Raw genomic sequence first — 72,089 nt, forward strand, 5'->3', positions numbered from 1 at the left:
TATATAAACAAAAATATTTATAGCACCTCTTTTTGTGGTGGCAAAGAACTGGTAATCAAGCCCGTTGAGTAAAGAGTAGGTAAAACAATTAAGGTACATGCAAATAATGGAATACTGTTGTTCTGTAAGAAATAGTGAAAGGAATGGTTTTAGAGAAATTTACCTAGGAAAACTTGTATGAACTAATGTAAAGAAGGCAGACCAGAAGAAAACGTTATACAATTACAACAATATTGTAAAGACAAACAGCTTTTAAAGACTTAGGAAATTTTAACAATGAAATGACCAATCACAGTTCCAGAGGGCTCATGATGAAACATTTTCCCACCAACAGAGAGAGAGGGGTGATGGATTCAGGGTGCAGATTGAGATAGGTATTGATAGCTTTCGGACATGCCCAATGTGGGAATTAGTTTTGCTTGACTATGCGTATTTATTAAATGAAATAATATTTGTAAAGTGCTCAGTTCAATGCCTGCAAGTAATAGGTATATACAAATGCTCTTTCCCTCATGACTATGGCATTCCCTTGATATACCAGTCTGGTAAATGATAATGAAACACAATAGATAAGGATTAACTCAGTGTCCTAAATCTCACTTATTACTTCAAGATGTTTTGAACTAACTAACGCTTGGGCAAAGGGCCTGGCAATTCTTCCCTCCCTTCTTTGCAAAAAGCACTTGTAGATAAGAGGGAAGTAAGCCAAGCAACTGAAAAGAAAGCAGGAAAGAAGAAGGAGTGGACACCACAGTGAATTATGGGAGCATAGGCCCCTGGAAAGCAGGATGGAGGAGATTTTAGGAAACCATAAGGGGTCCTGAGCCCAGGCAGTGAGGATGTTTCAAGCATGAACTAAGTCCTGGATGAATCCTGTGTTACAGATCCAGCTTGGTCTGGGGATAAAGACCCTTCTTTTTCTCCCCTTTTCTCCTCTCTTTAGAGAGTTAATGTATTGTGAATAATTAATATGTATTCAGGATAAACTCTCTCTGCTTCCTTCTGGGTTTGGGAGGTGTTAACCTTTTGTTTTTAAAAGTTTACTTGAGATAGTAAATGTGATAAACTGTCCTTCAATAGAAATGAAGAACAGGTGTGCTACATCCTGGTTAATGCTTAGAAAGCTGGAGGAAGAGAGGAATCATTCCTTACTAACCTCTATTTGCCTCAGTTTTTTAAACTGTAAAATAGGGATAATAATAGTACCTACTTCTCAGGGTTGTTGTGAGAATTAAATGAGATAATTTGTAAAGTGCTTAGCACAGTTCCTGGCACATCATGGACACTTAAAAAATGCTTATTTCCTTCTTTCCTACTTACTATTCAATAAATATTTGATGATTTACTGTTGCATATAATAAGTACAAAAATGACTGGGGAGATTTTTTTTTTTTTAGTCTTAGAGCCCAGACATTGCCTTTTCTTTATGTACTTTGAGAATGCGGGGCCTTTGGAGAAAGATGTATTTGAATGTTAAGTCATACCTGGCCTATAAATCCTACAAGAAAGGGTCATTATGTACATATTGGGTATATTTTATTTATGACTGTATACATAAGAATGACTTGTGTGTTTCATGTAAAGATTAATATACTTCTCTCATCATTGTCAAAAGATGAGTTATTTTCAACAAATAGTTCAAGTTTCTCCTTTTGACAGCTTATCTTAACACTTTATAATACTGATTATTAAAAAAAGAAAAACCTAGGTGCCATTTTTTTTAGTTTATAAGAAACTTTGATATAATTATTTATCTGGTTGATATTGAATTACAGTGAAAAGGCTTTCTTTTCATGATTACCTGTTAATTTTGGCAACTTCCTATTACTATCTAACTAAATTAGACCCTTCTAGTTCTAAATCTATAATTTAATTACAATTAGTCCAACTCTCTCATTTTATAGATGAAGATAGTGAGGCCCAGAAAATGGAAGTGACCTGTCCAAAGTCACATAGATAGTAACTGGCAGAGCTGGGATTGAACCCAGATTTGCTGATTCCAAACACAGAAATCTTTCCATTGTGCTAATATCTATAGCTATATTTAGATCTATTTCCATACCCACATTTCTCTCTCTTTCTCTTTCTGTCTCTCTCTCTCTCCCCTTTCATCTTCATCCATCTCCATATCTATCTACCTATCCATCCATCCATCCATCCATCCATCCATCCATCCATCCATCTATCTATCTATCTATCTATCTATCTATCTATCTATCTATCTATCTATCTATCTATCTATCTATCTATCTATCCATCCATTTATCTATCTTGTCTTTCTATCTGTCTATAGAAAATTTCCACATATGAGTATTCATTTCATTTTTATTCTGAAACAGAAGGTTCTGAATACATTTATCTTAAATCTCCTGAGTGATTGATTAATCACATACAAAAGGAGACAGAATTTCCCCAGTGCCTAAAGCACTCCCTGGTAGTTAGTGAGATACTTACGGAAGAGAATTCATTTTTTCAGTCTATGCATGGACCCAATGTGTTAGGACCCAATATTTCTTTTGTTCCTTAAAAGAAATAAATTTCTTTGTGTGCAATACATTTGCATTTTCTTCCTGAATATGAATAATGAAAGAGTTTGCTTTCAGAAGCCTGCTGCCATCAAGACACAATTCTTTGCTTTCCAATGAAAAACATCTTAAGCAAATCCAATTCCAATATCAGAATTTTGCAAGTCCCATCATGCTACATACAGCAATTTCACAGTAATTTCATAGTTTCTGCACAAATTCTCATAAGATCCAATATAAAAACGTTCCCATCTCTCAAGACTTTCCTAGCTTTTTGAAATTTGTCTCAAAACTGTATTTTGGGACATTATATACAGTATCAACTGTAAGATTTCACATGTCTATTTAGTACTTGGGCTTCACTTAAGCCATAATGTCATTCTAGTTTCTCTCTGAAGGCTCATGTTCCTTTTTCTCTATATCAATTGCTACATCAGACTTTGAAAAGATAAGAAAGAAAAGATTTAACATTCTTTCTCTTATAGAAAAATATTAGTGGAAAACACAGACTCAATAAAGTTCTGCCAACTGTAAAGTATACTCCTTCTACCCAGTTACCAATCTTCCTTGAAATTCAGAAACTGGAATGGGCATTTCAGAATAGAAGTTGCATTTCATAATGTATTAGCCACCATTTTGTTTCAAGATGATGGATTGAACTATAGCTTGCATTTAAGATACATATTGATAGTATTTCATGCTAAATTTCAAGAAAATCAATCAACACTTTTTAAAGATATCCAAAGACAAAGAGGTAAACATAAAACATTAAAGTCACATTGAAGTACTACAGAAATCTCATTTATTATGGTACAAAGGAATCAACATATAAACCAATATATGGTTTTCATATTATATATATATATATATGTATAATTATCTATGTTTATATATAATATGTATATATGCACATAATTTTATTAGTATAATATAAACCAATATATGACATAGTCAAAGGCTTGTTGCAGATATACTAGTATACTTTGGGATAATATGGAAATGGCTGTGATGAATAATCTGATTTGCAGACAGAACTACTTTGTACTATGTCTTGCTAACTCCAATGAGATATATATCAATAGGAATAGAGACAATGTCTAGAACTAAGAAAGGTATGATAACCTACATATGTGGAGTTTATATCTTGGAAGAAAACAACCGGCTTGGTATAGAGGATGGGACAAAAACCCTGTCCATCTGTGCTTAAAGTCCAACCAGTTATAGAGGTCTTTTAAGAAACTCTATATTTAATATCTTTTTTATTTATTTTTATTTATTTTGCTTTTTGGTAAGGCTATTGGGGTTAAGTGACTTGCCTAGGGTCACACAGCTAGTAAGTGTTAAGTGTCTGAGGCTGGGTTAGAACTCAGGTCCTCCTTACTCCAAGGCCAGAGCTCTATTCACTGTGCCACCTAGCTGCCCCTAATGTCTACATCCTGTTGACTATCACATAAAGAAACTGTCATATAAAATGGTGGTGTCCATATGTATCAGCCATGGTGAAGAACAGCATATATTTTTTATATCTGTATGAATAACAAAGTATTAGATGCTTCAAAATGTATTTTAATAATTTACCAAGTAATCTCTTAGCCATATTTTAAATGATTAAAATATTCTTGATTCTTTAAGGAAAAGGGTAAAACACCAGGCTTGACAATTTGGCTTGTAAATTACTATTGTCACCAGAAGTGGCTTCTGTTTTCCTGTCTTGACAGCTTATGCTTGTGATTCTGTTAGCATCGCCATGACCAAATTGAATTTATAGATAACATTTACATAGATGACAGATTTTATTATGAGAGGCGGCTGGCCTTAGAGCCTGGGAGAAATGGATTTAAGGCCAGACTCTGACACATACTAGTAGTATGACCTTGGGCAAGTCATTCAATCTCTAAATGCCTTAGGTGACTATGACTATAGATTATGGAACAATTGTTCCTTTACATTGGTAGATGGCATTTCCTAATTGAGAGTCACTTACACAAATGAAACATAGGTTAAACCAAAAAACCAAAGCAAAACTAAGAAATCCCAAAACAAAAGAAACAAACAAACAAAAAGTCCCCAAAGCCAAACAAACCATATAATACTTTAAAGTTCGTTGTTCAGCCGTATCTGATTCTCCATGACTCCATTTGGGATTTTCTTGGCAAAGATACTGGAGTGCTTTGCCATTTCCTTCTCCAGCTTTAAGATTTACAGAACACTTTATATATACCACCTTATCTGATTCTCACAATGGTTCTTTAAAGCACACATTATTATTTATTATTTCTATTCCATAGATGAAGTTATTATTATTTCTATTCCATAGATGAAGAAATCTAGGCTCAGAGAGAATGTGTGACTTGCCCTTGGTCACCCAGTTAGTAAGGATCCAGGGCAGAGTTTGGGCTCAATCTCTCCTGCCTCCAAATTGGGCATTCTTTCCCATACTCCATTCCCATACTCCATATTTTACTGTCACCTTGGTTTCTATGTATATCCTCAGACCTCATTGCTTCTTTTTCCACCCCTAAGTCCTTTTAAAAATTAAATCTTGATTCCTAAGCTATAGATATTTAACAAAAATATGTATTAATAAGAACTTCAGCTTTGTTTAGTCAAATTGAGAGACAAATTTTACATGTTTAGGCCTGTCAAGGGAAAAGAAAAAGCCAATTCTGTAATATTTTGGACATTCCAAAGTGGCAGAATTGAAAATGTTCGGCTACTAATCTGTCAGAACATACTAAAATAACCACAGTGCATCTAAAAGCCTCTAAAATTTGTAAAATCATAATTTTAATTGTTTAAAAAAATTAAAGTGATCTGTGAAAATGGTTAATAGTACTAAGGAACTTTCCATTGTTCATAGGGAACATGTTTAACTAAGAAGAGGTTATACTGCTAGGGATAACTAACACATATGTCGGAGTCTCTTGCTACCCAGTATCCCAAAAGTCTTAGGGCAATTTTAATTCAAATTTGTCCTGAATTCAAATTTTTCTTCAGACACTTACTAGCTATGTGACCCTGGACAAGTCACTTAACTCTGTTTACCTCAGTTTCCTCATATGTAAAATGAGCTGGAGAAGGAAATGGCAAATCATTCCATTATCTTTACCAAGAAAATCCCAGATGTGGTCACAAAGAGTTGAACATGACTGAGAACAACTCAACAACAAAGAGGCACTAGCAGATATGGAGCAGTGATCAGGAAAGGCCTCATGAAAAAAGGTGATAGTTAAACAGCACTCTGAAGATAGTTGGGGATTTTAAGAGATGCAAAAGAGGATTGAGCACATTTTAGGGACAGGGGAACAGCCTGTGTAGGGAGGTTGAGGCAGGAGATGAAATGGTACATATGATGGACAACAAGTCAGTTAATTTGGCTGCACCAAGAGTGAAAGAAGGGGAATAATGTATAATGAATTGAGAAGAGGTAGCTAGGAGCGCCATTTTTGACAGGCTCTAAATGCCAAAGAGGGAAATTTATATTTTATCCTAGAGGCAATGGGGAGTCATTGGAGCTTTTGAGCAGGAGTGTGACATGGTCAGACCTGCATTTTAGTAGTATCATTTTGGTAGCTGTGTAGAGTATGAGAGAGAATAGGGACATGGAAGCCATTCAGGACACTATTGCAAAATTCCAGAGAAGAGCTTAAACTTGGGTGTTCATTCTAAGAGTAGACAGAGGGGAAATGGATGTAGAATACACAAATGGTAGAATGGAAACAGAGATGCCCTTTAGGAGGTCATTGCAATATTCCAAACAAGAGGTGATGAAGCCTGATAAAGGTGATGAAGGTCATGGCCCTGTGACTAGAGAGAAGGGGATAGATGTGAGTGGTAGAATTGACTAATGGATGGCAGTGAAGAGTTGAGGCTTGAGAACTTGAATGACCAGAAGGCAGGCAGTGATCTGTATATGAGATAGGAATTTCAGAAAAGAGGGGGATTTTGGAGAAAAGATAAATTGTATTTTAGACATGTGAGTTTGAGATGCTTATGGAACATCCAATTAGAAATATGCAATAGGGAGTCCAGAAAGCAGAAGAGAGTAGGGTTGAACATAATCTGAGTAGAGTTACTAATTGACCCCATGGACCATGATGAGACAAGAGGACCCAAAACTTATATCCACAGAGAGAGGCTACGTAGTTTACTGGTGTACCTGTTGTTGGCACAATATTTTTCATATACTATTTTTCACACAATAGTTGCTTACTACATACTTTTTGAATTGTAAAATTGAATTGAATTAATAAACTCAACCATGAGAGAGGAGAATATGAGATATTGTTTGTTATTTCAGATAGTTGGGATAGTTATTAAGTGTGACTACTTGGTCTTTCAAACCTCTCACAATATCATTTCATAACATCCTAAGGCTGCTTCTAAGTACTCTGTTGCAATGACACAATGAACTTCTATTTTAAGTTTTGAAAATGCAGTTGGCCCTGAGACTAAACCTTATTCCCCAAAACATTCATTGCTGATGTGGCCCAGTCCATCAGACTCATTGAATCAGACTCACCTGCTCTTTAAGTCACAAGGGATAAATTGGTCTCAGTCTGTAGGAGTAGAAGGTTCTGGATGAATGCATTCCATGTACTGGCCCATTTTCTACCATTCAATTCCTTTATTGTTTATTACTTACTGTTTTGGTGTAGAAAAAATAACAATTACTAAGATTGCTTTTGGATGGAGATATGAAACACAGGCCAAATCTCTTTTTTGCTAAAAATTGTTGTGTTTTTGAAAAGCCATATTCCAGAGAATTGGCACCTCGTCATCCTACATGCCACATATTTGCTAAAAGACACGGTAGTAACTTCAAATTATTCTCAACTTCTAACCCTCTATCATCAAAGTATTGTGATTTCATGTACTAATGCTGTAGCTAAGCAATCTGTACACTTTTCTATCTTATAATTAAATTTAAACACTCAACTAACTGAGCAATGGTATGGTATAGTGGCAGAGTGATAGTCTTGGAGTTAGGAAGACTTGGGTTCAGTTCTTCTGCTGCTGAGTAAACCTAGGTAAATGATTCCTCAGAGCCTCATTTCCCTTATCTGTAAATATTTGTTTGTATTATATTATACAATTTTAAAATAATGTTATATTAAAATATATTATAAATTCATATTATAAAAATATTTATAATTATCTCGGTAGTTTCTTCCACACCGAGTTGTTGTGAGGCTCAAATGAAATATTTGTGAAGTAACTTGAAGGCTTTAGTTTTATTGAAATGTCAATTATATGGACAAATGCAAGGAAGCAACAGCTTTTTTAACAGTTAACTGTTCTGCCTCCCCCTGTCTGAAGGCCAGGTGTGTTACATTTCACTCTTCCCTCAGGGTTCTCCAGCACCTTAATGAGTTGGGGAGGGAGGTGCTGTCAATACTATGCCATTGGCTCAAGGTCCTACCATTTGTATTCCTCCAGTTTTTAGAAGTCCTAGCAGTCCAGTTCCATTTAATTACTTAACGGTCAGATTAGCTTTTACAAAGTCATAATCACCTCAAAGGCATAGCCAAAGAAACGTGCAAACATTCTGTCCTACTCCCGCCCCCAGCTTCTCGTTTGTATGAGGGAATAATCCTCCCCTCCCCCCCATTCCAACTCAGTCTGTGGAAGGGAAAGTTTAATTTCCCAGTTTAGTTCGCTTTCTATATAGCATAGTCACACCTGGCTTCTCAGGACTTAGCTGACTGGCTGGCAGCAACCAATTCAGTCTTGAATCCTCACTCCAAGGTAATCATGGTTCTAGCTCCTAGGTCAGGGACTCCACTGTCCTGTGCCTAAGCCTGAAAAAGGACAACAGAAACATATCCAAACCCCAAGTTTGTTTCTTGGAACCACAGGACCTAAAGAGAAAGGGAAGACTTCCCTACCACCCTCCACCCGCCCCCCTCTTAGTACATGCTGTGAGTGCCACCTGAAAGAGAGTTGTTCAGTCATTTTTAGTCGTGTCTGATTCTTCACGGCCCCATGTGGGGTTTTCTTGGCAAAGATACTTGAGTGGTTTGCCATTTCCTTTTCCAGCTCATTTTACTGATGAGGAAACTGAAGCAAACAGGGCTAAGTGGCTTGCTCAGTGTCTTAACTACAAGCCTGGCACTCCACTGCACCACCTACCTGCCCTTAAAATGAACGAGAGCCTGGCTAAAACCAAGACTTTAATAGATCTTATCACATGCCCCCCAGAAGTGTGTATCCATGTGGGAAGCTTGAGCAGCAGTTTCAGGGTCTGCCTGCTCTCAGCCATGGCAACATGAAAACTGAGCAGATCTGGATGACAAATGTGAAAAACGAAGCAGAAAATTCTGTCCCTGATGCAGCTGTATTGGAGGAAGTGAACAACTGCATCTCCAGTCTTCTCATTTAGCAGCTGTCCTCTCTGATATTCCCAATGAAGAGATATTTAAAAAGCAGGTTGGAAGTAAGGTTTTCCCTTAATTCAACTCCCTTAATCTACCCCACCCCCTTCCACCTTAATTACTTCCTTATTTCCCCTCACATCAAGTGATTCTTGGAACAGCCCTCTACAAAAGCTTTTAGCCTGTGCCCTGCTCCCTTCCTTCCTCACCAGAGTGCAGGCAATTGCGCCACTGTTGTTATCTGTCTGTATCCATAGAGACAAAATCTAGCTCCAATAAGGAAGAAGCCTGCATGTTCGAGCAGTCATGGGTGGTAGAGAGAAAGAGACCTCACTAGACCCTCAAGGGGATTTTCCTCCTTGTATCTTGAGTGGGGAAATGAGGATATATTAATCCTCTTTGGAGGAGCAGAAATGTGTTCATTTCTGATACTCGATCAGGACCTCCCTCTATATGACTCAGCAGCCACAGCTTTATAAAACCCAGAGAGCAGAGATAGAGCACCATCTGTTTTCTCTCCCTTCAGCCTCCAGAGAGCTAAGAAAATTGCCAGAAGATCCCAAAGGGACAATGGATTGAGGGATAGAAAATAAAAATGAGAATGAGTTTAAAGGGATTCTCTCAAACATTTACCTCAGCAAAATCTGTTGCCTAGCATCCTCCCAGTTGTGTGTGGAAAAAGGCTGGAAACTCTGGGTGTATTTGGGATCTGAAAAATACATAATAGCATGGGTAGCACTCCATCAGCATCTCAAGCATTCTGTGTATCAGAGGCACTTAAACCCATAAAAGAGGCCTGGGGGTGGCAACCTTAAAACAACTATTACCACCACCACCACCACCACCAATAATCAACAAGGGACAACATTCACAGAACACAAAAGGCATACAAACTTTGTGGAGACCAGGAGTTTCCCTAGCCAGTCTAGTGTCGTAGAGCTCCAGACTTTTAATCGGGGACTTTTAATCTGCATAAATGATCATATCTTCACAGTGGCATTTTTGACACCTCAGATTTTTAGATCATTATCTTGCATTAGCTGTCTAAGGTATAAGGGATAAAAATGACATTTAAAAATACTTAAAGAAATATTCCAGAGCTAATCCAAAGTCATTCTCCTAATCCCCTGGGTGTTGAGATCTCCTTGTTATTGGAGGTGGCAGAACCGAGAGTTAGATTCTGGTTAGAATCTAACACAGCTGTGCAGAATGGAGTGTGCTATTACCTTCCTGGTGTGACAGTGATGTCTCTCTGCACAGGGAAGATCAAGATTCGATTTGTAGCCACTATATAACATCATAGTTCACATCCAATTTACAACACTGATAGAAACTCTCTCAGAATTACTGATTTGAAGTCCTGCCTTTCTCCCCAGTTTGAAGATCTCTAGCTTCCAATTCTGCAAGAAAACAGAATGACTAGAACATAGGCATCTGTGCTCATTAACAGATTAATAATATTATTTAGCATTATAAAGTGCTTGACAGTTTACAAAGTCCTTTACAAACATCTCCTCATCTTATCACAATAACCGTGAGAGGTAGATACCATTTTCATGCCTACATTACCAATGAAGAAAATGAGGCAGATGGAGATTAAGTGACTTACTTCGGGTCACACAGCTAATAAGTGTATGAGGTCACATTTGCACTCTAGGTCCAGTGCTACTGTGCTACCTAACTTTCTCCTTATGCAGATTTGTAATGCTTTTTTAAAATAAGGCACCTTTTCTCCATAAGATATAGTGGGGTTTTACATGGAAAACTTCTAGAGAACAGTGACCAGGTTTCTGGACTTTTCTTTGTATGGGACCCAATTATTTCATGAAATTAAATACATAACCAATAATTATTTACATGTGCATTATCACCTCTACTAACCTTTAAGCTCCTTGAAGGCAAGAACTGAACTTTATTGATGTAATCTCTTCTGGTGTCTAGGACTATGCATTTCATACATTGGGCCCTTAAGAAACCTTTGCTGATGTTAAATGATGGAACTTTTTCAGAGGGTGATACTTTTATTCTTGCTGTTTGCATATCCCCTATGTGCTAATGGTGTCCTGGGGTACTCCAGGGATGCTTGCTGCTTGGTAACTGACTCATAATTCAATTTAATTCAGCAAATGTTTGTTAAGTATAGTGTCTACTAGGCATCAGTAGCATGGCTCTTCTTTTAAGTTCCTCCCTTCCTTTCTCAAAACTAATCCTTATTACTCTCAAAGGGAAGTAAGTAAGGACAGCTAGGTGGTGAAGTGAATCAAGTACCAGCTCTGAAGTTAGTAGGACCTGAGTTCAAATAAGACTTCACTCACTTGTTTTAGCTGTGTGACCCTGGGCAAGTCATTTAACCCTGATTGCCTCCAAAACAAGAACAACAACAACAAAACCCTAAAAGATTAAGTAACCTAAAATAAGCTAATGAATGAATTGAAAAATATTTACTACGTGCAAGACACTGTATTAAATTCTGGGGATACAAAACAAGCAAACTAGGTAGTCTCTACCTTAACCTATAAAAAGGAAGCTGGAGGGAAAAAGTGTGGTAAGAAGGTGGAGCACATAACTTCTAGCAGTGTGACTTTGAGCAAACCAGGCAAATTTCTAAGTTACTAATCTGGCAACTAGCAGGTGCTGGCTACCACAAAGACCATATGCTGGCTTAGATACTTATTAGCTGTGTGACTCTGGGCAAATCTTTGAACTTCTCTAGATCTATTTCCTTATTTGTAAAAATGAGGGAATTGGACTGGATCTCTAGAGCCCTTTCAGCTCTAAACCTCTATCAAGATATATAACAATACTTTTCTTTTTGCTTGCCTGTTGTGTTCCTGAAGTATGTAAGAGTATTGTTTTGTGTCAAGCCTCCTTCTCCAAAGGATTTGGTAAGAGCAGATAAGTGACCAATAGCAAGGCTGTCCACAAGCTACGAATGACAAGTATATAATAGGCTTTGAGTTGGTGAGGTAGGTCTTCCCTCCTCAGCTCAGTGAGCCAATTGTATTGCTCAGAGCCTCCAATGCACAGATCTGGAGGTGAAATAAGAAGATAATGCTTTGACTTCTCCTCCATCCAACCATGGATTGGTAAGATGCCACGTGGAGATAGGGAAGCCAGGTTGAGAGAAAGTGCTCCAGAAGGGATTATCAAACAATAGGAACGAACAACCAAACTTGTATTGTTGCTGCCCTGTATACGTCTATGTGCCCTCGTGCCTGGTGTTGATATAGTCTGTTGGTGTAGGCCATTTCAAGTACCTGCACGGAACACCAGCCTTATGGCAGATGATAACAGTGACCTTCTGAGGGCTTCCAACTACCTGTATTCTGGTACCATGAATTCACTTAGGACACAGTTGACTGTATTCTACCTTTAAATAAAGCTTAAGATGACATAGGAGTTGTAGGTAGGGTCATTCTTTTACTTCCGTGGGGTGGCATTAGTATATGACTTAAGTATATGAGACTTTAGTATATAAGACTAAGTGCCTTGCATACAGTAGGTGCCTAACAAATACTATTAACTTGACTCCCAGATAGCAGCAGCCATAATAGGGAATGAATATGAGAAACAGCACTTTTTGGCTCCCAGGTTACTAGCCCCTGACACACTACAAACAGCTGGCTGGAAAAGGGGCTAATTGCCAGCATTTCTGCTGGGGATGTTTTGAGGGAGCTAGATCATGGGAAGGTTGGTAGCATATCTCTTCTACTGACTGGGCACTTGGGGCTAGGGCACTTTAAATATTCTCCACTAAGGTGGTAGAAGAATGTGAGCAAAAGACTGCTTGAGGGTTTGTGGGTGTGGGTGTAATAACACATTACTGTGCCACTTGCAGTGTTCAGTCCTAGCTAGATTCAAGTATCACCTCTGACGTGAACTGGTTGTTGCGACCCAGGGTAAGACACTTAACCTCTCAGCATGCTGGTCAACTCTCTGAGGCTCTAAGATGTAGAGAAGTTGCCAGCCTGCCTTGGTAGAGGGAATTTCCTCATCCACCAGTTTCCTAGACCAATCCTATCCCTCTTCCATTTGTCATGTGTGAAGATGTTATTAGTTGGTAGGGAGTCGTGGCCTGGGCTATGCATGACTCCACATAAAACATGACAGACTTGAAGAAGTAAGTGATCATGGCTATAATCTTTGTACAGTGCAAAGAGTATTGGCTCTGGAACAAAGAGCTTGGGTTCAAATTCTATTTCTGAGGCTTACTACCTATGTGTCCCTTAAGCAAGTCCTTCAATCTCCCTCGGTCTCAGTTTCCTTATCTGTAAAATGAGGGGGTTGGATGAGATGGTCTCTGGGGCCCTTTCCAGCTCTAGGCCTATGACTCATTCCAGCTGAGCTTGCTCCTAATTTCCCGTCCCTAGAGAAGAAGCCTTTTACCATGGGCACTGGGTACATATAACACACATAGGACTGTGCTTTGGGTGTGGGGGGGTGTTGGACTGGATAACTTCAAGGTCTCTTCTGGTCTACAGCTTTTGAGAGTATTGAACAAAGAAAAGTCACTAACCCCCATACACACTCACATACACACATATGTATGTATATATACACATATACACATATATACATACATATATATACACATATCTATCAATCTATCAGTCTATCAATCAATCAATCTATCTATCTATCTGTCTCTCTGTCTGTCTGTCTGTCTATCTATCTATCTATCTATCTATCTATCTATCTATCTATCTATCTATCTATCTATCTATCTATGATGAGCAGATGGGCATGGTAAAGCTTCTTAGTTCCCCAAAGTCACCTGAGTGGCTACCAAAGCCAGGAACAGGGATTCAAGATGTCTACTGATTAATTGATCTGTCACCTAGGTAGATTTCTTGTGAAATATGATCATAATTTTAGGACATAGAGTAATACAAATTATTGGCTAATTTGTGATTCCAGTGGCTTCATTATCAAACACATTTCCTGATAGTCTCATATTTCCTGGCTTTAGTGTGTGACTCATGATGCCCTGGGTAGTCACTGAGTCTGGTTCAGCTTGAGCTTCTTCCTCTGACTTACATAGTGCATGCCAAAGAAAACAACACCATGCCATATTACTCCTAAGAGAAGGTAATGCAATAATAATGACTAGCTGGCCATAGCATTTTTAACCCAGTCATTAGAAAGCAACCTAATGTTTGGATTTTTGGCAGCTGATACCTATTGACCCTACTGTAATTGTTCTCATTAATGTATCCTTAATCCCTCTGAGATCACTAGGATGAAAACTGTAGATCTAGCTCTAGCCATTCATGTTGTTCCAACCAATGTTGTATGGCTACTGTAAACTGGGATATGTCATGTGTATAGCATTTTAAATATTAGCACAAAATAATACTAGCAATTTGATACAATGGAGCTGCATCTAGCCAAGGTGGTGCTAAAAGATCAGCCTGTGATGTATGAGTCCACTAGTGGGGGATGGTAAGAACACTAGGGACTGGGGAAGTCAGCTTCAGTGACTCTGAATGACAGTCAAGCTCTTCTTGTGGATTGTTCCTGCTGTAGTATGCCTGGGTGCAGGATGTGTGATAACGGACTCAATTTATAGATCCACTTAACTTACAAATTCAAACATACAAGTCTGGCAAAAAAAAAAGAGAGAAATATGTGCTTATTGTCACGTAAGTTTGCATATGCAAAACCATTCAGCAGCACCAGTAAGTAAGTCTGTGTCACACTTCCTACATGGTACCATGGGTGTGGCTCTAATGCCAGGGCCCCATGGGATAATATGCTGAAAGATCCTGACTTGTGTACAGAGTTGATACTACCTCTAGTCCATCAGATCCCCCAGTATGCAATCTTTCAGTGAACCTTGGGGCCCCCATCACCCTTCCCCTCTGGGGGATGGGAAAGGGGATCCAGGAAAGACAGGCAGTGTAGGAGGGCTGGTTTGAGTAAAGCAGTGTCTCACTAGCTCAAAGAAGGAAATCTATTCCAGGAAGAAATATCCACTAGAAACCTGTAGATAAATTTCAGGTATTATGCACCTGTTCTTCATAAAGTAATTTTGTCCATACTTAATCTTTGTCTTAGATGATGACTTTGGAACCTATCATTCATATAAAATGTGAGCTCATTGACTGGAATGGTGGGATAGAATCATTCATACTCTTTACATTGATATTTTTCTATCCTTATTGTTGTTATTTTTACAATTATTATGATTTATTTTTTGCTGAGCACCAATAGCTGAATTTAAGTTCAATGTGCATATGTGACTCCATAGTATTTATATCAAAGCCTATATTAGCTAAAGTTTGTATAGCAATTTACAAACTGCTTTCATTACAAGTACCTAATGTTAGATAGTCTATTTATTAATCCAGTTTAACAATTGGAAGAGCTGAGGTTTGGACTTGAACCTAGGTCTTCATCCTTCCAGTCCAGTGGGCTTTCCCCTCTCCCCCTTCCATTATGCCAAAAAGCCTGTCCTTTGTGTGGGAATGGAATCCATGGTCAGTAAGGCAGTGAGTTGTTTTGCAGCCCTGATGATGTGTGGTCCTGAGCTATCTCTGCTCTCCCTTCCTTGGTCTCCCTTTTGACCAGTGGAAGGAATCTGTGAGATGGCTGGCTGGGGTCAGATCAGCAGTCTATAGCCATGGGACAGAGCAAAGGTGACTGGTCTAAGCCAGAACTGAGACTTTGACCTCAATTAACACTGCGCTCGAGCGAGTAGCAGCCATTACACGTATCAACCTGCAGTCAGTCAAGTCTTTTAAAATGTTTGGGTTCATTTGATTAAAAGGAACAGAGCTAGAAACTCAACTGCTTTTCAGGGTAATAGATATTGTCAGAGGCTTCCATCCTCCCCTTTCCCTGTTACAGCTCCAAAACCACCTGACAGTAATTAAATTATTCTAGCATTTCACTCCTACCTCCCACACACATTTTTCTTCTTTGTTTTGTTATTTAGTAGTCTGCTCAATTATTTTCCTTTAAGGAACAACTACCACCCACAACTCTGCTCAGTGTTAAGTTTCCATCTGAACCCCTTGTCACCTCCGAAGAGGAGCCAGCCCTTTCCTTTTCTCTAGGAGGTGGCCGACTTGCTCTTTGCATTTTCTTTGATGAGGACAGCAGGCACTGCTTCCTGGCATCCTAACAAGAGGAAGCAGATGGTGAAGGCTACCATGTGATGTACAGGGCTGGCCAATTTCTTCAGTTATTTCTACCTTCCTCACGCAGTCATCAGATTGACATCTTTTAGAGTATGTTGCCACAAGACGTCATTCCCCAAAACTTGAATATGATTTGTTCATATTGTCATTTTGAGGTGGATTAATTTAGGAATGCCTTCATTCTTTGTGATCTCTCAGAATTTTCAGACCAAAAGAGACCTATGTGGGAAAGATTGCTGGCCTGGGGCATGGCTTCCTAGGGAAGATTCCAGATGTTCCCCTCAGCCTTAAGGGAGGAATAAGATAATCCAGTGGAACAGATGTTTACTAAGCACCTAATGTGTGTAAAGCACTGTTAAAGGACATGAAACAAATACAGTTCTCAAGGAGGTCAGAATTTGGAAGGGGGCAAGAAAGGTAGCCAACGATGCACTAAGAGTGATGAAAAGCAGTATATGTCAAGTGCAAAGGAGGAGACGCAGGCAATGGAAGTGCCATGAGATATTTTTGAGGAAATAGAGGTGATTCTCAGCACAGAGTGGGTGATTGTGGGGCAGAATCCAAGAAATCTTCCTGGAGGAACGGGTGCTTTGACTTAGACCTTGAAAGAAGAGAGATTCTCAATTTATTTCCTGGAGAATGGTGTGGACAAGGGACAGATTCAGCAGAAGGCAGTGCAAATATAGGGGAAAAGTAGTAGCCTGCTCCTGAGAACTCTTCCTTTGCTTCACTGGATCCTCCCAAGACCTCCATTTAATGAAAACACCCAGGTGGGCCATGTTTTAATTCCTCTCTGGGTTCCTCTCTTGACTTTCTGGACTTTCTTATGCCCTCATTTGGGGACCTTCTTTTCTTTCTGGTTGTACTTGCATTCTTGGCACTTAGCTCAGTACCTGGCAAATAATAAGAGCTTAATAAATGCTTTTTGATTTATTGACTAGTTGAACTTGGAGAAAATGTATACTTAGAGGAAACATACAGTACAATGAAGGGGAGTAAAACTAAGATAAAGCTGGGAACATATGAAAAGGCTGGAAAGGTAAGTTGGAGTCAGACTATGAAAAGTCTTGAATGCTTCAGCCTCCTTTAACCAGCATGTTATGTTAATTTTCTGTTAGTCAAGAGCCACTGATTTAAAAAAAAATTTCAGTAGATTACTAATGTCAGCAGAGTGGTACATCATGAAAATGACTTGGGCGTGTCATTATGAATATTGGATTAGAGAGAAGAGAGACTTTTAAACAAAATGAATGATCAGCTAGATTATATAACAACAACAATAATAGCTAACATTCATATAGTGCTTACTGTTTGCGAGACACTATGCTAAGTGCTTTGTAATTGTTATCTCACTTGGTCCTTGTAAGCACCTTTCTAGATAGGCATTATTATTATCCTCATCATACAAATGAGGAAACTGAGGTAAACAGAGGTTAAGTGACTTGCCCAAAGTTACATAGCTAGTAAATGTCTGAGGTCATATTTGAACTCATGTTTACTTGATTCCAGGATCAGGAACTCTATCCACTTTGCCACCTACTGGTCAAATGATTTGGCTAAGATTTGTTGTTCAGTTGTTGACTCTTCATGACTCTGTTTGGGGTTTTTCTTGGCAGAGATATTGGAGTGATTTTTCCATATCTTTCTCTAGGTAATTTTACAGATGAGGAAACTGAGGCAAACAGAGTTAAGTGACTTGCCTAAGGTCACACAGCTAGTAAGTGAGGGCAGATTTGAACTCAGGAAGATGAGTCTTCCATCTGACTTCAGGGCCCTGACTCTGTGCTACTGTGCCACCTCATTGCCTTGGCCAAATTAACAAAGATAAGCATCAGAGACTTGATTTGAATCCAATTCCTGACTTTAGAGGTCTTTTCACTGTACCAAATGCTGCCTCGAGAGCTCTTTTCACAACCCGAAATAACTTGTCATGGATGAAATCTCATTGCACATTTGGGAGTCGAAGTGCTGCCCAGTCCTAACTGGAGAGCCCTCTTGCACAAGAAGTCTCAAGGTCTACACCTTCCTTGTGCCAAACAGTTTAATTCAGTGGTTTCTACTCCCCCTTGCTGTTCTTAGGGAAGGTTATTCCCTTATGTTCCCAGATGATCATTGCTACTTCTGGTTGGGGTACACATGTAATTTCCTTAAGCTGGAAGAGTAGTAGAAAGGAAAATGGAAGCATAAAATTCCAGCTTAAAGTATGAGATCCTAGGGATGGTGCTCATTGGAGTAGTCACTATGTGTCACAGAAGCAGCTGCAAGTAACAATGCAGATGATAAAGCCCTCCCCCAGGGCATAGAGGCGGAAGGTGCTGACTGACTTCACAGCCATTTGGGACTCTCCTTTAGTATGGATAATTGAGAGTAGATTGTTTAACTATGTCATCACTTTCTCTAAGGTCATGGATTAGCATAACCAGATTCACCTTGTGGTTCTCTGCAAATGCCTAGATGTGCATCTTGTCTTCAATTTGCATTCTCATTTATACCATTCTCACTGCATAAAGCATTTTTATAACTCTCTGCTCTCTCTCCTCACTCAACTCACAACCCTCATTTCATTTTTATTATATATTTGGATGGGGAATTGGTTACAAGGTACTTGAAGGGTGCTAAAGGATCAAATGTTTTAAAAAATTCTAAAAGACTTGTCCTTGGAATTAGTCTGAATATCCCAATAGGGTTTTCCGTGACCCCTGCTCAAATTCTTTCCTAATTGTTTTACTTGTATAGACATTTCATCTCTCCAGTCCAACGGTTTCATGGATAGATTTTTACATTTGTAATGTTTGAATCAATTTCCTTTAACTTTGAGAAAGTGGTAATAATTCATCCATTAACACATCGATAGGAAAGAGACAGGGTCTCCTGCCTAGTGCAAGAAGCAAGAAGAGGTCCTTTGAAGGGGTAATAAGCTAAACTCTTTTGCTGAGGATAATGATCAATAAGCTCAAGGGAATACAAATTCAGGGAAAAATTAAAAGTCATGCAAAAGCATCCTATAGTTTCTCTCCCCCACCCCTCACTTGTTAAACATGGCTTATTTGTATGTAGGAATAGTGTATTCATTTGCGAATTAAAAGGTTTTCAATTTAAAAAGTCCAAGTCACTTTGAGTCAGGGATAAGTATCCAGGCCTAGTCTTGTCATTTGGATTAAGCAATTAATAGCCCACTTGCTAGGAAGAGAGTAGTGCTTTAGGCAATCTCTAGTTCAAAATAATATCCCCTAACCAACAATTGTCATTCTGCTCTCCTAGCTCTATTCCTTTGTGTCTTAAAACCCTTTTTAGTTTGGCAGAGCTTCCTATCAAAATGAAGTTTGCCATGGGAGGTTTGTCTTTTGTGGGAGAACCTAAGGGTGTCATAGAGTGGTGGTGGTAGCGGTGATAGTAGTGGTGATGGTCTTAAATGAATCAATCTAGGGAGACCAACACCAGAATCCAGGCAGAGGCAAGAGAAAGCTGAAGAGATCCACACATGGGAGTATCATGGTCACATTGATCTAGGGATAAAGATGTGAATCTAGAAGATAGTTTTGAAACTAGGAGTTGAAGCCAAGGGACAAGGCGGCATGTGAACAATTAATAATCAAGGCGCACACAAAAACATAGATTCAGTGGTCTCGCTAAGAAAGGTGTGTTATCAGGCCAGGTCCCAGAAGGGGAAATATAGTAGCACCTGTTGGACCTTGTCCCTGAGAGTTTGGGATCTGGTAGCAGACAATTCAGGCAAAGAAATCAGTCACTAAGGATTTACAAGATTACCGAGGTGATAAACTGTTGCCCTAGGACTCCTTGCATCCTGCCTAGGGACATTGTTAATCCTATATTCTAAAACGGGTTGAACCCATAGTTGGGGGTGAGTTGAATTAGCTGCCAACAATTAGAGAAAGGGATTCGTGGGGGTGGAGGGTAGAGACAAGCCATTACAAGGAAGATTTGTTGACAGCTAGTTAAGGACAAGATTTTGGGAATGAGAAACAGGGCAGGTTACTGGGGATAGATAGATCGCTTTGAGAGTTTGAACAGGGGGCATTAATGGGGCAGAAAGAATTTTGCTCAGACCTGGCTTCTGGTAAGGCTATGAAAAAGACTATATGTAACAAGAAGAAAACTATAGAATCTCCTAAAAAAAGGACTAAAACTAAAAAATGGCTCGCCTTGATGTCTTTAGATGGGTTAAAGGTAGTGTAAACACTCCCTCTACAGTGATTTTCCCAACCAATTTGTACTCCCATGTGACATTGTGTCCCCACAGGTACAACTGCTACTACTTTTTGAGTTTCTAGTAATAATAGTAATGACATTAACCATAACTTACATTTTTAGTGCTTTAAAGTTTGTAAAATGCTCATAAATATCATCTCGTTTTATCCTCACTATATCTCTAGGAGGTAGGTACTATTATTATTCCCATTTTGCAGATGAGGAAACTAAGACTGAGGGGCATTAAGTGACATAATAATAATAGCTAGAATTTATCTAATGCTTTAAAGCACTCCATAAATATTAATTTTTTCATTCCTCACAACAACCCTGAAGGTAGGTTCTATTATTATCTTTATTTTACAGATGAGGAATACGAGGTTGGCAGAGGTTAAGCAAATTACTCAGAGTTACAAAGCTTTAAGTGACTAAGGGTGGATTTGAACTCAGGTCTTTCTGCCTCCAGCTCCAACACTCTATCCACTGCACAACCAGGATCACAAAGCTAGTAAGCACTTGAGGTCAAACATGAAATCAAGTCTTGCCTACTACTGTTGCTCACAAGCTCCCACTTTTGTATTTCCCATTAAAAATCACCCAGTCAACTCAATTAGCTTTGAGAAAAGGCATTTGCTATGGTGGTATGATAAATATTCTCCCTAAAAGCCTGGGGCACAATTTTCTCACAAACACACTCAAGTCCATGGGAAGAGTGGGCTTCAATCCACCAAAATAGTGGTAATGTAGCACATGCATTGAATACGTTTGTGGCAAACAGGTAACTCCTAGTTCCTGACACTTCATGACCTGTAATTTCTTTTTAAAGTACCAAACCAGAATTCTTCTTGGTAAAAGGGGTCATGCTCTTTGAATTTGTTTCCCACCCTGGGTGACTATCTTTTTATATCTGTATTTAGTGTATCATTCTCCTCCTGCATAAATATGTTGTTTCCTACTAGTCCATTTTTTTTTTAAATTCCAGCTGGATTCATTGTTGGATACTTGCCCAAACTGTCTGGTGACTTAGTCAATGAGGAAAGGGAAGGTAAAGAAAACAAGAGAAACTCTTCTATCCCTGAGATCAAATCTGTCTCTGTAAGACTCCACTCCCTAATTTAGATTCCTCTACTATTAGGCTGATTCAACACTTAACTAGATCCTATTTTTAATACATAAGCTCAGAGGTATGTCTGATTGTTTTAGCCAGTTATAAGATACAGTTTATTTTATTTTATTTTATTGTGGTGTCATCTGCCTTGATCTGATGGCTAAAACCCTATAATCCTTTCAAATTACCTAATGACTAATTCACACATTATAGTGAGACAATCCTTTAACATCTAGTTTAAACTGTTGGTTGTTTAAAGTGAGATTTTTTAGGCCTTCTGTGATTGTATTATGTCAGGTAGGGGAGGGATTCTAACCTTTTCACTACTGTTTTAGAGATGGATGACAAATGGAAATTTGACCAATAGCAAACCATTAAGGCTAAACTAACAAAGGCAGGAACCTAACATAGCTTGTTTATGGGGTTGTTCACTGTTAATGAACAGGAAACTAAAGTAATGGCTCAGTTATTTGACTCCTGTTTATCTCAATGACTAGTTTAAGCAAACCTTTTTGCTAGGTTGCAGGGCCTGATCTTATAGGTGGAAAAGCGGCTGCCTATACTGTGATATTTGAGGATTGGGAAATTGGCTAGGGACTGGACTAATGATTTTATTGGTATAGGGAACTCCATCAAAGAAGAGATTTGAGAACTACCAAAAATGTTCATCTCATAGGCCTGCCTCTAAGTCTTGAAATTCAAACATTAGAAAACCATTTCTTTGGGTTAAACGTTTTCTACTGTCCAAATGCAAATGTCCCTAGAGGATTAAAATCCCGAGCTTTCTTCTGAGCTTTAGACTCATGTCTCAGATTATCTCTAATCTATCTTTGCCTGGATGTTCAACTGGCACCACATGATCATGTTCAAAGCAGAATTTAATCTTTTCCTGAAAACCTACTTTTCCTTCTGACATCTCTATTTGTCAGTGGCAACACCATATTTGAAACCTTGATGTCATCTTTTACTTTTCCTTCTTTTACCTAGTTGTGAATTAATCAGCTCCTTTCCAGTTTTTCTTTTACCTAATCATGAATTAATCAACTCCTTTTTACCTGATACCAAGCTGACAGCAATCTGGCCCCAGAATCTGTGTTCCTGCTCAGGAAAGATCAAACTTGTGTGGAGTCCTGGACAGCCTAAAGTGAAAGTAGGAAGTGACTGGTTTTCTATAGGAGTGAGAAGCATAAGGGATAAGGAGGGTACAGAAAAGGAAGGTCAGTTAGTCAATAAACATTATGTTCCTATTCTGTGACAGGCACTGTGCTAACTACTGGGAATTCAAAGAAAGGAAAAAGACAGTCCCTGCATTCAAGAAGCTCAGTCTAATGAGGGAGACAATATGAAAACAACTGTGTACAAACAAGCTATATACAGGATAAATAACAGAGAGAAGGCTCCAATATTAAAGGAGATCAGGAAAGGCTTCTTGCAGAAGGTGTGACTTTACTTGACACTTGGAGAAAACCAGGGAAGGCAAGAGGCAGAGGTGAGGAGGTAGAGAATTCCAGGCAGGGGCAGTCAGTGAAAATGCCTGGAGCTGGAGTGTCTCATGTGAGAAACAGCAAAGGGGACAATATCACTGTAGAAGAGATATTAGGATATGTAGGAGGACAATAGTTAGTAGGGACTGATAGATTAAGTAAGAGTTTTTTTGTGGATGGATAAGACATGTTTTAAGGTAATAATGAAACAGCCAGTACACAGGGATAGATTGAAGGTAAGTGAAAGAGTGGGAATGATAGAGGAAGAAAACTGCTTTAGATGATGGGATGCACGTAGAGAGATTTGCCTTGGCAAGGAGAACCACCACCTCATTCATCATATAAGACAGTGGTGAAGGAGTAGATAGCTTCAAATGGCAATTGAATGATGTGAGATAAGATGGAAGGGAGAAAAGGGAGCTCTTAATGAATGGCCTCAATTGTTTTTCAGTGAAATATGAGGCAAGATTCTCTGCTGAGAGGGTAGGAGTATAGGGAACTATGGGAGGTTTGAGGAAGGATGAAAATGTTTGAAAAAGCTACTATGGTGAGTCAACTAGGGGAGATGTAAAAGTATTAGCTTGCTACTCTGAAGACCCAGTTGAAATTCCCAACCATGTTTTTAGCGATCAGCGTGGTTTTGTGATATTTCTCTGGCTTAGTTTGCTTGCACGTAGATGGGAGGAGAAGCATCAGACAGTCAGAATAATCGAAGGCTAAGGCTTGGCAGCGCACAATTGGCCATATGATAAAGGGACAATGGACTGAAGAGAAGAGGCCAGCTTGTGCTAATTCACCAAGGGGTCAGGGTGGGAAAGGGAGGAGAGTGAAGCCAGTGTAGGGATGATAGCCCAAGAAAGAACTAAGGAGTTGAGGAGTTGGAAGTCAAGGTAAGGAGGAGGAACACGGTATAAAGCTGCAAGGCAGAAGGCAACATGAAATGACAACAGATTGTGATCAGGTAAAGAAATGTCAGAGTTTGTGAATATGGAAATTCTGACTTTGTGGATAATGGTAAGGTCAAGGATATGATAATCTTTGTGTTTAACTGAAGTGGAGTGGAAGAGTAGGTCATGGAAAATGAGTAAATTAATGAACGGTATGTTAGGGTGTTTGAGGGACTTTCAATAGGTATGTTGATGTTTCCTAGTTTGAAGGCAAGTGTTATGGAGGAGAGAAGCCTGTGAGCCAGACATTAATTCATTGAGGAAAGAAGGAAATTGGACATTGGTAGACAATAGCTACCAAAATTTTACTTGAGTGGTAGATATAGAGTGAATGAACCTCAAAGGAGGAGAGGTCACTGAGTGATAATGGTAGGAGGAGAGTTTGGAAATGGCAGTGGTTGGCAAGGAGTATGCCAGCTCTTTTAGTGAATCAGATGGAATGGGTCAAAGTGTATCCAGTGCTGAAAAGGCAGGCCAAGGAGGCTATGTCATCAGGAGGAAATCAGAGTTCCATGAGAGTCAGAAGATGAAAGGAGTAGAAAAGTAAAAGATTTAAGATGAAAAAAAGTTTATTATCTATACAGCAGGCATTCCAGAGAGCCCAGTGGAAGGTTGAGTAGCTTTAGAGTATGATACTGGGAGTAGGTGTTGGGTTGAAAATAAAGTAGTGGACCATGGGGGATGGAGAATGGGGTTTGGGGTTCATCTGGAGTTCAGAATCACTGGGATGACAAGGGTATGACCAGATGGGAGTCTGTTAATTGTTGATGAATGAATTCAGGTGAGCTATCAACATTACCATGGATTCAGTTTCATGATGGAGTCATTTCAGGATACTAGTAGTTCAGGTGGGGAACCAGTGAGGGGACCTGATTGAATAATGTTTTTCTCCTATTCTTGCAGGCAGTCTGGGCAAGGAGATAGGTGGCAGAAACAGGATAGAATGGCAGCTTTCCATCCCCTACAGTCAAGAAGATTCTTCTGCAAGTGGGAAGAGGCCAGCCTAGAAGATCAGAATGTAAGGGAGTGAAATATCCTCATAGGTTACTGAAGGATACTAAAGGAACACTGGCTTGCTCCAATATTTTGATATGGCCAGCCTTTCCCTATAAACTCTGGAGTGGTCCGTCTGGGTCCTACTAGCCAAAGCACTAAGATCTTCTTAATTCCCACCTGGACAGATTGAACAGTAGGGAAACATAGTTTTTCTTGGCAGATTCAGGAGACTTGGGAGACCACGGGGAGCACCATTCCTCCTGGCTCTGAGCTGCCTAGAATCAATTCAGCACAGCTAGGTCATTGGAAAGTCTAGCAGCAGGAACATCCTCCACTCTTCTCTTCACCCTGATCCTGGGGCTGCCCATAACTCATTTGGACCACTTGAATACTCACATGGCTTAGATGAAATGAAGTCCTTAAATCTATTCCATCCCATGAGATGGAGGAATGCCAGGCCTTATCATCTGCCCTACCATTGCCTGCTGCAACCTTACCGTCAACCCTCTCTCTATGCTCTCCAGATCCTTGGCACTATCATCTGACCTACTGATGTTATCTAAGGACTCTTCCCTTCCCAGCTGGCTACATACCTTTGGACTTTTACAGCATGCCCACAGGGCCCTCATTATCCTGCAAGATCAAATCGGCCTTGGTGCTCACACTTCATTAATGCCCTCTACCCCTTGGACCCCTCTGGAACAGAGGGCTTTTCCCAAAACCTTCATTAAAGGAGGGTTCCCAAGTCAGTCATCTCATCCTTTCCCACCTGGCTATACTACTTTGGATTTCTTCAACATGCAGGATGGCACATAGGCCATTTGCTTATTGGTTAATTTGAGTTTGTTTTGTTGCTAATTCAGATTTCTTCTTGGTACCCTGTTCTGCAGTAGATTTCCTGATGTTGTAAGCTCAAAGTTCAATTCACTATGACTTCCTCTGTTGGATCTCCCTGAGGCTAACAGACTTCCCACAAGGAACTCATGCCTCTACTAATTGCTTACACTATCCTTGGTTTAAATGGCATTGGATCTTGGACTTGTTTTGAATCTTTGCTAATGATATTTGTGTTTAAGCTATCTTTTCTTCTATGGACTGATCTCACAGTTTATTACTTCTTTTCCATTTATGGCCCTGTATGTTAACACTTACTACCTTTGTGATCTTGGGAAAATGACAACCTCATTGGGTTTCAGTTTCATCAACTGTCCAATGAATGGTTTAGACAAGATGGCCTCCGAGGTTCTTCCACCTCTAGCTCTTTTGTCCTATGAATTAATAAACCCTGGCATCATTTACACGTTTAGACCCTGTGACCTTCATCTGACCTCATGGATCTGTCTGAAACGTTCTTATTGCAATAACTGCAGATGTGCTTCTGTTTCAGGTGGCTAAATTCAGGACAAATGTTAATATTCAGCTTAAATTTAATAAATATTTGAAAGTTTCTTCTCCTTACTCAATCTGACTAATTTTTCTGGAGCTTGTTCTGTGGCTTTTAACTTGAATTCCTAAAGGGGTATATTGTATGTAAGTACTGTGTTTCAGGGTTTCTGAAGTCTCTGTTAATTTTCTGCAATATTTATATCACCTATCCATTAGGAATTGGACAAGATATTTTATATAACTTAAGAAGGTATAACTTGGAGGTCCTAAAAGACATAGATAACTATTGTACTTGCAAAGGTTATGGCTCTTGGGGCCCTTTCTCTAATAACTGAGGTGTTCACATAATGGGACTAGTTACATTCTAAGGAGTCTAACTAGATTCCTTCACTCATCATTCTCATTTGTTCTCAAACTATTTTTTCTGAGGTAGTGATGGAATTGTCATTTTCATCTCACAGTTTGGAAAACAATATAAAAGCCTCAAGTTGTCATAGGCTCACAGACTCACAGAAATGTAAGAGACCCTCACCTGAACATGAATCCCTTCTACAACATCTGATAAGTGGTCATGTGATGTCTGCTTGAAGACTTCCACTGTTGGGAAGCTTATGTTGTCCTTCTGCACAGTTCTAATAGTTAGAAGATTTTCCTCAAATGAATATTTTCCTTAAATAGGAGATATAACAGACACCCAGACCACCCCTTGCTTCAGCCTTGAAGTCAGCTGGATACAGCAGTGGCCCTACAATCAGGAATACCTGAGTTCAAATCTGACTTAAGACACCTATTGACTGTGAGACCCTGAGCAAGTCAATTAACCTTAATTACCTCAGTTTCCTCAATTATAAAATAAAGATGATAATAGCACCTCTCTCACAAGGTTGTTATGAGGATCAAATGAGATAGTATTTGTAAAAGTGGTTAAGACAGTGCCTGGCACATAGTAGATACCATGTGAATGCTTTTTCTCCTCCTTCCCCCCTCCCCTCTGCTAACAAGAATAAGTATAATTCTTCTTTCACATGATAGCTCTTCAAACACTACAGCTATATTTCCTAACCTGATTCTTCCTTTCTTTAGCTTATACATATAATATATAAGTATATAATGTATATGTAAAAGTGAGAATTAAAGATACTCTCCTGGTCTTTTAGGCCTATATAATAATTCACCTGAAATATGTGGTACAAAGTTATTTGACTCTACTTTCATTATTCACATAATGACTTCAATTCTTTACTTCCCCCTGTGTATCAAGCCATGGTTTAATTTTGTGAATGAAGAAAGATAAATGCTTTAAACCACTAAGAAGACAAAATCACAGATTCTTTCCTGTTAAGTTTAGGAATTCTGGAGAGGCCTGGTAGTTACATAGTTTACACTAAGGAAGACTAACTTAGCTTATTATAGTAAGGGTTTACTTGGGGCTGTGTTAATCATTGTTTTGGAAAGTTGGATAAAAGCTAGAGAAGCATCCTATGAAGCATCTCAGTTCCTATTGCATCTCACAAGGGTTTGCCCTGCCAAAGACACATAAAGAATATCTTTTAGGGACTTGATCTGTGGACCTCAGCTGCAGTTGAAGTTAAGATAATGTTGTCCCATGTATGAGACAAGAAATAGGAGACAAGAAACCTAGGCTCAAAGTCCGACCTGGACCCTGATTTGGCATGTGACAGGGGTCCTTATTTTTAAAATGAGATATGTAGATTAATTAACTTATAAGGTTCTTTCTACATTTGATATTCTAGGGCTCCCTTCAAGTAGTCTTTAAATGAGATACTTCACATACATAGAATTTACTAATTAGGATTTCTATTCTGATTTATAGAAGGAGCTAGGGAGTGGGAGGATGTGATAAGAACTCATAATTTTAACAAGAATTTCACATTTTTATATTTAAATTCTGCCAAGTGTCCATGCTTAAGAAATTCAGTCACATTCATACTATTGAATTCAATTCAACAGTAATTTAACATAACAAATATTTATTTAGCACATACTATGTGGAAAGAACTTTATTAGGTGCTGGAGGTAAAAGAGGAAAACATTCCCTATCTTAAGGAAATCACATTCTATTTGGGAATTGTACTAGTGCCAAAAGAGTTAGGTTGGGCTCTAGATCTTGTGTTGTCCTTCAACCTAGTTTTTTTTTAAGCAATTGGGGTTAAGTGGCTTGTCCAGGTTCACACAACTAGTAAATGTCAAGTGTTTGATCTGAGGCCAGATTTGAACTCAGGTCCTCCTGATTCCAGGGCTGGTGCTCTATCCACTGTGCCACTTAGCTGCCCTCCTTCAACCTATTTGAGGCAAGCACTGGGCCAGGTCAAGCCAGGGACTGTGGCTACAAGCTTTCCATAAGATAAGTTGACATACTGGTGTGCTTATCTGGTCTAAGTGGAGTGGTCTTCTCTAGCACAGTTCAGTTAATGAGGGTCAAAAGCAAAAGGTAGATAACTAACACAAGGTCATCAATATGCAGAAAGAGGCAGAAGGGATGACCAAAAGTACAGACTGATAAGTAGCAATGCTGGGATCTATGGGGCAAAATGAGTAAAAAGTGGTTCAAGGTTACACAAAAGTTTAGGAAACCAGAAGTCCAAAATAAATTTGAGTTCATATAAAGAGATATATTTCCAGTTTATATTACTCATTGTGAAATGTGGAAGAATGAAAATCATGGATTTAGAGTCAGGATATGAGTTCAAATGCTGCTTTTGTAAATTTATAATTCTGCTTCTTCTGTGTCTTAGTTTCCTCATATATTATATGAGAGAGTTACATTAGGTGACTTGTAAGGACTCTTTAAACTCCAAATTTATGATCTTATATTTTCCTCAGTATGGAGTCCTTTAGAACTCCAGGTTTTGGGTGGAATTCTCTCCTTCCTAACCTTCTTTCTTCTGAATGAATTTCAGAAGTGGACAGCTCCCTGCTCACATAGGAAATTGTAGCAGATAAGAAAAAAAACCAGGCTGTATTTGAGGGACTACATTAAAATGGAAATTCTTTTAATATATAAACTCAACATTTAAAAATTTTATTCATTTGTTTTTTCCAATTTCTCTAATTGAGTAAATACTAACCTGCAACCCATGTAAACAAAGTCCTCAGTATATAGTCACATAGAACAACAAAACAAGTTCCCACATTGGCCATGTTAAAAAATGTATTTTTCTTTGTGTATTTTAAATTAATTACTTCTTAGCTACAAACAATTTGATGGGAGGAACCATGTGTTATATTCTATTTTCTAATAGTGTCTAGTACATATGGTATATCATTGTCCCTCAAAAATATTGCTTGATTTTTGAGTGATTAAGAGAAAGACTTCATGAAAGTGGGAAGCGCCTGTTCGACTGTAAAGAATGAATATTTAATGAAATAATTTAAAGAACTATGATACGTAATGAGAAAGGATTTGGGCAGAGGGAAAAGAGATTGTTTCCAATTACCCTCAAATTACACTGCCTACTTGTCTAGTCCATATTGGTGAATGTGGGAGATATGTTACAATGCATACATTTACTAAGACTCTAAGAGTTAAATTATTCTTTTGAACAATATTTTTAGAAGCTCTCCTGAGTTGGACATCTGATTATATTCATATAAAGACAAAAAATAGTTAGACAGCTTTTGGTGTTGTTTTCACTGGACACGCCTGAGGATGGGTCCTGCTTTGACTAGAATAATTATTCTGGCTTCACAGAATCTAGGGAGATATTCTATTTTATTCTAATCTATTCTTCAGGCTTTAACAAATACAGTAAATGCTTATTATTTTTTTTTTAACTTTCACCCATGGTAGCTCTGCTTTAATTTTCAATTTTTAATTTTTTTATTTTTTCCATATGCTTTTGAGTTGAAAATTTTTCTCCCTTTTCCTCCCCCCCCTCCCCAAGACGGTGCACAACCTGATATAGGCTTTACATTTACATACCCATTAAACATATTTTCACATCAGTGAAGTTGTAAGTACAAATTAAAACCAATAGGAGGAACCATCAGAAACTTGAAACAAAACTCAACAGAAGGTAAAAATAAGTGATAGCGATTCGACTTCCATAGTTCTTTCTTTGGATGTGGACAGCATTTTCCATCCCGAGGCCTCTGGAGATTCTTAGATCCTAGTAATGCTGAGAAGGGTTCAGTTTAACAATCTTAGTCATTGCATAACGTGGCTGTTATTGTGTATAAAGTCCTCTTGGATCTGCTCACTTCACTCAGCATCAGACCATATAAGTCTTTCCAGATTTTTCTGAAGTCAAGTAAATGCTTATTAGGCTCCTGTTAGACACAAGGCACTGTGTGAGATGCTGGAGCTGTAAAGACTCACTAAGAAGCAAATTCCACCATAAAGGATCAGTTTACTAAGGAGTGATGAGATGTGTACACAAATATGTTTGACACAAGGGTAGCTGCAATAATAACAAAGGAGAAAATCAGGCAAAGTGAAATGGGAAATTTTGAAGAGAGAAGTCACTTCCAACTAGGGGAATAATGGACAGATTTAAGAGAGAGTTTGTGCCAGACTCAAATGCAGAAAGAAGGTATTTCAACTGAATTAGGAAGACAATCCTTTTTAAGCACGTAGGACAGTGTAAGCAAAGAGAAGGGACACGGCAAGAAGTCCTAGCTTCTTTTTAAATGTTTCTTGAAGAAGGATTTTATAACTTTCTTTACAAATCAGCTTACCCACTATGAACAAGTTGGACTTCAATGAATAAGGACTGGATAAAGGGAAAAAGGTAATTTCTAAATTGGAAGAAAAAAGACTTAGGGGACATAATGTTGTTGTTGTTTAGCCATTTTTAGTTGTGTCCCACTCTTTGTGACCCCTTTTGGGGTTTTCTTGGCAAAGATACTGGAGTGATTCACCATTTCTTTCTCCAGCTCATTTTACAGATGAGAAAACTGAGGCAAATAGGGTTAAGCAACTTGCCCAGTGTCACACAGCTATTAAGTGTCTGAGGCCTGATTTGAACTAAGGTGTTCTTAACTCCAGGTCCAGCACTATCTACTGTGCCATCTCATGTCCCCAGGGAACATAATGGTCTCCATATGTTCAATGAAAATTTTTGTTTGTGGAAATTCATAAACCTAAAGATTGGTAAAATAACTAAATTTTCTACTGTAGATTTTGAATTCACATATACATATACACCTATATATGTATATAATTCTGTGATCCTTGGATAGATTTGTAATTTCTTTGATGTGGATATTACCTCCATTGGTGCAGATTGTAATCCATACATACCTCTTTATCCTATGTGATTTTTGTGCATATATATGTGTATATATATATGTACATAGCATGTATATACATAGCATGTATATACATGCACACACATATATATGAATTAGAGTATGTATATGTATATGATTTTATTGGCTAGAGAATTATAGGAGAATTATAGATCAGCAGCTATTCTGAAACTTATAGTCTTGGAGAAAAATATAAAATGAATGTTTTTGAATAAGTGAAGTTTGTAGCTATTCTCCATCATAAAAACACAAAGACAAACTTTCCCCTCCCATCACCAATATACTTTAGCGTAAAATACCAGATATTCATGCTTGGACACCATCTTTTCTCAGGATTGTAAATATTTGTGAATGCCATATATTGCTCTTAAAATAACATTTTGTAATATGGACTGCTTATATAAGAACTTCATTTTGAATGCTGATGTCTTTTTTTCTACTCTTTTTTAAAAATAATGTTTTATTACTTAGATTTGAATATGCTGTGTGTTAAATAATGGCCCCTGAAATAAATCAATTACAGAAAAAAGATGATAAAAGCCTATAAAGTGGGTTATAGTCCTGGCCTTCAACAGCAGTCTCATAAAATTCCATTTTATCGAATTATAGAACAGGTGTGTTTTGCTTTGTTTTGTTTTGTCCTCATTTATTTATTTGTTTTAAAATGTTGATATATTTCCTAAAATATCCTAGTCATTTCCTAATAGAACTCTTCCCCTCAAATGGCACTTTCTTGTAACAAAAGAAAACAATTGAGCAAAATCAATCAATGCAATGATCCTGTTTGACAGTAGATGCAATGTATTTGTGCCCATAGTCCTTCATATCTCTACTTAGAGGTGGCAAACAGGTGTGGTTGTCTTATGGGATCAAGTTCAGTCACTGAACTTAATCTGAGTTCTTGATGTTAAATGTCATCATGAATACACACATACACACACACACACACACACACACACACATACACATTGTCTCATCTATGGCAACTTCTTTAATTTTCACTTTAACATCAAGGCCCTGGAACATAACCACATATACCAAGTTATTGAAAATGAGTATCATTCACTTGATTCATCAAACATCAGTCCTTTTGGTTTGTAGATTATAGTAGCAGTAGTAAGAGTTTTTTTGAATTGATCAAAAATGGTTGTGGATCAATGTTGTTTCACTGGTAGTAGGAAAGCAATGTACTAGGCCAAGACCTAGGCTTTGTCATCTTATTAATGGTTAGAGGTCTCAGCCTATAGTTAGGAAGACCTGAGCTCAAATCCATTCTTGGACACTTAGTACCTATGTAACTCTGGGCAAGACACATAACCTGTGTTTGCCTTAGTTTCCTTGGCTATAAAAAGGGGGATAATGATAGCATCTACCTTCCATGGGTGTTGTGAGGATAAAAGAAATAATATTTGTAAAGTGCTTAGCTCACATTGCCTGGTACATTGTGTTTGTTTGTTCTACATTTTTGAAGAGACCATTGACATCACAGGGTGATTTCTTGACTTGCACATAAATTGTATTTAAGAGAGACAGAATTATGCAAAGGGGGCAGCTAGGTGGTGCAGTGGATAGACCTCTGAGCTTGGAATCAGGAAGACTCATCTTCACGAGTTCAAATCTGGCCTTAGACACTTATGAGCTGTATGACCCTGGGCAAGTCACTTAACCCTGTTTGCCTCAGTTCCTTATCTATAAAAGTGAGTTGGAGAAGGAAATAGCAAACTACTCCAGCATCATTGCCATAAAACCCCCAGAAGGGATCATCAAGAATCTGACAGTACTGAAAAACAACTGCACAACAATAAACAACAAAGAGTTGTACAAAGTCATCAGCCTCACTGTGCCTTTTAGAGTCATTAAAGTACAGAGGCAAGATAAAAGTCAAGATGACTGCTGATAGCCTGGGATGCAGTGGATGATCTTGACATCTTTGATGTTTGACCAAGCCCTAAGAATTCTAAAGGGCATACTTTATATTGTAGGTGCTATATAAATACTAGCCATGGTGATGATGATGATGATGATGTCTATACCCTGATGACACACACTGTCAGTGTTGGAGCTTTTTTCCTTTATAGCTATTTTCTCTGAGGATCAACAGCAGAATTCTTGCTCTTTTTGTTTCAATGTGTTTTTGGATATTCCATAAGTTCCTATTTCTGCTCTAAGGGGTGGCTGTAGTTCCCTTCTCATTTGTATTGCTGAAATGAGCATCATGTTCTGAGTACAATGAATGACCACAGTCTTTCTTCAATTCAGTTTTCTAGCCCTACTCTCTTCCTCAAATAATCTTTTATAATTGAGGATCCCTCCTCTCCACTCAGAATCATTTCATTACAATTTTACCATAGGAAAAAATTAATATACAGCAATATTACAATTCATTGACAATAAGGATAAGTACTAGAACTGTGATTTCATTTTTATTAGAAACTTGTGACTAAGAAACTTCCTCTACGAATGTAGTTTGGCATCTTCTTTGCAACTTCAAGTCTTAGCATTGCCGAAGGAACTGGGACATTAAGTGACTTGCCCACACTCACACAGCCTGAATGTTAACTTGAACCCAGGTGTTCCTAACTTTGAGACTGGCTTTCTATCTACTCTACTTACTATATTAGCTGTCAATATAAAAAGGACCATTTTGTAACACTAACCCAAACATTTTAGCACTACAGATGGAGACAATATGATTGTATACTTGAATACAGTCATTAGTAACCTTTCAGTCTTTCAGAAAGAGTATGAAAGTATATTCAAGAAAATGCTTAATTATTTTTTAACCTTTTCATTATTGTCATTCATTACTTCTGAACCTCTCCAAGCTCTTTGTTTCTCTCAGGCTATTGAACTCAGAGTAGATAGAATAATACTTTGACCAGTGCTTCTGGCAATGAGGGTGTTACCCTGTGATTATTCATACTATTTGACTAACCTGCAATTAGCTACGCTAATGGAGGCAAACAGTGCCTCAGATGATCCCAAAGGTATTTGTATTTAACTAAGGCATGCATCATTTGGTTTTTTGGACAATATGTTTACCTTCTTAATCACATTTAACCTAGGCCAACATTAAAATTGCTTTGCATTTTTTGAGAACATCACAAAAGGAGGAATGGGAATTAGACTTCTGCTACAAAAAGGCCAAAGGGAATTCGGTAGCACATACAGAGGTGCACTAGGTGGCAAGTACAAGCCAGATTAGAATTATGCATCTTCTACAGATTATTTACAAAATGCCTTATTGAAAGTTGGCTGCAAAATGCACAAAGCAAAATAAAAGTATTACGTCTCGCTTTTGGTACACCATGGTCCCTAAATCTTTTTCTGCCTCCCTTCTTACCCAGCTAGTCATTCCCTTTACTTTTAATTCCACAAAGATGTACTCTGATGGCTTATCACAGTCCAAAGATGACCTTGAATCCTAGTAGACAATGCCAGCAGATTTCAAAATCTTCTGGATCCAACCAAGGTAGAAAGGCTTCAAGAATGGGCCTGGCAAAAGAACATGTCTGTCCTTTGAGGATCAGCCTAGCCAAAATGTGAGGGGCTCCTTACCAGAGGGGTTGTCTTTAAATCATGAACTTTTTGGCCACAACAACTCACTAACCTGTCTCCTAAGGAGGGAGTGGTCATAGTCTACATTGGTGGAAGATGTAACACTGATGACATCATGTATCCTTGATCTAGTGCAGAAAAGTTGCTTTCTATCCTGCCATTTTGTGTGTTTGACCACTTGTTATTGTAAGCCTCCCCTTAATCAGAATGGCGAGATTCACATTGAAGCAATTTACTAGTTAATTATTCTTCTGGGAATAGAGCCTTACATCTCCTCATTATAAATAAGCTCTCTCTTGTATCTTAGCATGCACCTCAAATAAGAAAGAGGAAATTTTTTTTAATATTTCATTATTTTATATAGTTTAGCCTGCCTCCCTTTCTAGACACTGCAGCTGTGTCCTTATTGTATTTTACTGCCAAAACCCCCCCTACTACCTCTCTGCAGTTCCTGTAATTTCAAATTTATAACTATGTCCAGAGTAATTCACCCCTAAGCCAACTAGAAATAAAAATAGAGGAGATAGGCCCATCTGTTGGAGTGATTTCTTAACTGCAGAAAACATTTTCTTTTCTTTAAAAGCCAAGCTGTATAATCTGTATAAATTCCAATTCGTAAACCATGAAACTCCAATTTTTCCACTTCTGTAGTCACTTTGAGTAAATGATTTTGCATATGCAGGAAGTCAAAATCAACAGAATGGTCCATGGGAGTGTGAGATTGATTTTTACAAGAGAGAAGTCTTCTAAGCAATGGGAAGAGACCCTGCCCAGTTAAATTAGGATCAAAATGATTCCCATGTTACTCAACAATGAAATGTTCCCATTTTCCAGTTTGTCTTTTTCTAGGGTGGTAGCAAGTCTCAATCTTGAATTTCTTTCTTGTTCAATTCACCAGTTTCCTTCTATAATCTCTTAAGTACATCTCCAGATCATTTATCTCCATAGCAAAAACACCATTCCATGAAGAAAAAAACTCAGAGACCAGTTAGTACTAAACAGTTCCTGTTAATCAAATTCTAGAAAAAAATCATCACCTTGAACAACTCAGATAGAAGCAAGCATTTTGCCTCAACTCCCTGGATAGTGTTATATCAATCCCTCTCTTTGCTTCAATCCTATCTAGACTAGCTCTTGTCAGCAGCGGCCATTTCATATAATACTGCAAGTGCAGCATCTGATTCCCCATGTAATAAAACTGAGCCAGAGACTACTAAAATATAAATGATGTTTGTTAGTTGCCCATTGTATAGCTGCAACTGCTCTGATGGAGAGCTACCCATGAATTACTTTGAGAAATGAGGGATTTAGCCATAGAGGACTATGAGGACGTGACTTCTATCCTGCATGCTGGTTAAAGGAAAGAGAATGAACTACAAATACTTTTTAGACAAAATGCAACACAACCAAATAACTTATCATCTGCACTGAATACCTGCAGTAAATGAAGGGCAGGTCTAGCAACAGGAGGAAGGCCTTTTACACTGACTATACTATCATTTGCAATAATAGCTGGGAGCAGGCTGCTTTTTAACACAATTGTCCACATGCATCAACCTCCTCATACATTCCAGGTGTCATTTTTTTTTAAGGTTGAATGGATTTGATGTAAAGGCAGAATTGTAAACTAAGGGCAGTTATGCTAGCCTATACAGATGACTACCAAATAGACAGGTGATCCAGCCAGCAGAGTGGGAACTTACAGTCTGAAAGCTTCTTACTTTCTTAGGTCTAAGCAGTCAATCAGTAAACATTTGTTAAGTGACTGCTATAAGCTAGCGACTGTGCGAGGTGCTAGAGATATAAACACAAATGAAACAATCTCTGCCCTCATGGAGTTTACATTCTATCAGAGGATAAAAACACACACCCAAAAAAGAACACATAAAACACTAAATAAAAAAAAATACAAGATACTTTCCTTTTGGGGGTAAGACACATCAGTTGAGGGCAGTGGTTAGGGATTGCCCCTTGTGGGAGGTGTCATTTCAGCTGAGCTTTCAAGGTAACTATGGATTCTAAGAGGCAGAGGCAAAAGGGGAGTACATTCCAGGCATGTATAAAATTGAAAATTGATTTTAATTCTAATTTTAAGACTTAATCAAGCTAGCATAGGTTTAATATTCTCCCTAAGTTATGTGAGTCTAAATTTCTTATTCTTGTAACTTCATCCTTCACTTACATTCTGGAGAAACTTGCCTAAAGGTCAAGCTTTTGTCTTGTAATTACCTCCACCCTTTACTCAGGTAGCTTCCGGTAAGTTTTTTGAGTCTCAATTTTATTATTTTTATTTATATCTCTACCCTGGTATTATTCACGTTTGTAACCTCACTCATCACCCATTTAACTCAAATTCAAGTCGTTTCAACCAAAGCCATTGCAGACTATGTGGTTGTTCAGTAGTTTCAGTCACGTCTGATTCTTCATAACCCCCATTTTTTTTTCTTTGTTTGGTTCTCTTTGCAAAGATACTGGAGCTTTTTGCAATTTCCGTCTTCAGCTTGTCTTACAGATGAGGAAATTGAGGCAAATAGGATTAAGTGACTTGTTCAGAGTTCTACTGCTACTAAGTGTCTGAGGCCAGATTTGAACTCAGTTCTTCCTGACTCTGGGCCTGCTGCTTTATCCACACCATTACTTAGCTTCCCTAGAAATTAAACCTATCCTCTGCAGATTAATCCTATCATCTGAGGATTGCTCCCATTTCCCAAGGAAGAAGTAATGGGAAGGAACTGAAGTAACTCTTACACCACCTCCTAACTAAAATGTCTACCAACTAGGATTGTCTTAGGTTTAAAAAACCCTGTCAGCCCTCACTTAAAGTCTTTGGTCGTTGTGAAAGGCCATTGACCCAATTTGTTGTTTACTGCTAGTGTGATTAAGAAATTGATCAAGCTTGGAATCTTGTCTCTCGGTTTACCTTAATTTTCAAATGTAATAATGTAAAGACAAATAGATTCAAGATGTAATAAGATATCATGTATGAAGAATGACAAGAGTGTTCTATTCAGCCTTGTGAGAAGAACTCCGGGGACAAGTTTACTTCTTCCATTTTTTTTTCTACCATCATATTTTGCTCTCTTCCTTGTCGTGTTTGTCTTTTGATCAAGCACTTTGTCAAAAAGGTTTCATTTGGGACCAAAATGCTCCCTTATGCCCATATTTACCCTGTAGAATCCAGCAGATCAGCCTCAGCCTCACTACTGTCATGGCTAGATCCTGAAATTTAGGGTTAGGAGTCATTCTTCAGAACCTGGTACCTGGAACAAGGAGCTTCAAGAAATGCCAGTGATTTGGGAAAGGATAGATCACGTGCCATGATGATGGCACAAAAACTGGAAGGAGCAAGCTTGTCCTAAGAGATATGGAGCCTTTGTCATCTGGACTCCTGTACCAGGAGAGGATACTTGCTTTTCCAGGTGCATTCTACTTCCAAGTGTTTAATTCTAATGTGGAATCTGTCTGAAATCAGCAATTATGGCTATATAGAGTTCTGAAAACTGCTGATTCTCACCAGTCTTCCAGTCACGCCTATAACTGTCATAGGACTTTCTTTAAATGCTTTAAATGCTTCCAACAAAACTGAAACTGACTCTTTTCTTGTGTTGGTTTATTTGTATAAACATGAATTAATTAAATTCCAAGTCTTGCTGCATTTCCTGAAGGAAAGCATTAATGTTGCCATGAATAGAGAGGAAAGCAAAACTTCTTCACATAGAATAAACTATACTTGGGTTTGTTACAGGCTATGCCATGATTCAAGGCTCAATAATTTTACTTTATTGAAAGTAAAAAGATCTTTTAGTAAATTGAATTCATTACTGATTTCTTAAGTACTTACCATGTGCCAGGTACTGTTATAGAGGATGTGGACACAAAGAGAAAAAGGAAAATGGTCGTTGACTCCATGAACTTGTCCTTATCATGACACAGTTTTCTTCCAAGAGTACGGTAACACAAATGTTAGGAAGTTTCTGCACCACATAACTATATGGTGCTATTAAGACATATAACTGACATTTTAACATTCCTTTTGGTTATTATCGGCATGGTTTAGTGAATAGTGGGCCAAACTCAGAATCAAGAAGCCTTGGGTTGGAATCCTGTTTCTCACACATACTGGCTATGTGACTGTGGGTTAGTCATCTGACCTCAATGCCACACACAACTCTTTAAGTTTCCATTCTTGAGGAATTTAGAGTTCTGGACACTATATAAGTCTAGAGCAAAGCCAAACCATGTACCTACAAGTGCAGATTTAATTCATATCCCTATCTCTATCTATGTATCTATGTATCTGTCTATCATCTATCTATCAACACAGTCTAGACATACTTATTATAAATTATTTTTTATTTCTTTTATTTGTAGTTCCAGCACATAGCACAGTGTCTGGCACATAATAGGTGCTTAATGAATGATTGTTGATACTTGTGTGTGTGTGTGTGTGTGTGTGTGTGTGTGTGTATACACACACACATAATTCTTGGGACAAGCTTGCTTCTTCCTGTTTTTGTGCAATATAAGTTTTTTTTATGTTGCTTTTTGATCAGACACTTTGCCTAAGGGGTTTCTTTGGGACCAGAATGGTTTCTTATGCCCATATTTTCCCTGTAGATACATGTGTGTGTATTTATTTGATCCAGATGTGAGATTTCATCAGTACTTCTGGTGTGGAAACTCCCTTGACCAATGTAGATTAGCAACCCATCTGTAATATAGATTTAGAGACATTCCTGGGGGAATTGAGAGATTGTGTAGCTTTTTAAATAATCACACTGCTAGTACAGAATGTGTTAGAGGTAGGACTAAGACACTGCCTCTAGGCTAGAGGTGTCAGTAAAGAAACACTGCCTGAACCACATTAAAATGTCATTGGGGAATGTTTAACAAAACAAAAAAATACAATAAAACATAGAACACTATAATTTGTGGTTTTCTAAGTCAGTGTGTGGCCTTTAGGGATCTGTTTCTATTTGAGTTTGACACCACTGTTCTAGGCCTTCCAAGGATAGCCCTTGATCTATTATTTCATGATGCCTCTCAGAACAAACACACACACCACACACACACACACATACATGCAGACACAGGCACAGAAATACACACAATATGTTTTTTGGTTTTAGAGTTTGTAACTAACATACTTCAAACATGCTATTTCTTCTGCCTTGTTGTGAAGCACTAGAAGTTCATCATATATGATTCTAATTTTGCTTTAACTGCACCCTCCTCACTCTGTTTTTTTCCATAGCTCCTTCCATGGTGTACCTTAACCCCTTTAAAAATATTCTAAGGAAGGCTGTAGCAGTATTTACCCCATTGTGTAAATTTAAGTCAAAAAATTTTTTGCATGTCTCTCTTAAAAGAATTTCAGAGAGTAGGCAGGATGATAAGGAGGAGGGGCAGAGGAAAATGAATAATTTCCAGTTGAAATCACTTTGTCTATGGTTAGGGTCCATTCTGTCCTTAGTCAATCAGCAAATAAGGCATGAAGTCCAATGCTATCAATCAATACCTTGTCCAAATGGAGACTTTCATATGGGAATAGGAGTGATTTGGTAAGCAGAAGTTCATTCAGAGAATGTTAACCAAGATGGCAAGAGGGCTCAATATCATGCTATAACAATTGTGTTTGAAGGAAATTGGAGTGAAGGAAATTATCTTGGGTAAGGCAAGCTGGGGAGTTTGTAAATTATTGCTGTCTTCAAATATTTGAAGGGTGTAATTTAGAAGGTATGTTAGACTTATTTGATACCAGGAGGACAAAACTACAAACAGTGGTTGGAATCAAAGGTAGATTTTGATACAGTATAAAGAAAACTTTCTAACAATTAGACTTATCTAAAAGTGGAATGAGTTGAGAGGTAGTGAGCTTCCCATTGCTGGAAGTCTTGATAGATGAGGAATATTATGCAGAGGATTTATGCTCCAGGTGTAGAGTCAGATTAGATGGTCTCTGGGGTCTCTTTCAATTCTGAGCTTCTCTGATTATGTTCTTCTATCTTCTTAAGAGCAGCATTTGAAGAATCTATTTAATAGCAAACATTTCTGAATTAGGTCAGCATCCAAAATTTGTCATAGTTCTAAAAATAAGTGGCAGGGTTGCATTGCCAGAATTGCTTCAAATAGGCAATGGTTGATTGTAATTAGAAAACAAACCACACACAAGGTGTTCAATCACCAGAAGACTCATTGAAGAGGAAACCTTTATTAAGGCTATAATTACAGGTGGTATACATACCTGTCATGCCATTTAAAGAATCCTTTGTAAGAATTAAATCACAAGTATGATACAGGACAAAACCCCAACCTTATTAGTGTTCATGGTTAATTAATCAATAAACATTTATTAAGTTCCTATTATGTGTTATGCACTCTGCTAAGTACTAGGGGTACAAAAGGAGGCAAAAGACAGTCCTTGCCCTCAAGGAGCTTACAATCTAATGGAGGAGGCAACATGCAAACATATATACACATATAACATATGTATGCATATATGTATATGTATATATGTAATAGCTATATGCAGGACAAATAGGAAATAATTAATAGATAAATGCACTAGAATTAAGAGGTTGCAAAAGAATACTAGTAAAAGATGAGATTTTAGTTAAAGACTTAAAGCAAGCCAGAGAAGTGAGTAGGTGGAATTGAGGAAGAAAAGCATTCTAGGCATGGAAGATGTCCAAAGAAAATATCTGCAGCTGAGAGATGGAGTGTTATGAAAGAATGTAGAATTGTATTTAATAAAAAGTCCTGGCTTCCTTTGCCCACAATGAACAAGCAGTTACTATATGTCAGCAACTGTGCCAAGTAATGAGGGCACAAAAAAGGGCAAAAATTCTGTCCCTGAACTCAAGGAGCTTACAGTCTAATGGGGGAGACAAAATGCAAACAATTTAGTACCTATAAGACATATACAGAGAAGATGGAATTACCAACAACTCTCATGGAAGTCAATTTACTATAATAGCAGTTCTAACTTGTCCAGACCTCACAGAATCCTGATTTTTGTCACTTCAGTTTGCATCAATTAATGTCTTCCAATTTTTCAATGCTCTTTATATTCATTGCTTCTTATGACTAATTTTCCATTGTATTCATGTACCAGCTTGTTTAGCCATGTCCCAATCAATGACCATCTATCCTACCCAGTTTTTGCTACCATAAAAAGGATAATTATAAAACTTTCTTTCTGTCTTTAATTTTCTCATCAAATATATGCCTGGCAATGGGATCTGTGGGTCAAAGTGACATTGTAGCCACTTTCTTAACACAGTTCCAATTTGACAGGTTCCCTTTTTATCTTAGTTATATTGATGTTGTTCATACAAAAGCTTTTCAATTTCATGTAATCAAAATGATCTATTTTCCTTTTGTGATCATCTCTATCTCTTGTCTGGTTAGTAATTCTCACTGTAATTATAACTGTCACTGGTATCTGATCTGGTTCTCTTTTAATTTTTTATAATTCTTTATCTTTAATATTTAAGCCATGTATCTATTTTGAGCTTATTGTGTTAAATCTAAGATACTGATATAAATCTAATTTCTGCTGAAGTACTTTCTAGTTTTCCCAGTAGTTCTTGTCAATGGGGAATTAATTCTTTCTTCAATCAATTCATGCTCGAGGATTTATTGAACACAAGGTTATTTAATTCAATTGTTTTGATTTTTCCTTATCTATTCTATTTTACTGCTATACTTTTCTATTTTATAACTGGTACCAAATAGTTTTGATGATTACAACTTTTTAGAATAATTTGGTCACAAATGCATAAATAGCTGGGACTCAATCTTCCGAGATACAAAATAAATAGAATAACAAAATACCTTTTAAGTAAAGAAGGTCAAATAGTTGGAGAAATATGAATTGTTCATGGTTGGGCATGACCAATATAGCAAAACTATACTACCTAAATTAATTTATGGGTTTAATATCATACCAATCAAGCTACCAAGTATGGGGATACTTTATAGAATAATACAAAATGATAGCAAAATTGATTTGAGACAATTACAGGTATAGAATCTTAAGGGACAAAAATGGAGCAGGGGGAAGGGAGTACCAATGAAAGGAGGATAGCTCTTCTAATTGGATTAAGAAAAATATGCCTAGAATAAATTTGTGTTGGTGGTAATACTATTCAGAGGTACTCAGTGACCAGTTTTCAAAATAAAGAGAAGATTCCAAAATAATGGTAAAGTTATCTTTCAGTGCAGCCTATATGTACACTGAATTCAAACCTAGATTCAGACCTTTATTAGCTGTGTGACCCTAGGCAAATCATTTAACCTCTGTTTGTCTCACTTTCTTCATCTATAAAATGGAAATAATAATAGGACCTATCTCCTGGGGTTCTGTGAGTAAAATGAAATATTTGTAAAGCGCTTTGCAATCCTTAAAGTTCTATAAGCACATTAACTATTATTATTATTATTCCTTATAGAAGACATAAGATATGAAGAAACAAGTTTTTGTAGATTATTTTAAACTCATTGAGAGTTTAGAGAATATAAGATCCTGCTGTGTCTAATGTTTGTTAATTTCAAATAACAGCAACAACAAACATTTGATTTGCAAGAACAAAATACAACCTTCACTACTCTCCTTTTACATATCCCATGCTTATGCTAAAATCATTCAAATTTGAAAAATTGTTTTATGGAGATAGCTTTGTTCAGTGATCCATTGAATATCATTGAGGAAGGCATAACATAAGGAGATGCATGTTCCCCTAAAATATTTGTCTATGTCATGGAGGATATCCTACACTGAGTCCAAAAAGAGCGATTTCCTACCAACAGTGGGGTCTTTCAAATGTTCCTATTTACTAGAGATATTGTATATGTACCTGAAATACAGATCAACACTGTATTGATGCATGATTAATAGTGATTGTAATAATTTCATATGTAAGTTTAACCAATGAAAGCCAATTATTATAATGAGGAGAAAGAAGATAATAGAAATTCACTAACACAACTTATTTACCAAATAGAGATATGGAAGCCAAATGCAATGCCTGTTTAAAATATTAATTAATTTGTAAAATATTTGGAGGATGAGGGTGAAAGATTATGGGCAGCATTGCCTCATAAAAAGAGCAAGAAGCTATAGAAGGAAATTATTATGATTGGTGTCTCTATTCTTTATCTGTCCATATCCCATTTTGGATCAATAACTAGATTAAATAGGTCAAGCTGGAGTTGTTTTAATTGTATGTGATATCTTTTTCTCATTTCTATGCTATCTCTTAGCTTTGCACTAATGTTGATCTTTGCTTTTGTATTTCAGTGATCTAACTATAGATAGCTGCTGCCTCAGTAGCTAGCCATTTTCTGTCTGTTGAAATATAAGCAATTTCATTTTCATAATGTCATTTGGTGCTAAGCATATTCAGTAATCCATATCTGATCTTTTTCTCTGTGACAGTTTCATGATAAAACCATGTGAGGCTTCTGTATCTATGTGTCTATGTCTTTGGCCTCTCTCAATCTTTACCCATAATTCATAAGCTTAAGCACATTTTTTCCCATTCTATTCCTACCTTTGCATTAAAATCACTGAGTACCTAAGTATAAGTTGATATAATTTGGAAGGTCTTTTGAGATCTTTGTAGGATTTCTCTATCTTCTGCAGCAGGAGTAATTGCATCAAATGGAATTATTTTTATGATGGTCTTTTTACAAATACTTATCATGGAAACTATAATACAAGAAAACAAAATATCCTATGGAATGATGATTCTTGTTGGCTTTGTTGTTGTTCAGTTGTGTCCAACTCTTTATGACCCCATGGACCATAGCATACAGGTCCTTCTGTTTTCCACTGTCTTTCAAAGTCTGTCCAAGCTCATGTTTGTTGCTTCCATGACACTATCTATCCATCTCATCCTCTGATGTCCCTTTTTCTCTTGCTTCAGTCTTTCCCAACATCTGTGTCTTTTCCAATGAGCCTTGTCTTCTCAATATGTGGCCAAAGTATTTAAAATTCAGCTTTAGCATTTGACCTTCCAGTGAATAGTCTGAATTAATTTCTTTAAGTATTGACTGATTTGATCTCCTTGCTGTCCAAAGGACTCTCAAAATTCTCCCCCAGCACTACAATTCAAAAGTGCCCATTCTGTAGTGCTCAGCTTTCCTTATAGTCCTGCTCTCATAACCAAACACTGCTACTGGAAAAAACCATAGCTTTGACTGTACAGACCTTTATCAACAAGATGATGTCTCTGCTTTTCAGTATGCTGCCCAGATTAGTCATAGCTTTCCTTCCAAGAAGCAAACATCTTTTAATTTCATGGCTACAGTTGCCATCTGCAGTGATCTTTGAGCCCAAGAATATAAAATATGACTTTGACTCCATTTCTTCTCTCTCTATTTGTCAGGAAGTGATGGGACCAGTTGCCAAGATCTTAGTTTTTTTGATGTTAAGCTTAAGCTAGATTTTACACTTTCTTTTCACCCTTGTCAAAGGACTTCTTAATTCCTTTTCACTTTCTGCCATCAGAGTGGTATTGTTTGCACATTTGAGTTTGCTGATATTTCTCCTAGCAGCCTTAACTCTGGCTTTTGATTCATCTAGTTGGGCATTTCTCATGATGTACTCTGCATATAAGTTAAATAAATAAGGTGACAATATACAGCCTTTGCTTACTCATTTTCTAATCTTAAACCAATCAGTTCTGCGTTCACTTCTAACTGTTGCTTCTTGATCTGCATACAGGTTCCTCAGGAGACAAATAAGATAATTTGATACTCTCATCTTTTTGAAGACTTGCCACGTTTTGTTGTGATCCACACAGTCAAAAACTTTAGTGTAGTTAATGAAGAAGTAGATGTTTTTCTGGAACTCCTTTGCTTTCTCCATAATCTAGTGAATGCTGACAATTTGGTCTCTAGTTCCTTTGCCTCTGAAAACCAACCTATTCTTCTGTTAATTTTCAGTTTACATATTGCTGAAGTCTAGCTTGCAGAATCTTAAGCATAATCTTGGTAGCATGTAAAATAAGTGCAATTGTTCAGTAATTTTAACATTATTTGGCATAGCCCTTCTTTAGGATTGGGACATAAACTGATATTCTTCAATCCAGTGGCCACTGTTGAGTTTTCCAAATTTGCTGTCATATTGAGTGCAACACTTTAACAGAATCATCTGTTAGGATTTTAAATAACTCAACTGGAGTTCTGTCACTTCCATTTACCTTATTGTCTGGCTCTAGATCAGTAATCACACCATCGTGGTTATCAGTGATGTTAAGATCTTTCTTGTATAATTCTTCTGTATATTCTTGCCATCTCTGCTTAATCTCTTTTACTTTTGTTAAGTCCCTACCATTTTTTTACTTTTTCATACCTATTTTTTCCCATGAAATATTCCCTTGAAATCTCTATTTTTCTTGAACAAATCTCTTGTCTTTCCCTCTCTATTGTTTTCTTCTATTCCTTTGCATTGCTCATTTAAGGAAACCTTCTTATTTTTCCTTGCTGTTCTCTGGAATTCTGTATTCAGTTGGGTAGATCTTTATCCTTTACCTTTCACTTTCCTAATATCCTTAGCTATTTATCAGGCACCCATTTTGCTTTCTTGCTCTTCTTTTTCTTTGTAACATTTTTTGTTGCTGTTCCTGTACAATACTGTGAAGCCTTGTCCATAGTTCTTCAGGCACTCTACCTACCAGATTTAATCCCTTAAATTTATTTATCACTTCCACTTCATATTCATAAGGGACATTACTTAAATCATACCTACAGAGTCTGATAGCTTTCCTTATTTTCTGAAATTTATGTCTGAATTTTGTAATATTTATGGTTCATGATCTGAGTCACAGAAAGTTCCAGGTCTTGTTTTAAGTGATGGTATAAAACATTTTCACCTTTGGCTTCAAAGTATGTAATTAATCTGATTTTGATATTGTCCATCTGGTAATGCACATGTATAGAGTTAACTTTTGTTTTGTTAAAAAAGAGTGTTTGCTATGACCAGTGAGTTATCTTGACAAAACTCTATTAGCCTCTGTCTGGCTTAATTTTGAACTCCAAGGACAAATTTTCCTGTTGTCCCAATCATCTTTTGTTTCTCTGCTTTAGCATTCCAATCCCCTATGATGAATATGATGCCTTTTTTTTGGATGTTATTTCTAGAATATGTTGTAGGTCTTCATAGAACTAATCAACTTTGGCCTCTTTGGCATCAGTGGTTGGAACATAGACTTGTAACACTATTGAATGATTTGCCTTGGATTTGGACAGATATCATTCTGTCATTTTTATATTATACCTTTTCTTACCCTTTTATTGATTATGAATGCTACTTCATTTCTTCTAAAGGATTCTTGTCCACAGTAATATATGTAATGATCACCTGAATTACATTCACCCATTCCCATCCATTTAAGTTCACTGACACTCAAGATGCTGATGTTTGATCTTTTTTACCTCTTGTATGACCACATCCAGCTTACTTTGGTTTATAGATCTTATATTCCAGGTTCCTATGCAATATTCATCTTTATAGCAATGGACTTCCCTTTCATCATCAGACATCCATAGCCAAGTTTCCTTTTGGGTTTGGCTCAGTTACTTCATTGATACTGGAGCTACTTGTAGTTATCTTCCACTCTTCCAACCTGAGGGGCTCATCTTCTGTGTTTGAATGTTTTTTTTCCCCACATTTTAATTCTGTCCACAGGGTTTTTTTTGGCAAAGATACTGGAGTGGTTTGCCATTTCCTTCTCCAGAGCCTTTTACTTTTTGGCTTTAGAAAAATCTTTAAGCCTTTATTTTGCCCTACACTTCTAAGGAGAATCTCAACTATTCTTCCATTTAGCTGTAATTTCCATCCTATGATTTTCTTTATAGAAGGAATTTCAATTAATATGATTCCTTAAAGGCTCAATTCAGAGGTCAGTCATAATAGAGAAGAGTAACTTTTGTGGAGAAGCAGTTTGCTTTTCTGGGTACCACCAACATCAGCCAATCAACTATTATCTGTAGAAACGTAGGCTCAGGTAACCTGGGAACAAACAGCCGTGCTCCCCACACTACCTGTCCTGCTTCCAGGCTGGCCCTACAGCCATCACCCAGGAAAGCAACTCCTCTGGAGAAGGGCCCATCATCCCTTCTACCACTTACTTAAGACCTGTCACCAATGGGGCAGGCAAACCCATCTACCTGAAACACCAAGGCAATTTGAAGGAAAGATAGGAGGTAGCTGGGTTAAACCATTACCTCTTACTCAATTGTGACTTTCCCTAACATTCCAGTAAGGACAATTCAGTTCTGTGTTCCCCCAAACCCAAAGAAAAATAGTACCCTTTAGCTCTGTTCCCTGTTTGCCCCTTTCCTCATTCTTCCATTATTCAGGGAAACAAACTCTGTGGAGAAGGTGAAAAGTGACAACCAATAATTGCTGACTAACTTTATCTTATAGGTAAATAAGCCCAAGAGACCCCAGAACAGTAGAACTCACTAGGCCACAGGCCCTGCCTCTCTCCTGCCCAGCTACAGCCATTGTCTAGAGAAGCAATGCTTGTGGAAACGCTATTTGGAAAATGTCTCTACAGGTAGTACTGTTCCTTCCTCCTCAGCAACTGTAGTTACTGAAAAATCAGAAAACAGAGTTATTGCCACTCGTCTGGCACAATCAAATGGTTAAACCTATGTGGTTTTATCAATAGAAATGATACTAAAGAAGATACATTACTATTTGCCTTATGCCTATACGCTAAGGATTACTAGGCCTTTCCATCTGACTTGCAACTCAAACTTCCTATATGTGTTTTTTTTCCCTATTAGAATTTGAGCTCCTTGAAAGCTGGGGTTATATGGATTTTCTATTTCTAACCCCAATGCTTTGTACATAGTAAGTACCTAATAAATACTCATTCATTCATTCATTTCCTTGAATAGTATGCCCATTCTCTCATTGGATAAAGAATTTATATTTAGAGTACCAACAGCTAAGTTAAAGATTTTAGACAGTCCAAAAATGTGATTGTTAGCCTTAATATTGTAGAATAACATGGTACTCAGAGAAGCAGTCTGCTAAGAATTGAAGTACAGTTATTTTGAACACCTATCATGTGTATATAAATATACATATACCTACGTGTATAGATACATAAGTATTTCTATATATGATACACATATACACTCACTATATACATATATATGTATATCTACATACATATACAGTTTTTATATACATACATATAGAGATATTATAAATATATACATATGCATGTGTGTATATGTATGTCCATGTGCATGTATATATATATATGTATATATATATGTGGGTCTGTGCATATATTTGTATGTATATATGGTAACATATGCCAAGAGGTAGCTAGATGGTTCAGTGGATAGAGTGTTGGGCCTGGAGTCAGAAAGAGCCGAGTTCAAATCTGGCTTCAGACACTTACTAGTTGGGTAATTCTGGGTGACTCACTTAATTTCAGTTTGCCTTAATCCATTGGAGAAGGAAATGTAAAACCACTCCAGTATCTTTGCTAAGAAAATCCATGGCATATTATGTTCCATGGGATCTCAAAGAGTTGATTATGACTGAATGACTGGATAACGATAAATATGTATGTGTATATATATATATATATGTTGGACAGATGTTCCAAATAGACAATGAGTTGGGCCCAGAATAAAATAGTAGAGAAGTTTCAATTACCTTTAGGAAATTATGAGGTTCTTTTAATGATTCCTAAGTTCTTCCTGAAATAGGAGGTTATTATTTCATGAACAATATTCTACTGGTGATAGTATTTGGCTATGAGTTCTCCTTGAGATAAAGGCCCATCTTTTAAATACCAACTTTTAAGTCAATGGACATGCATTTATTAACTGCCTAATATGTGCTAGGTACTAGGGACTCAAAGACACAAATGAAAAAGTTGCTATCTTCAAAGACTTTATATTCCATGGGAAGGAGAAGGAGAGACACAACATGTACATACATAAACATATATGAAATGTTTATAAGAAATACAATGTAATTTTTGGATGAGAGCACTAATGGGTAGGGAGCTCAGGAAAGATTTCATGGAAAAGATGGCTTTTGAGCAGAGTTTTAAATGAAGCAAGAGCTTCTCCACGGTTGTGATGAAGAAGAAATATGCCATAGGGATGGGAGGTAGGCAGTGCAAAGGGATGGAGATAGGAAATCGAGTGCCATGTCATATGGCTGCAAGTCATGGAACACTAGAGTCTCCAAAGAATAAGTATCGCTTGGAAGGCAATGGAGAGGTACATGGTGCTTATGAGTAGGCTGAGACACATACAAATAGGGAACTACAAACACTGGAATTAAGGATCTCATAAAAAATGTTTTAAAAATATCTGCAGGTTAATGGAGAGATTGCCTATATGCTCCACTAACATCCTTGTAATGTTAAACTAATTTAAGAAAGGATCCTATTACAGTGGGCTGTATGTTCCCCACCCTCCAAGGTGAACTTATGGGAGGATATAGATAAGAACCCCTAGCATGGATTATGATTTGCGTCCTTGTACCTGATACTCAGGTTGATGAAACTCCAGATTCAATTAAGCACTTTAAGTAGCATTATGTAATTCAATGTCTATGGATAATACAGAGCCAATTAATCAATCCACAAGTATTTATTAAAGCACCTACTATGTGCCAAGTATTACACATAGCAAAAGTGTAGCATATGATATCATCCCCTCCATGACTTTTCCAACCCACTTGAGAAGCTATTATAAGAATAACACTCACAGAGAGATTAAATAATGAGTTAAAAGAAGGAATATGTTACTACGGGCCAGAACTGTTAACATTTCATAGAAGAATGAGATGAGTTTGATCTTAATTAAAGGAAAAATTGGTTAGACAAAGAAGAGAGAGAATCTCAATCTCTCTGTCTCTGTCTCTGTCTCTGTCTCTGTCTCTGTCTCTGTCTCTGTCTCTGTCTCTGTCTCTGTCTCTCTCTCTCTCTCTCTCTCTCTCTCTCTCTCCCTCTCCCCCCATAGGCAAAGAAAGGTACAGAGGCTGGAATATGTATGGTGTCATTCTGGCTTAGTGAGAGTATCTGCTGATTGGAGTGGAGTTTACTTCCTGGAAAGTAGTGAGAAGGCAGAAAGAGGAATTTAGCCTTGATACCATAAGCAATAGGGAATTACTAAAAGTTTTTGAGTAGATTAGTGACATGATGAATTCTATATTTAAGGAAGATTAGTCTGGTAGTAGTATTCAAGATGGAACATTGAATAGGAATGCAAATTTAAAGATATATTAACGTGCTAGGGTAATAACACACCATACTGTGTATGAATTACATCCTTTGATTTCACAATGACTTATTTATTATACCACCATCCTTGTTATTGAAAACAGAACACTACAATTTCATTTACCATCTGTGAGTGCCAAATGGTTGTAATTAATAACAACAGATATTCCAAAAAGGTGATCTGCTAAGAAAAAAACAACCTTACTTAAATTGTTAGCAGACTGCTTCCTTTGAGTATCATGTCATTCTATAATACAAAGATTATATTTAATTTGATCTTAAGATTATATTCCTTTTGCTTGTTTTAAAGCTATTGAGAATGATGAACTAAGCAAGTCTTTATGCTTTTTTAGATTTCCTAGTTTCATAGAATCACAAATGTAGAGCATGAGCTCCAAACCCCAAATTTGACATATGAGAAAGCTGAAACCTAGAGAAGTTAGATTTGAAGCTCCCTGTAGGTAGAGTCTGTCTTTTGTCCCCTTTTGTATCACCAGCAGTAAGCATAGTGCCTGGTACACTGCAGGTACTTAATAAATGTTTACTGATTGATTACTGATGAAAAGTTAAGTGACTTGCCTAAAGTCATACAGAAAATAAGTAGTAGAATTGGGATTCAAATCCAGATCTTGTGACTCCAACTTCAACACTCTTTCCACTTCACCACACAGTCCTACAGTCAACAACAAGTGAGGTACAAAATAAGAAAACAGACATTTGTCAAAGGTATTCACTCATGTCAAGAAGGGTGCCTTGCACAGTAACAAAATGGAAGAGTGGTTCCCTATAAGATCAAACACCTTATAAGCATCTACAATTTGCAAGACAGTGGGGACAAAAATGAAATAGTATCTGTCCCCAAAGAGTTGATCTTCTTTTTAAAATAATATTTTATTAATCTTTTTCATATCTCCTAAATTTCCCCCTGTAATTCTCGCCATCCTGCCAGCGAGCCATCCTATGTAACAGAAATTATTTTTTAAAAACAAAAAAGGAGGAAGAGAAAAAAAAGCATCATCAAAACCAATCAACACATCAAGCAATATCTGAAAATATATCTAATGCTTCATGCCCATAAACCTCCCACCCCTGCAAAAGAGTGGGAAAAGGAGTCTTTTCTTATTTTCCTTTGGCACTATGCTTGTTCTTGGTAATCATGTGATATTCCCTGTTTCATGATTGTTCTTTCCATTTATATTGTGGTAGTCATTGTATGTATTATTTTCTTGTCTTTGCTTACTTCACACTTTATCAGTTCATGTAAGTCTTTCCATGCTTCTTTTAGTCATCATATTCATTATTTTTTACTGTATGGTATTCCATTCATGTATCACAATTTCTTTAGCTATTCCCCAGTCAATGGGGTATCTACTTTGTTTCTAGTTCTTTAGTATCACACAAACTTCTGTTGTAAATATGTTGATGGATATAGGGACTTTCATCTTATTAATGACCTCATTGGGGTATATATGTAGTACTCAGTCAGTCAACTAGTATTTATTAAATGCCTAATATGTGTCAGGCACTGTGCTAATTCCTGGCACCTAGCCCCTGGTGTATTCTCTGAATCAAAGGGCATATGTGTCTTAGTCTCTTATTTGCACAATTCCAAATTGCTTTTCAAAATGTACTAATTCCCAGCTCTACCAATAACACACACATCTTCTTATCTTTCTACAGGGTCTCCAATATTGACTATTTACATACTTTTTTGTCTTTGCCAATTTTCTGAATTTGAGGTGAAACCTCAGAAAGAACCTATATTCTTTGCAGGGATATCTTCTTATCACTCCTCCCCCAACACACCTCACTTCCTGTTTCTGTTAAAGGCACCACCATTCTTCCAGTCCCCTAGATTGGTAACTTGGCATTATCCTCAGCTCCTCACTTTCACTCACTCTGCATATCCAAAGGAGTTGCCAAATCTTGTAATTTCTACCTCTACACCGTCTCTTGTAACCAGCCCTTTTCTCAGTGTACCCAACCATCACTTTAGTTGATACCCTTATCATCTGTAGTCTAGATTATGGCAATAGCTTCTTAATCGATCTCTTGGCCTCATCTCAGTACTTCAACACATCCTCCGTAATGCTGACTAAATCATTTTCATTAAACACAGATCTGACCATATTATGTCCCTACTCCAGTGTCTTCCTGTTGTGTCTAGGATAAAATAGAAATTTCTCTCTTTAACTTTTAAAACCCTTTACAACCTTGCCCCGACCCATCTTTTCAGCCTTATTGTACATTATTCCCATTCTGTACTTTGAGCCAGCCAAATTGACTATATCTGTTCCTTACACACAAACCTCTGTCTCCCAATTCCATAACTTTATGTTGGTTGTCCTTAATACAGATAGTTATTACTTTATGTAAATCTGTATTGCATAAATTTGACTTTATGTAAAGAATTCTAAAAGAACACTTCAAGAATTTTGAAAGTTTGAAGACTAGTTAAGGATAATATCACTTGCTATCATCATATATACAAGGAAAAAAAAGAGAGCCATTGTCTACATATCTCTCAATAGCTTCATAAAAAAAGTTGTGCAGTCAACTACTAGTGATAATGGCTAGCTGCAGTGGGTGGGGAAGGGATAACATACTGCGCACCTATGTTAACTTTATTGTACAGTACTGTACATACTTTTTATTTCATAATTCTGTTTAGTATCATGGTACATTATTTAATATTGCTGTATTTTAGTATATTTTATGACTGGTATGGAACATGGAGTAGGAATGCAAATATAAAGATATATTAACATGCTAAGGTAATAGAGACATTGATGAGCATTATTTTGTGTATGTCTCTGTTATATAGGTTAAATGAAGTGGGTGGGTAGGGGTAAATTTTCCTTATGTAAAAACTGCTTTATGTAGAGGTCTGTGAAATGGCCCACTTGCTCAAAGTGAGAGTTGTCAGTTCCTAGAATGCACTCCCTCCTCACCTCTGTCTCATGGAAACTGTCTCTTCTTCAAGATTTACTACCTTCTACATGAAACCTTTCCTGATCCTCTCCCCTGGTAGACGCCTTCCTTTCAAACTACCTTGTACTTCATTACTTTCTATTTATTCTCTTTCTTTTTTATCATGGATATACTTATATATGTACTTACTGACTCCCAGTTAGAATGTAAGCTTATTGTGAGTAGGTATTGTTTCATTTATTGTATTTATATGCCCAGCTCCTAGCACCTGGCTCATAGTAGACACTTAAAAGTACTTATTTATTAATTGAAGTAATATTCATTAAAGAAATTGAGAGAGAGAAAGAGAGAGAGAGAGAGAGAGAGAGAGAGAGAGAGAGAGAGAGAGCGAGAGCGAGAGAGAGAGCAAGTGAGCTCACATTTAGTGTACCAGGAAATATTGATGTAGGAATTAGCATCTGTATTGTGCTTTGAAGGAAGCTAGGGATTCCATGAGGTGGAGGTAGGGAGGAAGTACATTCCAGACACAGTGAACTATCTATACAAAGTCACAGAGGCTGGTAATGAAATGCTACGTGTGGAGAGCAGGCCAGTTTGGTGGCATAGATAGAGAGTACATTAAGGTGATTGATATGAAATAAAAATAGGCAAGAGCCAGATTGTAGAAGACCTTAAATGCCAGGTTTAGGATCTGTTATTTTGAAATTATTTCTATTGATATCTTTTTTTTATGTCTCTTACATTTATCAGTATACCCCCCCCCAAGTCATCTGTTAAAACCAAGAATAAAAAAAGAGGGGGAAAAAGTGTTCCATATCCATAGTCCCCTGCTTCTGCAAAGAAGGGAAGGAGGTATATCAGCGTATATCTTTTGGGGGGCTTAAATTTGTCATGATACTTTTGCAACATTCAGTTTCAATGATTGTGTTATTTTTTTCCATTTGTAATATTATAGTTATAATGTATATTTTCTTGATTCTGCTTATTTCACTTATATCACTTCATATGTCTTCCCATGTTTTCCTATATTCATCATATTCATAGTTTCTTGTTTATATTTCTTAAAGTAACATTCCATTACATCCATGTACCATAACTTATTTACCCATTCCCCCATTATAGACCATCTGCTTTGTTTCTAGTTCTTTACTATTACAAAAGTGCTGTTACAAATATTTTGGCTTATAAGGAACATTTTAAAACATCATTCTTCTTGGGGTATATGTCCAGTGGTGAGATTTTAAAAATTATCCTAGAATTCAATTGAAGAAATTCAATTCAATAAACATTTATGAAAGCACCTACTGTGTGCCAGGTACTGTGCTAAGTGTTGGAATTTAGAGTGAGCCATTTAAGTTTTTAGTGGAGGGGTAAATTGGTTAGATGCGTGTTTAGAAATATTATTTTGGCAGCTGTGTGGAAGATGGAAAGGCCTGGACAAGAATCACAAAGAAAGACTTGGATGGGTTGCAACCAGGCTGAATCAGTGGAAGGAGTGCCCACAATGATGAGCTCAAATCCAGCATTCATATTCTATATAATAATTTAGTGGATAGTAAAATCAAGGGTAAAGAATGGATCTAGCTTTCTTCTAAAATGGGATTGATGGTGCCAAGTAATTTTGTCTTCTGGATGAAAATTGTGAAGGGGACTCTCATCACTTTGACTCATTGGTTATCCTGATTGGTCCCTTAAAAGACAAGATCATAGGTAACAATAGCATCTCTTTCACCACTTGGAGGCCTTTACAAAAGGAGCACCTCCACAGTGTTTTCCCTTCCCTAGACCAATTGAATGGGGTGTGGGCTGGAGGGACACTTCAAAGTTTTACTTGCAGGCCTGGAACTTAGACTTTCACCACGACAGAAAATGCTCTAGGTAACTTTCTGAGACTGAAAAATGGCTAACAAGTAGGAAAGCAACAAGCCAAACGACAGTTTGGTTTGGAAATACCTCCCTAATGTAGGTTTACTCCCATGCTGGATTTAGGTTATTATCAAACTCTGCGAATCATTGATAAAATGTTAATTCTATCCTAATAGCTACTGTGGGAGACTAAATTTCCTTGTATTAAACCTCAGAAATTTTGGGGAGAGGATGCTTTAAAAAAGTCTATTGCTCCTTTTCTGTCTCCTTCCATAGAAAATTCTTCCTCAAAATTGAATGAAGGGCTGACCTATGTATAAGCAGAATAAACTCTCACGTGGGTGGTATGATTTGTGGAGCACTAGGAAGTACTCCATACTTCTTCCCCACAAATATGTCCCCTTACTGATTTTTGTTTGTTTGTGTGCTAATGCAATCGTTTTCATTTTACAGAGCAAGATCATCTAATAGGCTTACTAAGCACATGACCTTGTTGTGTTTCTGGGGCCTACAGGCCCCCAAGGTTGGAGGAAGAAAAGCAGTTGGCCTGGGTCTGTCTTTTCCTGGGTTAAAAAAAATTCCTCATATGATACAGAGCCCTTAAGGTGGCAATGTAGGAACCAGAGTGACAGCTCCCCACTCTGTTCTCACCTTGAAGTGAGGATGCATTCCTCACAAATACCAAGGAGCCCCTGGGATGGTGTTCAAAGAGAAATCTTTTGAAATATACATAAACGGGATTTTTTGCACCTATGGCAAATATCATAAACTATCCTTGGGACAAATGACTGTGAGATGATGTGGTTTGTTTGTGGTTGGGGCTTACAGTAGTCATCACCTCCTGGGAAGGGGAGAGAGAACCTGATACAATGGCTCAGGTTCACTTCTGGAGAGAATGAGGCCAGAGTCAGAGAAGAGTCCACCCCCACCTAGAATCTGTTGTTTCTTATTTTAATTCTTATTTATGACTGGCATAAATCTTTATTTCTATACTGCTGAAGGGCTAGAAATGCTCTCAACAGACCTATGAATTGGAAGGAAATCCCCACAGTTCCACCCTGATTATGGTTCTGCTTCCAATTGCCAAAAAGGAAAAAAAGGTGGAGGAAGAAATGGTGAGAAAGAGAAAACTGGGCTGCCTCTTCTTTTACCCTTTTGAACTCTTCTGATGGGATGCTAGACTTGGAGTCAGGAAGACCTAGGTTCAAATCCTACCTTGGGCACTTAAGAGCTATATTGATCCTGAGTAAGACATTTAACCTTTCCAGGTCTCAGTTTTCTCATCTGTAAAATGAGAGGTTTGGACTTAATGCAATTTAATGTCCTTTCTTGATTGATGACCCTATGAGCCTCTTCATTTTCAAGGAACCTCAGAGGACTCCCCCTTTTTTGTTCCCTCCGGAGTCTACCATCTTATTCTCTCCTAGGAGAATAAGAAATAAGGAGTGGGCTTGGGGAGGGGCTGCCAGGATCTTAATGTTTGCAGGCCTAGGGAAGTTGTCTCAATTTACTAGTGCTTTCGTGGTAAGCCTTATTCTCTCTGGTAATCCTCTGTAAAATGCAAATATTGACGAGAGGGTTCCTTTGATAGAATTATTCTGAGTCCCTTTCCTCTGTGGTAGGAAGGATGGAACAGATGGACATCACTAGATAGTATTTTGTCTCAGATGGCCAGCCCAAAGGTAGACATAGGCAGAATAAGGACTGAACCCGTGATTTCTGTAATATAAAATAGTAAGAAACTTCCAGGTAAAGAAGCTCGCTTTACCAATGCAAGTAGTTCCCTTTTCTGAAACATCATTTTAGAGAGCTGCCTAGATCACTGAAAGATTAAGGGACACGCCCAAGGTGACACAGTCAGTATGTGCTAGAGCTGGGGCTTAATGCCAGGTCCTCCTGGCTTTGAGGGCAGCTCTCTCGCCAATGTACCACAATGTCTCTCTGAACATGAATATCAAATATATACCAGACAAATAAAAAGTAATTTGGGGGTATGGGACAGAAGTAGAAGGATTAAAATAGGCATGAAGAAGGTAGTGAGTTGGGGTTTGAAGGAACTAGGGATTCTGTGTGGTGGAAACAAGGAAGAAGTGTGTTATAGGCATGGAGGACAGACCACGTAAAGGAATGGAGATGTGAGATAGATTGTCACATAGGGAAACGCTAATGGGACATCTGACAGGAACGTACTGTATCAGAAGGGGAATAACATACAAGAAGCCTAAGAAAGTGAACTAGAGCCAGATTGCAAAGATTTTAAACGTCAAATGGAAGAGTTTGTCCTTTATCTTAGACCCAATTGACATCCATGAGGGCTTCTTGAAGAGGAGAGTGGCATGATCAGACCTATGAGTTTTTGTTGTTCACTTGTTTCAGTCATGTCTGACTCTTCATGATTCCCTTTGGGGATTTCTTGGTGGAAATACTGGAGTGTTTTGCCATTTCCTTCTCCAGCTCATTTTACAGATGAGGAAACTGAGGCTAACAGGCTGAAGTGGCTTGCCCAGGGTCACACAACTCATAAGTGTCTGAGGCCAGATTTAAACTCATGAAGATGAGTGTTTCTGATTCTAAGCCCAATGCTCTGTTTGCTATACCACCTATCTTCCCAGACTATGATTTAGGAATAGCAATTTGACTACTGAAGGATAGAATGGAGTGGGAGAGTCTAGAGACAGGGAGATCAGTTGAAAGTGGCAGGGAAGCTATTACAAAAGTCTAAGGCAAAAATTAATGAAGGATTCCTTCCCATAGGCTCAAAGATGTATTGTGGAAGGGATGGCACTTGAACTGAGGCTTACAGGTTGCATTATCTGTCAATAAGTGGAGCTGAAGGAGAGGAGTACATTCTGGGCATAGGGAAAACCTTGATCCGGGTTATGGAGGTAAGAAAGCATATCAGCTGTTTAAGAGAAGATTAATAGTCTAAAGCCTAAAGCCTAAAATGCAAGAGGAGTATAGAATCTTCAGATCATAGATTTAGAGGTTTTAGGGACCATAGAGGTCATCTAACTAACGCCCCCATTTTATACAAAACCAAAGTTCAAGGAGCTCAGAAGACTTGCCCAAGGCTGCATAGGTGGTAAATATTAGAGCTGGGATTCAAAACCAGATCTCCTGACTCCAAATTCATTACTCTTTCATGCTACATCCCAGGAAGATGAGGTAACGTTAGAAGGGGTTCCCAGTGCCCACCAGGTCAAGGTCAAGCTGAGATGCCTCATTTGGATTATTGAAAGCATTCCATTATATGCCCCTACTTTACCTTACTAACCTTATTTTCCACTACTCCCTAATCTCTCTCTTTAAAAATCTTTATTTCTATTCTACTGAAGGACTAGAAATGCTTTCAACAGCCCTATGAATTGGGAGAAAATCCCCATAGTTCCACCCTGATTATGGATGGTTCTGCTCCCAATTGCCAAAAAGGAAAAGAAGGTGGAGGAAGAAAATGATGAGAAAGAGCAAACTGAGCTTCCTCTTCTTTTACCCTTCTAGACTCTCTCTCTCTCTCTCTCTCTCTCTCTCTCTCTCTCTCTCTCTCTCTCTCTCTCTCTCTCTCTCTCTCTCTTTTCTCTCTCTCTGTCTCTCTCATCTTCAACCAGTCTTGTCTGCTTATCCACTATGATCATGCTTATTTTCATATCTTTGCTTATAATCTTCCTATTGTAACTTTCTTTCACTCAATCTAAATTCTACCAATCATTTAAAACTCATATCAAATTATGCCACCACCATGCAGCTTTCCCTGATACCTCCAATTCCCACCAATGTCTCCCCTTTCTGAATATGTGCCACCTGTACATTGCATTTTCACACTTTTTAGATCAATTGAGTATACCACATGCTACTTGTGTAATATTCTTTGTTTCATGTTAGTCAATAAGCATTTATTAAGTACCTACTATGTGCCAAGTGCTGGGGATGCAAGGGAGGGCAAAAACAGGACCCTTGCTCTCGTCTAGTTGTTTTACATAGCAGTTATGTGGTGCTGTGGACAGAGTATAGAACTTGGAGTTAGGAAATCCTGAGTTTGAATCCTGCCTCTGACACTTATTAGGTCTTTGTCCTTGGGCAAGTCATTTAGCTTCTCTATGCCTCACTTTTCTCATCTACAAAATGGGTGAAATAATAGCACCTAACCTAACAGGGTTGTTGTTTCAAGATCAAATGGGCAACTTATATAAAAGTGTTTTGCAAACCTTAAAGTACTACATAAATGTGGTGATGAAGATAATAATAATGATGATGGGTGTGTTTTAGCTATTCGCCACATTTTCATGGTCTTTGAGGCTAAGGGCCATGTCCCACAGTTCTTCTCTATTCTTAACACAATACTAAGACACACAGTAGGCATTCTGTGCATTACTTGCTTAATTGATCTAAATAAACACAGTGTTTTAAAAGGAGCAATTGTACTACATTAAAGTTAAGTGATTGTGGAAACTTTATTGCTCCCTTGGTAAGCTCATGATTGTTGGTAGTTGTGGTAAGTGTTTATAGATCATTGGTCTCATATTACAGGATGAAGTAGCTTTTGGCAGTGATGGAGTACCCCAGAGGGCATTCTCACATTTACTTAGCGGTTTGAGGGAGAGCCAGCATTTTCTCTGGGCAGGAGGAGGGGCAGCCTTAGCTAAGCGCCAAGCTCCGCTGCCTCATTGCTAACGTGCCTGCCCCAACAACATCCCTGGGAAAGTTGCTGCATCGAGTGGATGGGGCATCACAGACGTTTGCCTTGCCAGCTCACCCACAGAAGTCTTGCCTGCCAGATGATGTACAGTTGTGTTTCCGTACCTCCCAGCCTACTTGAATTGAAGCACTCCATCTTCCTGGCTTACAAGGACTTTCTTGCTGTCATTTCCCAGCAATCGATGACCCTGCCACATGGCAAGCCACAGTATCTCTGTATTTTTTCTCCCTATCAATCTCATTTACTTGCATTCCATCATGTCCACCCTTTTCAAGTTGAATGCTTTGAAATGGCACTGGCAACCCTTCTACCACATGGCAAAAGGAAGTGCTAGTTAGTGGTGTTGTTTTTTTTTTTTTATGAGAAGTCCCTTTTTAGAAGAAGCCTTACAGCGTGTGGAATATTGGGAGCAGTTCGGATGATAGTCCTGAAAGCAGCGATAGGGTCCCATGCATAAGGATTTTACATTTGCTTAGCAAACCTGGGGGGAAGAACTATAGACTTGATAAAGCAAACTGCGGTCAATGAAGAGCCATTAATGTGAGGACATACTTTTAGTGCGTTTCCATTAACTCTGTAGTTTTCATTGACAAATGCAATTTGAAGGTTCAATGTTTCATCTTAAATTATTTGTGTACTGTAAGTGCTTAACAAAGCCAGCTGTTGGCTTGGCTGAAATTCTTTTTGGAGACACATTTCAGTTGTGATAGCCATTACCAGGGCAACCTAGTTATTTATGAATAGACTTTAAATATACCCTAAACAGAAAAATCTAAGATCCAAGTCACACTGCCTAAAGTATTCTAAGATAATTGTAAAATTCCACCAAATTTTGTTTTTCGAACAAGGATTTTTAACCTCAATTATGTCATAGACCCCTCTGGCAGTCTGGTGAAGCCTAACACTATATGGTTTATTGCTTACATTTGTAACTGAAAGGAAGGCTGAATTTTGATTGTGTTAATGAAAACAAAGATGTATTTTTTCCCATCCATGTTCATGGATCCTCTCAAATCTGTAGGGGTCTGTGTACCCCATGATAAAAACCCTTATTTTAGAAGGTACTGGAAGCGATGAAAGGGGCAGCTATTCCAGACCTGATTTTGACCAGTAAGAACTGGTTGCCAAAGCAGAAGTGGTGGAAACCTTAGGCAGCTGGAACCATGCCATCTTGGAGTTTATACTTGATAATAGAGGGGGTGGGATGGGGTGGGGGGAGGTGGGGTAGAGGGAGGGTACTGGGCATTGTCACGTATCATATTTCAGAATAGTAAATTTCAAAGCTTGGAGGAAAGATAAGTAGGAACCTGTGGCCTAAGACCAAGAGGGAAGTCAGATCAATAAAGAGAAGAGTTCTTAGGAAAGAAATCCTGATAATCCTGATGTAAATAATTTTAATGAATAAGAAAAAGGTAGAGGCTCCTAAAGAGATCAACTTGGCCTAAAAGATTTCTTACAAAGAACATGTATATGAGAGAAGATAAGGCATGTAATTAAACACAACAAAATAAATGATAGTAGTAGTAGTAGTGGTAGGAGGAGGAGGAGGAGGAGGAAGAGGTTGGAAGTAGTAGCAGTAGCACTAGTAGTAGTAGTTGTAATAGTAGTAGTAGTAGTTATTGTTATTGTTGTTGTATTTGGCTTAGTCATCATCATAGTAACAATAACAACAAGCACTTCGTAATAATAGGCAGGTTAAAGACCAGAATAAACAGAAGCTTGCAATAGGTGCTCAAAAAAATCACCACCTGATGAAAAACAAGAACAAGAAAGGAATGATACTGTCATTTGGAGGCTTCAGTCAATGATAAGGACAGGAGGCAAATTTCCTTAAATCAGTTCACTTCTGTTTTCTTTGTAGAGGGGAATGATCTTCGAATTAGGAAATGCAGAATAAACATGATTAATGGACAATTGAAACCTAAAGTAACTAAGGATACAATAAGAGAAAACCTAGCAGCCTTCATTGAATTCAAGTCATGTTGGGAAATATCTCAGGATACTGAAGAGCCCTGGAGATAGGATTCCTGAAGTGCTGTAAGTGGTCTTTGAGGAATCATAAAGAATGAGAGAAGTGCTAAGGACTGAAGTAAGCTAAGCATTGAATCAATTTTTACATATATGATTATAGTAGATTCTTCAGATTAGAGGATATGAAGCTCATTTAGATGGTATTTTTTGCTTTGCAAAGTACTTTCCGCAAAATGATCTTACAAAGTATGGAGTACAAATGCCATTATCTCCATTGTATATATGAGGAAACTGTCTCTTTGAGAAGATAAAGGATTTGTCACAGCCATTAAAAATCTGAGACAGGATTCAAACCCAGGTCTTTTGACTCCATGTCCATCATTCTTTCTGCTGTTCCTTGCTACCACCTAAAGGACTGGTCCATGAGTAATTAGAAAGGGAAATATCAAATTCTATCTAAGGTTAATTAAAAAAAAAGTAGCCTCTTTTTTTTTAAAGTAAGGTTCTTATTAGACTGGTACATCAGGGGAGTACCACGGATATAGATATATGGATTTTACATATGAATTTGTATATGGATTTTTTAAAAAGATGATTAATCAGTGACTTTTGTATTTATGCCAAAACCATATCAACTTCATCTTCCCTTCATGTTAAATCCTCTCTTGTGACAAAGAAAAATGAGTAAAAAAATTAATACAATAGTTTCTTCTTATAATATATATGACATTTTGTCTTAGCCAATCCCTTGTCTCTTTCTCATTAGGAGGGAGCTATGTTTTATATCTGTTCTCTGGGGTTTTCCTTGGTTTTTCAGTTACTCAGGGTTTGATTTCATTTTAGTGATTTTTTTTCTCTTAAATTCTTGTAGTCATTGTATACATTAGTAGATATTTTTATTTCACTTTTCATCAGTTCACACAAATCTTCCCATGTAGGTCATGTTTATCACTTCTCACTATAAAATAACATTCCATACATTAATTTATCTAGATTTTAGCAGTGCATTTGACAAAGCCTGTCATAATACCTGTGGATGCAGAGATATGGTCTGGATGATAATCAGGTGTGTTGACTGACAGACTTAAAGAATATTGGACAGATCTCTGTTCTTGACTCTGCTCTGCTTAATAATTTTTTTTTTTAATCAATGACCTGATAAAGACATAGCTGGTGTGCTTATGAAAATTGTGGCTGATGTGGAACTGGACAGACTACCTAATGCCTAAATTGGTCATTGGCTCATAGTTCTAGAGCTGAATGATTCTCAGACAACACGTACTCTAACTCCTTCATTTTATATATGAAAAAACTCTGACCTGTGGAAGTTAAGTGACTTGCCTAAGTTCACTCAGGTAGTAAATATCAAGGATGGGATTTGAACTGAGGTCTTCTGACTCCAGGCAGTGTTCTTTCCACTGTACCTTCAAGCTTGATGACTTGATGAGAATACTGCAACTGGCTTCATCCTTCAGTGGGGGTTGGTTTCTAGCTATGGCCTTTGAAATCTTTTCCAATTCTAATATCCAATGATTCTATGATTCACTAAATAGATATTAGTAGGACTTTTCCTATGGGATTCCCATGTATAGGGACCACATATACCCACTAATTTTGCCTCCCAAGTCACTTATGGAGCTTTGGATAATGAGAATCCACAGAACTAGTATTCCATATGGTTTTGGAGCCCAAAATGATTTGCCTTCTAAATTTTACAATACTTTAAATATATCTTCATGTTGGCAAGCAAACTGCATACGGAACTGAACATTTGTCCTATCTGGACATCACCTTTTTGGGAAGTTATCAACAAGTTGGAAAGACAGAGCAACCAACATGGTCAGGGACAAAAATTAAAGCAATATGAGGATCTGTAGTCTGGTAAAAGACACCTACCAGCTTTCTATCCACTACTCCATATTTCCTCTTTCTGTTTTGATTTGGAAGGGACTTTCACCTAGAACTGAGGGATTAGGCTGTTATTTTTGGCCATGAAAGGCAGAACTAGGAATAGTGGGTTGAGTTGCAATGAGACAAATTCAAAGTTGGTAACAAGGAAGAGATTCCCAACAATCAGAGTTATCCTGAAGTGGGAGGGGCTGCCTTGCAATACAGTAGATTCCCCTTTTATTTGTGGGATTTCAAAGAAAGATGGGATGACCAGTAGTGAGGAGTGTGTGTGTGTGTGTGTGTGTGTGTGTGTAGAAGATTCTTGCACAGGTACATAGCTTGTACTAGATGGTCAGTGACATCCCTTCTGAATCAGAAATTCTATGATTCTGATTCTACTCGTGAATCAGAATAGAGGAAATGTGGAGTAGCGTATAGAGAGCTAGCCACCCCTGATACATACTGGCTGTGTGGCTTTTGGAAAGTCACCTTAACACCCAGTGATTTGGATTCTCAGTCTGATTCCCCAAAGTAGGATTTGTATTGTGATGCTATTTTGAGCAACTAAAACATTTCAGTTTCATCCAATTCAGCTGTGTCTATATAGAAACCCTGTGTCTCCTTAATTCACTTATCTGTTACACTCAGCACACATTTATCAAAAGCCTACTATGTGCTAGAGCCTGTAACTTCAGTCTTCTGGGACCATATACGTATATATCCAGAGTTCTTTTAGGTGAAGCAGTAACAAGAGAAGTGGAAGGAAAAGGAATCATAATTGGGCAGCTTCATGGAAGAAGTGCTGGATTTCAAGCCAGAAGCAGATTGTTTTGCAATTTAGGCAAAAACACTTTCCTCTCTGGTTCTCCCTTTTTTTCATCTCTGAAATAAGGGGGTTGGACTTAGATGATCCTTAAGGTTCCTTCTATATTAAACAGTCTGTGGCTTTATGATTTCTCTTGGAAAGGATCTTAACATCCTTCTTTCATTCATTTTCCATGAGCTTTGGTTTTGTTGTTCAGTCATGTCCAACTCTTCATGACCCCATTTTAGGTTTTCTTGGCAAAGATACTGGAGTGGTTTGCTATTTTCTTCTCCAGTTCATTTTATGGATGAGGAAACTGAGGGAAACAAGGTTAAGTGACTTGCCCAGGGCTACTTTCTGAGGCCAGATTTGAACTCAGGAAGGTGAGTCTTCCTCATTCTAGGCCTGGCACTCTATTCACTATGCCACCTAGCTGCCTATTTCAGTGGATTAAGGGGCTGTATTTGTTCAGGCTAGTGGTGCTTTTGACCTACAGTTTTGGCGCAGAATTTTCTTCTGGCACATTTCATTTTGCTGAAAATTTAAAAAAAATTCATTTCTTTATGAATAGAATATAGGTAATGTGGCACAGTAGATAGTGAGTTGGCCTCAGAGTCAGAAAGATCTGAGTTCAAGACCCATCTCTAGCATATACTGGCTATGTGACCTTGGGCAAGTCACTTAAACTACCAGTGCTTATGCAACTGTCCAAGATTATAAATGAAATAAAAGGTGCCTATCTGCAGTGGTAAAGGGAGTGCCTTCCTAAAAGCTTCATACACCAATAAAATTATAGATCTGGTAAATGGCAGATGACATTTGGAGGAAATCTGTACATTTTGGGACTTGCATCTTGCAATACAGGACAATAGTAACTGCAGGATAGCTCAGAGCTATTTTGGTCTTACTTGGATATAAAAAAAATCAACTTCACAAGTACAACATGGGGAATGCAAGGATAGACAACAGTTCTGACAAAAAGATCTGGGGGGCAGCTAGGTAGCACAGTGGATAGAGCATTGGCCCTGGAGTCAGGAGAATCTGAGTTCAAATCCAGTCTCAGACCAGACACTTGACACTTACTTAGCTGTGTGACCTTGGCCAAGTCACTTAACCCCAATTACCTCACCAAAAAATTAAAAAGATCTGGAGGTTTTACTATTCCAAAAGATCAATATGAGTCAGTAGTGTGTTACTGTAGCCAAATAACCTAACGTGATCTTGGGCTGCCATAAAAGGGTTATAACTTCCGGGAATAATTGAGGTGATAATTCCACTATGCTCTGGTCTCCTCATTTTTACCTATAGTACTGTGTTCAGTACTGGGCGTCATGGCTTAAGAAGGATATTTCTAAACTTGAGAAGGTCCAGAAGAGGCCAACTAGAGTATAGAAGGGCCTTAAAATCCTTTAAACTGGAGAAGAAAAGACAAGACTCAGGGGAGACACAATATATGTGTTCAAGTATTTGAAGGGCTCTCATGTGGAAGACAGATGAGATTTGCTTTGTTTGGTCCCAGAGAGGAAAACCAAGAACAATGAGGGAGAAGACTAGGTTCTATCTCAGGAAAACCTTCTGAAAAATTAGAGCTGTCCCAAAGTAGAATGGTCTGCTTCAGGAAGTAGTCACTTCCCTCTCCTTAGTCACTTTCCAGCAAAGGTTTTATGGCCACCAGTCAAGTATGTTATATTGAAGATTCCTTTCACATAAGGAACCACATAGCTACTGAGATATCTTCTAAATTTCAAATTCTGTCATTGGTGAAAAGTCATGTTGGAATGATTTCAAAAGTGCTGTTCAGATTTCAATGGAATCAGATTGTATTTACTTTGGTCTTAAAAAGAGCTCTGATTTGTCTACTTTTACTCAATACCTGAGATAACAATGTAGATGATTACTGCAGTTCAATAAATATTAAGCACTATGAGCAAGGCACTGTGCTGGGAGCTGGGTTTACAAGGATGGAGAATGATGAATGCTTGCATAGGGGGTCACAGTTTAGTAGGGAGATTAGATTTAGTCATTTATTGCATCTGTACTTCAAAGACTATGATTTGTAAGTATGTTTGTCTTCCCTCTATCCTTTAGTATATTATGGAGAAAGCATTCACCAGCTTGGTAAGTCTTACAAGAATGTGTGCTTAGCTGTACAGACTTTATGAACTCAGGTTTATCACCACAGCATGAGGAAGTATCTGAGTAGGATTTTAGTAGAGGAGGCAGGTATACAATTAAATATGATGTAATTTAAAAGATGATTAAGACCTTTAGGGAGGTCAAACAGAGTGAACTGAGTGATTCAAGGAGGGAGAGACTTCTGTAAAATAGGAAAGATCACTGAAGACTTTATGAAGGTAAAGGAGGAGGATGTAAAAAAGAGGAGATGGGAGAAGGAGGAGTCAGTTTCAAGGCTGGGAATAAGTGCTTGTGAAGATATAAGGGCTGGAAAGGGCGGAAGAGGATTGAGGAAAGGTGAGCAGCTCAATTTTTAAGGATAGAACTATTTACAATGCTACTTTCATTTTGAATACTTTAGAAAACTGATTATGATTAAGACTGTGTATATGATGTACATAATTTATACAGTACCAGAATTAGATGAGAGTAAAATAATCCACTGATTCCACAATTTTTTTTTTCACTTACACTGGTTGTTTCCATTGTTATTATGTTCGGACATTAGTTGATGTTATCATTCAGGAGACTGCGGAACAATTATTTCCATGACTCTTTTGGACTAGTTTTGTATGATTTGATCTTGAGGAGAACATTTAAAGCTCCATTTTGTTCTACCAACTCAAGTGCTTTTGAAAAATCAATAAGCAATATACCTAGAAGTTTCTTATATTATCTTCGATCAGTGGTATGCTCTAGCAAATCATCTATGAAAGACTGCTTGTTTTCATCAAGAATACTCTCAGTGCATGAATAAAACTTTCTTGTAAAGGTTTTACAAAAATATAAAGAAAGCATATAGGTGGGCACTTGATTGCTTTATACTTATCCTCCCCACCCCAGCCCATCCAACTTTTTGTTAAAGCACTATTTGTGATCTTTTTCGCTCTAAAGAATTTCCTCCTATTTGTAATGTTTCCATAAAAGATTTGCTTGAATGTCTGTTGCCTCCAGCATGGGATCTACCTGATTGTATTTGGTCATATAGAGCTGTTTTTTCCAATTCCATCTTCTTACATGTGGAATTTACCTTTTCTGCCTACAGCCCATTGGGTACCCAAATAATTCCACTATTGTCATTGATGAAAATGGCTCATTCACTGGGGTTATGATGGTAGATTCATTTCCCTTCAAGTCCATTTGCTGCCCCTCCTAGAAATCTCACCTGCAAAGGCTTTCAGAATAATGTCACTTAATGAGGTGTTGGGCAAAGCTCTGTGGAGAGTTATTTTCACATTAATTGCTTTTTTCCTATTTTTGAGGTGAAACTTCTGAAGTCTTCTTTCATACTTTACAGACTTCAGCTTCTGCATATTTTCAGCATCTTTTGATGTAGAGGTTGATTACTTCCTCCTGGACATCTTCTTGCTTGGTTCCTGGGACACTACTGGCCCCTTCAACAAGGACAGCAAACTATGCTATTATCTAAATTCTACCTAGTTAAAAAAAACAACAACAACCTTGTAATCTGGCCCTTACCTACATATCCAAAATTATTTTCTGAGAAAATTACTCTGCTCTAGTCAGATCATTCTCTGCCTATGCTTCCTCCTTTATGTTTCTGTCCCTGACTAGAATTCACCTCTCCCACTCTTCCATTTGTCCAAATCCCATGCAATCTTTATGTCCTACCTACCCTCAAGGTTTCCCTTTCCATCTTGCATTAATCTTTCTCTTTTCTGGATTCTTTAATCACTTATAGTCTATAACATACAATTTGACTTTTAATTTTATTTTGTCTTATGTGCTGTTTTTTTATATCACACTTGTTAATGTCCTTGTCTTCTCAATTAGATTGTAATTTGCTTAAGTGGAAGAATGATGTTTCATGCTTCTGAACCTCTATGAAATTTAGATATTTTCTACTTTGTATAACATTTACAGTATCTATAAGTCCCTACCCCCTTCAAGAAATATACTATCTTTAAGACCTAGAGTCATACCTTAGTTGATGACTTATCACAAAGGGTTAAATTGATGACTCCTTAGCAACCCTCAGTTCTCTCCTGTCTTTTGGGGTTTCCCAGGACCAGGGTATTGCGGAGTACCTGTTTAAGTCCTCAGAGGAGATAGGAATTAACAAGAAGGAATGTTTCCTTGACTGTCTATGGGTTCAGGTAATGAGTACCTTGTCTTTCTTCATGTTAATAAAGCGTGAACTATATTCAGTTTCTTGTTAGTTTGATTCTTTCAAAGGTACCAAATGAAGCAGCTAGGTGGTACAGTGGATACAGCACTGGCCCTGGGGTCAGGAAGATCTGAGTTCAAATCAGATCTTAGACACTTACCAGCTGTGTGACCCTGGGCAAGTCACTTAACCCCATTGCCTAGCAAGAAACAAACAAATCAAAGCTGCTGAGAGCACTCTCGCCCTTTTATGAAAGGACCTAGGTGTGAGTCAAATTCTGATTTTCTTATGGAAAACTGTGGGAGGAGACATGAAACAAAAAGTGTATTATTATTATTATTGGCAAGCTCACAAATTTCATACATGGTCTATGCAAAACCACATCTTTGGTTCCAGGAGCCTTGTCAAAGAGCCATTGTCAATACCAAACTAAAGTGCTGTGTCATTGGGGCAACAAAGGACTTTAAATACCTAGGCACAGACACAACAGGAAGATATAATAGTCTCTGCTCTTTAGGATAATAGTCTAGTAGATGAGATTAAATAACACATAAGTAACTATCTCATAGGTTAGAATATGAGAAATACCACATGGTGAGAGATTCAGAGAAGAGAGTGATCCCTTCCTGCTGCTGGGGAGGGCAAATGGAACTAAGATGCAAGATTATGCTGGTTATTTTGGATATAAAGATAAAGTCACTCTAAACTGATATATTCTAGTTGGCCCATGTATTATCCATATACAAAAGATAGTTTGAGCCAAGTGATGCAATGTAAACACCATTTATTGCCTGACTTAAATTGTAGTTGTATATCTAACTGTATCCCTGAAGACTCAATCCTTAAACTAATCCTAGAACCCTTTCTAGTATTTTAAGTGAGGTAGCGGTATACTCTATTGGGCATCACGTCTTGGTTCAGGGCTCTGTGATTGGCCTGGTTCTTTACAACATTTTTACTAGTGACTTGGATGAAGACATAGATAATGTGCTACATTTTCAGTTAACATGAAGCTGGGAAGAATTGTTACTATGTTGGATGATAAATTCAGAATCTCTCCAAATTTTGAGAGCCTGAATGGATGGGCATGATCTAACAAAGTGAAATTTATATAGGATGAACATAAAGTCCTCCAGCTTATCTATCTATCTACCTGCCTGTCTGTCTGTCTGTCTATTCATTCATCCATTTATTTTCTCAATCTTTCTTCAATGGTATCATTATTTCTCTCATCCATGCTTAGCTCAACTCTTCTCAATTTGTAGTGTTCTTGTCCGTGTTTTTCATAAATCTTTCACAGAGAGTCTATATAGCACACGTGGAGCCAGCCAAGCAGCCAAAAAGCATTTGTTCACATCTTGGGAGAACTGATGTGTCTTGTGGATGGTCCATATATTGCTTTTAGTTCCTATGACATGACTAGTCCACTCTATGTAAGCTCATCACACAAGTTCTCTAAAACTTATTTTATACTCAAATTGAGACATTGTTGGTAACTTGCTGAATACTGCTTGTGCCTATAATGCATATTTCATTGGACTTTTTGGTTACTTCTAATTTTTGTTCTTCTGATATCATGATCTTCCAGGATTTATAGCCATATTAATCATTCCTGGGAGAATATGGGTGTAAAAGCTGTGGTCAACATCGACATTCACTTATCCAAATGTGATCTACTTTGAGGTTATCTTCTTAATCAATTCTGGTATCAACTCATTGTCTGTGGGCTGGCTGGTCTCTCTATCTATATTATCATTTATCATCTTTGTCTCTCTATGATCTTTTTGCATGTACACTGATGCTGAGAAGCACAGTCCATATACATACACTAGTCTGCAAGTTGCATTTTTCATCGTGCAGTAGGAAGGAGTGGCTCAAGTATAAGAGATCTTGGATTCATATCTCAACTTTGACATTTATTACCAGTGCAGCCTTGGGCAAATCACTTAACCTCCTCAATCTCAGTTTTTTTCATCCATAAAATAAGGAGATGCAAGTAGAAGACCAACTATACATCTGTGACTCTAGCCTATGATCCTGTAGGATTTTTCTGGGTTACTTTCTGACAACTTCTGTTCCCATTGGTAGGTTGATTTGCAGTGGGGTGGTTGCTATTTCCTTCTAACCATGAAGGGTTAGAGTTTCTAATATTATTCCTCATGAGCCCTTATCAATGTGTTCCCCACTGATTATTAGTAGCCTCAAATAATTTATAGAAAAGGGTATGCTCACACTAAAGAAGGCGCTATGCTCTATGAACAAAGCAGAATCACAGTAGCACAAAGGAAACATGAGATGGGCAAATCTAGAGACATCTCCATCCTGAATGTTCAAATGAACTATTTGTGCCTGACCTGTG

Source organism: Phascolarctos cinereus, unplaced genomic scaffold, assembly GCF_003287225.1.
Source record: "Phascolarctos cinereus isolate Bilbo 61053 unplaced genomic scaffold, phaCin_HiC Scaffold_726;HRSCAF=1367, whole genome shotgun sequence".
Lineage (NCBI taxonomy): Eukaryota > Metazoa > Chordata > Mammalia > Diprotodontia > Phascolarctidae > Phascolarctos > Phascolarctos cinereus.